At 47.9% G+C, this 72089-nt stretch overlaps 1 protein-coding gene across 4 annotated transcripts; it reads right to left on the bottom strand.

The window, feature by feature from the left end:
- Positions 1–17007: 17007 nt before the first annotated feature.
- On the bottom strand, positions 17008–65669 carry LOC144933457 (mitogen-activated protein kinase kinase kinase 10-like). 4 transcript variants are annotated; one of them, XM_078858221.1, is made up of 12 exons: positions 63935–65669; positions 36256–36436; positions 33476–33624; positions 27537–27712; positions 26492–26735; positions 23645–23749; positions 23088–23232; positions 21432–21503; positions 21202–21320; positions 19562–19856; positions 18890–19422; positions 17008–18348 (listed from the first exon to the last, which is right to left on the bottom strand). In XM_078858221.1, the coding sequence occupies exons 1-12, from the start codon at positions 64746–64748 to the stop codon at positions 17879–17881; spliced, it is 3303 nt and encodes a 1100-aa protein (XP_078714347.1). In that variant the 5' UTR covers positions 64749–65669; the 3' UTR covers positions 17008–17878. The 4 variants fall into 4 exon arrangements, with proteins under 4 accessions (XP_078714347.1, XP_078714348.1, XP_078714349.1 ...); XM_078858222.1 differs by having other exon boundaries at positions 21202–21317; XM_078858223.1 differs by having other exon boundaries at positions 21432–21500.
- Positions 65670–72089: the final 6420 nt, after the last annotated feature.

Genomic DNA, 72089 nt, shown 5'->3' with positions numbered 1-72089 from the left:
TTTTTTCTATCTACGTGACTTTGCCGACAGAACCAAAGAATAGAAAAAATATCCACGGCCTCCGACAGCCAAATGGCCAAATTGGGGCACCGTGAGAGGGCATGCGGGCCACGCCGGCCACGTCAGCGCACGCTCACTCGACCAACGGAGAGGGGAGGGCGGGAGGTGGTGGTGGGGGTGGGTGGAGCCTGTATCGGCCACTGAACGGCACGGAGAGGGAGCGTTCGTCTGTCCTTGCTTGCTAACAGCGAGCCTCTTCCCTTTTATAATTCTGACGACACTGCAGCGTATCCCGCGGAGACCCTCACGCCCGGCACGCATCGGCTGCGAAGCACTGCTATCGCGGGGACTCAAACATCGCGCCTCCTGCCACTGGCGCATCTCCATGAGTGGAAAATTAAAGACGAGCCACAGTGCGACTCTGGCCACGAAACCAAAACGGTGGACCACTTAGTAAACCACCGTAGTCTGCGATCCTTCGACGGAAGAGCAGCAAAGACGACGCAAACTCTCGTCTGAAGCCATTTTCGTGGCTAGCAGACCTCGACATTGGCATGTAGCCCCTGAACCATATTGCCATACGTAATAAGAGGTGTGAAAAGGTAACGACTGGCGTGCCTAGCATAGTACATGTACGGTGTATATTAAATTGCATGACTGTGAGAATAAGACTGATAGGTGACCGTCATTTGCGGTAAAAAAAAGCCCATTGAGATCAGGAGACTCATTTTCAAGGGACCACATGGGTTTAAGTAGGTACAATTATTTAGAGTGTCTAAACAATATTTAGACATGAGAATAAGTTTTCCCCTATTTTTCTGGCAACAAACCAGGTATTAAGATGTTAAAACGCCAAACTGAAACCTTTTACAAGGAATCATGTCTGCATGAACCACAATACTTGTGGTCAGAATGCAAACAAAAAACGTACTCTGATAATATATGCATTGTCTTTGAAACTGATTGGTCCACACCAGAGACAGCTTTCTTTTGAGCCTAATCTCACAGACTACGGCTGTTTTGTTGCCAGAAAAAAGGTGAAACCCTCTTCTCATCTTTTGGTACTGGCAAAGGAGGTCTCATGATGTAATATTTAGACATTTCACCTGCAGGATATTCATGCCAGTCAACTCTGCGGTAGAGCCAGCAGCTCCCAGCCGGAAGAGTGAGAGTTCAACTCCCGGTTGGGGGTTGACTCAGGCCCATCATTCCTGCGTGGTCAATAAAATAAGTACCTTTCTGCGGGAAAGTCAACAGTGGTTGTTCTACGGAGTGACTCACCCCTGCCACAGGAAAGCGGATTTTCAACTCAGGGCTCGTTTGTGTTGGAAACCACTTTGGCGTTTGACTTGACAGAAGTTGATAATTGGTTTTTTACCCTTCTATCTGGCAACAAAACTGACACCTTTTTTTACATGGTTTGGCGTCATCTGGTCCAACCCATGTGAGACTAGGCTCTAAGGAAAGCTGTCTCGGGTGTGGGCCAATCAACTTCAAGGACAGTGCACATTATCAGAGTTATGTTTTTTGTTTGCATTATGACTGCAGGTATTCTGGTCTATGCAAACATGACTCCTTGTAAAAAAGGTGTCAGTTTTGTTGCCAGATAGAAGGGTAAAAAAACAATTATCATATTTTTTACTGGCAAATGAGGTTCCATTGATAGAAGTTGTGTCTTTTCATCGTTAACAGCTTGAAGCCTAATAGGCGCATAGAGTGGCTCAAATGTGTATTTGTCTCTTCCCCGATGTTAACGGAGTTTGTGACGCACACAGGACTCGCGGAAGAACTGGCTGCGACGTCTCAAGGTAGTTGTCGCTTCAACGTGGTCACGACGCTCTCATTCCGCCCCATTGAATTGTGTGCTCGCTATCTCTCTCTCACTACGGAGGGTTCTGTTACACGGGAAAACCAAAAAAAAAACACACACCCATTTGTCCATATTAGCCTCGCGTATTTTGTAACCCTCCTTTTCACGAGCACCGTCGCGCGTTTTGCAAGGGTCACTTCAAACGGGAATGTAATTTCACGATTTGAGTTCAAGGTCGAGAGGTCCGAAACAAACAAACCGCCGCCCGATGCCACCACGCCACCTGTTGCCACCATCGCATCCAAACTTCTGCGCCCCGTCACCACTCCTTTCTCAAAGTCATCGCCCATCCTTGGGAAAACTAAAAAATATATGTAAATAAACAAACACGTTTCAATAACTCGTTGTAGACGTAGAGCCATCTTGTCAACCCGCTGCTGGATGAGAGCCACGCCACACGCGTGCCGGTCTCTCGGTTGTTCATTTATGTCACGTGCTAATCTCCCCCTGAGATGGAATGTCTCGTTTGCGAGGAGGGGTGTCTCTGGTGTCAAGCGACGCATGCGTGGCGAGCAAAAAACAAACCTCCCCGATCCTGGTTAGTGACAGGTGAAGGCAGCAAGCATCAATGGGGGAGCGCAGTGCGGCACAGCAATGCAGTTACACTGCTTTGCCCTTTGCTGCACGCAGCGTAGCTCAAAGAAAATGCGTCAGTACATACTGCGTCGGGAGTACATCAATTCAAAACCGGTGCTTTTGTGAATTGAGTGCTTCCTCAGATTCATAATGGCCTTGGGTGACACATGAATAACAAAATACCGAGGGTTTTTGTTGTTGTTTCGAGAAGCGGTTACAGACCATGCGGTCAATTATCAAATCGTCAGCAATTGTTGCCACTTAATGAAACCAAAACAAGCTCAGAAACCGACACCAAACGTTCCGGCCTTGGCCCATTGAGTGAGACATTTGAAAGCAATTTCCTGCTTTGCATCCTGTCGGATGACTTTGTAAAAGCCCCCCACCCCCTCCCCCCGACACACACACACTTTTCGCAGGGCTCGGAACATTTCTTTTTGACCGTGAAGGTTTTTATCTAAGCTTTCCACCGTGTGTTTTTTTTTACATTTCTTTTTTTGCACGGTGCGAAGCAGACAGCGCGCAAAGGGTCCGCACCACGACGCGCTGCTCCGTGTCGCCTGTTGCTCTTGGCACGGCGTGGCGCCGCGTCGCCCGTGGCGGGCATGGAGGCGGCTGGGGGGCAAAGACGTCGCGCCCCGCGCGGGTTCAAGGACTCGCGTCTCATTTCCTTCGCGCGTCGCCGAGTGCCTCGCGAGACCCCCCCCCCTACCTCTCTTCCACCCTAGGGGCGAAGTCTGCTCCCCATCCACCCACACCGTACACAAACCAGCGTTGGTGTACGGTGTTTTTTTCTGCAATATTTTGCTGTCTTTTCTTGGATTTTCTGTTTACACTCAGTCACATATTCACTTTAAGATGTTTTTTGTTTGTGTTTTTGTTTTTTGTTATGCGGTTGCACCCGATTGAAGAGCCGAATGTCTCACAGGGCTATACCTAATAAATGAACTTGAATCCAGCGCACTGGCGGAGCCAGTGGGGGGAGGGGGGCACGTGCCCCCCCAATGATCCGATCGAAATCCCTCATTTCGATCAGATCATTGGGGTTATTAGTAATACATCGGCATTTTGCGAGTCCCACTGCCTCTGTATAGCATAATATGATGTGCCAGGGACTCTATGAGCTGATAGGACAATAGTCTGAGTCCATAATTGCCAATAAGTAATGGCAAAGCAGTTATAAGTGACTCAGAATTGTGCGCAGTAGCGTATACAGTCCACGACTTCCCTGAAGGCATCAACACCTTCAGCGAGCGCGATGCCGATCACACCACGCGGTTCGAATTCGACCCTCGATTGATGGCTGCGCCATCGCCGCACACGCGTCGAATGAAAAGCAAGGGACAAGTCCTTACTTACTAACAACTCCTCTATCATGTTTCATTGCTGGAGGGGTTGCCCCCTCTACCTGAAAATCCTGGCTTCGCCATTGCTTCAGCGGAGGTGTACGGCCCATTGGATAAACACGGCGCTTGTGCGACTCGTGAGGGAAAGTCTCCTTAAATGTGTGTGGCCTTTGTCTCGTTACGAATGAGGTCTTCGGAGCAAATTCTTGTTTAGTGCAAAGGCACATTCCACGCGCCCAATGGATACAGTTTTCCCGACTGCTCATTCCTCTTCTCGAAGGCAACCAATTATACACTGTGTAACAAAAACAATGTGTTCCTGGGTAGCAAGTGTTATTTCCTAATTGCTTATGCCTCAAAAGTACAGAAAATGCCTATCATTCCTCACAAACTTTGCTTTTGTAACCAGGACAGCGATATTTTGAAATGCAGCCATTTTAAATGAGAAAACGTGGTGTGCATTTGTGTCTTTCGTTCGCGTAAAGTCCTGGTCACAAAAGCAAAGTTTCTGGGGAACAATAGCCATTTTCTATACTTTGTAGGCATAAGCAATTTAAAAATAAAACTACCCAGTAACAAAAATCGTGTTACAAAGTGATAATTATCAATGCAGCTTCCGTGTTACGCTCCATGGCCCGATCTATCCGATACGGGGTGAACGGTTTATTTCCTCCCATTGAGAGCTCCCAAGGGGCACATCAGAGGGCACGAGGACATGTAACCAATGGACAGTTTTCCAATCATTTCACTTTATTAACTGCGTCGACGACCGCTAAATATAGGCCCTTTAAACCAGCCGCGGTTATCCAATTCTCATTCGGCTCGTGAAATGCAACGTCCCAGAGGGCTGCGGTGGTGTGGGTGGAATTCCCACGCAGAATTTTTATTTTGTTTAAAAACCACAGCAGGGCCATGCCTGCTTGTGGGTCCCATCACGTCGCGCCAGCGGTTTTTTTTAATACTTTTCACTTAAAATTTTCGTGACTGCAGGAATTCATGTTCTTGGTTCTTTCGGTAAAGTCACGTAGATAGAAAATAAAAATAAAAATTAAATTGAAATTAAATTTAAAATAATTGGCAATTGGACGGTATGCACCGCCCCAGTGACCCAGGGATTAAGAGCCCCTTCCACGGTTGCCGCTGCGGCGTTTGGGGCGTTCCGCACTGCCGCCAAATTTGGCGGTGGGCCGCCGTGAGTTTCCGCACCAGGCAAACCATTCAGCGGCGTGAGAAAAAAAAACCCACAAACCGCGCCGTTCGTCCGAGATGTTTGCGGTGGGTGACCTCGCCCTGAACCTCTGCTAATCGCTACTTTGTAATTTCTTCACAAATACGTACTCTCGCAAGCTTCCAACAACAACAACAACACAAACCACAGATGCCAAACGAGCTGTGTACGCAACATCAACAGTGTGGACACGTGACGGTAACAAAGTACAACATTAAACATCGCACGTGACGATAACATGCTTCGGACGACGACGATGACGACGCTGATGGTTTATTCTCGTATTTGTCTCGTGGTTTCTTTTCCTCGCATTCGCTCATATTTGTCTCTAGAATTTTAACAGACGTTGTTTCTAAATGTCATTTTTTTTAAAGCGCCGAACGTTAACAGAGAGCCGGGTTCCATCCAGCTCTCGCGCTCACCGACGCTTCGTTCACGCTCACCCACCCACCCGCAGACGCGCTCCTCCGGACACTGTGATGGCTTTGCTCCAAGCACGCGGTGAGTCTTGGCCGAGCTGAAACGATAGCCACCACCAGTTACATCTCGAGGAACATGCCAAGAGTTATTTAGTAAAAAAAAACCCCAACAGCAACAAGGTCAATGATCCGTGTGACACGGCGCGCACAAACTGTGCTCCTACAGCGAGCAACATTTACCAGCGTTTAAGTTTACACTGTGTCGTGTCTTAACCAAATACCGTTTGCATATTCCAGCTTGTCCAACTAGATGAAAGCCCAAACTGGAAATTGAGCCAAATGGTTTCTGAAACGCCTCTCAAAGCTCATCAAGTTTCCTTGCCAAGCCAAACATTTTCATGCCCAAATGAAGCAGCTAAATGCTGCAACAATGAATGGATTTCATTTGCTCATTTAATTAGGCTACCTTAGGGTGCATGCTCAATTAAACATCCCGTCACACATCGCTGCAAGCTTTGCACTTGACGCGCTCCGACAATTGAACATGGCAAACATTCTAATGCAGGATCCTCTTTGCAAGAGAGCCTTGAGACTCCGTGAGGCTTTCCTGGGTACGGTGATTTGCATCACATCTTACAATTTGCATATAGCTTGGTGTTGTTGTGTCCAAGTCAGTACGTAGATGGGGCAATAAGTTTCCTAAAGCAAATCCTTAATCAGACTGCACGAGTGGCCTGAAACCCCCATCACCACCTTCGGTCAATATATATATTTTTAAAATTCATTAAATGGTCTCACGTCGTGCATAGCGCATCATCAGTAACAAATGTCTCTAGTTCCTTCTGATCAGAAGGAGCCCTTACACGACTCTCTGAGACAAAACTGTACCCCTGTCAGTGTTGTGACAGACTGAGTCAGAGACGGGCAAATTAAGCCTCTTGTGAATGTGAAATAAGAACAAAAAACATCCTCAAAGATGGAGGGATGATGACATCAGCTCGTGAGCGAAAACCGGACGTATTATTGCATTGAGTGAAGGCAACAGTGGATAGATCATGACTTATGTTGACGATAATGAAACAGGAATGGCTCTACGCCACGCGTGTTATGCTGTTAGACATCCCTGGGAAATGGCCCCTTGACCGTCGGCCTCGCTAAGGCACGGTCGATGAACCAGCAGCTCTTAATGTAGTCGGAGGCGTCAGTGCATACTCGACGCAGCCATTCATGCAACCGCCATAGTCGCACTGATACGGGTACCAGAGGGCATTATTTTCCACCTTGATAACGCCGAGTGTATGTTAATGTGTGGCCCTGCAAAAAGGAACGTGTATTTGGAAGTCGTGTTCAGCCCTCGGTAAGGAAAAGGTTCCCCGCGCCTGCCCAAGCGAATGAAGTTCTGGCCACAGGGTGAATAACTTGAGTCATACACTTTTTCCCTCTCGCCCTGCACATCTCTGTACGTCTCTCTCGCTGTCTATCCGCCTCTCTGCATCCCTCCCTCTCTCTGTACTTGCACTCCACATGGACTGCGTGCCGGGTCTGTAACCGCGTTCCCATGACCACTGCGAAGCGGGCCGGTACGGGCAAATATATTCCGTTCAGGGCCGTGTCATACTTTCCCCACTCTACAGCAGAGGCACTGCTATACTTGCGAACATTTGCCTTACGAACTTTCAGAGATACGAACAAACCTGTCCGTATGTCAGGTTGCCTGTTCGGACGGAGAGTCGTGAGTTCAACCGCCGCGCAATGGATGGCGCTGGTGCGCATCTACATCTGCAGAACGTGAAGAGTCAGTGACATCTACATCTGCAGAACGTGAAGAGTCAATGACATCTACATCTGCAGAACGTGAAGAGTCAGTGGCATCTACATCTGCAGAACGTGAAGAACCAGTGGCATCTACATCTGCAGAACGTGAAGAGTCAATGACATCTACATTTGCAGAACGTGAAGAACCAGTGGCATCTACATCTGCAGAACGTGAAGAACCAGTGGCATCTACATTTGCAGAACGTGAAGAACCAGTGGCATCTACATCTGCAGAACGTGACGAACCAGTGGCATCTACATCTGCAGAACGTGAAGAACCAGTGGCATCTACATTTGCAGAACGTGAAGAACCAGTGGCATCTACATCTGCAGAACATGACGAACCAGTGGCATCTACATCTGCAGAACGTGAAGAGTCAATGACATCTACATTTGCAGAACGTGAAGAACCAGTGGCATCTACATCTGCAGAACGTGAAGAACCAGTGGCATCTACATTTGCAGAACGTGAAGAACCAGTGGCATCTACATCTGCAGAACGTGAAGAGTCAATGACATCTACATTTGCAGAACGTGAAGAACCAGTGGCATCTACATCTGCAGAACGTGAAGAGTCAATGACATCTACATCTGCAGCACATGAAGAACCAGTGGCATCTACATATACAGGAGATGATACAACTTTTAAAGCCATTCCCCGTATTTAGTGTACATGCCGCACAACACGTTTGGAATCGACAGGAGTAAAGTTGGATTTGCGAACAAATCGACTTTACGAACAGACCTCTGGAACCTAACTCGCTCGTAAGTAGAGGGAGTTCCTGTATTACAAAAGTTTTGCTGGCTGGCCGTGAGCCGGATCGATGCGTGATGACGGCTGCCCCCAGCCCCCTCCACCCTCCACGCCGGCATTGTATCCCCGGGCGTATGTTCTGGCTTTTGTGTGTTTTTTTACCCCGTGAACATTTTTGACAATAACATTTGGTTCGGGATAAATAAAGAATTACATTCCAGCCATTTTCTCAATCCACCATGGATGAAGGCCATGGTTTTGACCATACTTCGCCCGCGATTGAGGAAGGATGGTGGAACCTAAACGCAGGGATGCGTTCAACTCCGTTCGAAAACTATAATTAAAACAATTACGACCTTTTTCCTCTGGCAGCGGAGGGCACGGAGGAACGGGAACTTAGGGGTGGCGGTGTGGGGGGGTGGTGGTGGTGGGGGGAGGGGGTGGTGGGGTGGGGGGGGTGGGGGTGTGGGGGGTGGTGGTGGGGGGTGTGGGGGGGGTGGGGGTGGGGGGGTGTGGGGGGGGTTGGTGGTGGGGGGTGTGGGGGGGTGGGTTGGGGGGGTGTGGGGGGGGTTGGTGGTGGGGGGTGTGGGGGGGGTGTGGGGGGGTTGGGGGTGGTGGGGGGGGCACTGAGCCACGTGCCTCGTGCAGCAGTGTGGGCAAGAAACGAGCTCAGGGCGGAGCGGTAAGGCTCAGAGTCAGAATATGTATTTACACTGAAGGAATCCGATGAGCCATCAAGCTCTTTTCTATACAGGTGTCCAGAGTGCTGCCTTCCAATTAGCCACAGCCCAGTCAACATGCAACGTTGGACCAGCGTTGGCCTGTGGTTTGAACTGGTGACCCGACGTTCCATGTCCACTGTGAACATGCATCGCCTGCTACTGGAGCCCGTGGGCTGCATCTCACCTTGTCCCGAAGTCCTCGGCTCGTGGTCTGTAGGGGTTGAGAGTGAAATCTGTTTCGATCCCAGGGGCTTTCTACCGTCTGATCCTGCAGCTCCAGGCAGTAATGTCAACGACGTCTCTCTCAACCAGCAAGGACATATGATGTGTACGCTGTTGTAGTCTTGGGTACGGGTAGAAGAATTCATCCCTGACCCCGGCGATTCGATTGTTCAGATTTAGGACCGTGACATCATTCAAGATTCTGTTCTTGTTTAACAACAACAACAACAACCTCATGCGGTGAATGCTATCGATTGTGGGTGCCGCGGAGGGTTTTACCAAAACGTATTGCATACGCGGTGATCTTAATAATGGATATTAATAAAACATTTGTTATACATTACGATAACATAAATTCTAGATTTGAAGATTTCGTGACTGCAAGGATTCATACTATTAGGCTTTTTCGGTAAAGTCACGTAGGTAAAAAATAAAAATAAAATTAATAGAAGTAATTTTAGCTGTGACGTTCCCACCTGATGACGGAGACTTGTGTTGCCTCCGAAACGTCGTGATTTATCATTTTATTTATATTATTACTTCTATTAATTTAATTCTTATTTTTTACCTACGTGACTTTAGCGAAAAAGCCTAAGAGTATGGTAACATAAATGTAATTCTCATCAGGCCCCATTGTGCAACGTGCAGTCTCCAGCTCGTATTTCCCTCTCTCTCTCTTTACTGTATGTGCTTTGAAGAAGGGCCATTGGCAGGACTCTCACCGAACACGGTGTTTGTTTTCATTTTAAAGGACACGGTGTTATTATTGACGAACGTGCCGAGTTGTGTTTTGTTGTCGTTTATCGTTCGTACGCACCACTGCCGACGCCGCAGCAGCAGCAGCAGCCGCATCGTCAAATAATTTGTTTAATTGATGGATGGCTAAGCACCACCGCCGCCATCGGTGAGGGTTACCATCGCGGAGCAGTAACCTTGACATTCACGATTGCCGTGCGGCGGTGGTGGTGGTGGTGGTCGGGTAACCATTCTGGAGCGGGGCTCTTAAATGGCTCACGACAACGAATCTATTAATGAATAGGCGGCGGTGGCGGCGGCGGTGGCGCGTTGTGAATGCGTGTTTCTCGCCACCTCCACGGAGCCTCTTCGATGCAAACCGAGTAAATAAATGTACGATTATTGTCACTACGCCAGCGATACGATTGCGGGATGGGGCGGCGTGGCACCCGCGGAGAGGGCATCTCGGGAAGGTTAACGGGACCGCAATTAGTGCGCGCATTCGCGTTTAAAAGCCACGGATGGATCAATCAGCGACACCCCATCCCCCCCATCCCCATCCCTCCCCAACTCACGCTGCGTGACGAGACGTGGCACGTGCAGTGCTGGGGGAGCTGCAAAATGTGCCCTCGTGTAATAATAACAACCAGTCCTCCAATTTGTGTTTCCAATCACAGGGCGCCCATTTAGTTCACGACGATGTGTGCATTCGTGATGAGCTTAAGGCTGAAACAAAGCTTCTTCATTTGACCTAGGCGCCCCCCCCCGCCCCCATCCTTTGCGTTAAGGAACGCGGGGAGTTAATGGAGATTGTATTGAATCTGCCGAGTGAACTGGAATACATTATCATAAACTCGATTTACAATTCGCTTCTTTTTGCTTGATGGAATTGTGAGTTTAACGAAAAATGGATTGGAAGGTAAATTAGATTTAAAAAAATCAAGTATTAGCGTAATTTATTTAGCAAATGACCCCAACAAAGACCAGGACACATTTAAAATACTGTAGTTTATTTTTGTTATATATATATTTGTTTATATACAACGCTCATCTCATTTTTACAATCCTGGGGCCAGTGTTGGATATTCCAAATGTTTACAGTGGGAGAACGAGTCTACCCATAGCACGACCGGTGTTGACTTCCCCACAAAGTGGTACCTGTTTTATCCACCCCGAACTCGGATTTGAACTTGCAACCCCTGAACCAACTGGCTCGAGTCTGCACGAAACATCTTAACGACCCTTCCTTGTGCCTACATGTGTATCATCGCCATTGGCCTTGGTCAATCCACTGCTGGATGGAGACGTCCCCAAGCCGCTGCAATCTCTCACTCTCCTGCAATGTAATCATCTTAAAATGTAGAAACGCACCTAAAAAAACTGCATAACCGACAGAGTACGGATTTAGGACATCGTAGATTTTAAGAGTATTGAGAAATTATTGTATGAATGGTATCTAAGTGGAGTAGATTATATAGCACCGAGGCCTTTGTGGAAACTTCCAATTAAAACCTTCGCTCGGTGGGCGGTCGCTCACTCGCCTCTGCTGCCCATAATTTAGGAACTCTCCCTCCACCCCAGAGACATCCGTGCTGTCAACTCTTCACCCTTCTTCAGCTCCAGGCTCGAGACTGTCCTTTGTCCCTCTGCCGATGACTGCATAAAAGAAATACGCCCACCCTTGCATTGCGGCGTTTTGACATGCGGTCGCACACACACACACATATATATATGCCACATGAATCAGAATTGTATCGTATGATAACGCTATTATATTAATCTTGATTTGAGGCTTTCGTGACTGCAGGAATTCATACTCTTTAGTTCTTTCGGTAAAGTCACGTAGGTAGAAAAAAAATGGAAACGTCGTGATTTATTATTTTTCTTTTATTATTATTTTTTCGTTCTACAGTACGTGACTTTACCGAAAGAATCAAAGAGTATGCTAAAACTCACAAATCACTCAATATGGAATATGCATGGCAATCAACGCCCCCTACTGCAAAACCAAATAAACTTGGCAAAGACCCTGTGAGACTTTCCTGGGTTAACAATCGCAATCATTTCTTCTAGATTTGAAGTTTTCGTAACTGCAAGGGTCCATACTCTTTGGTTTTTTCGGTAAAGTCACGTAGGTAAAAAAAGAAAATAAATTAAATCAAGACGTTTCGGAGGCAACACAAGCTTCGGTTTTCGTTACTTTCTATAAGAAATCTGAGCAGAGCTTCTTAACGGAATGGACTGTACCATCCTTGCAAATGGTTTTGAATATTACAAAATATATATATAATCATAGAGACTCCGTTACTCGGCAACAGAAAATGAGAAAACAGTCATTGCCATACTCTTCTCACAATCCTGTACTCGGAACACTAAAAGTATTTTTTTTATCTAATAAAATGCCAATATAATATCTTTCGAGGGTTTTTTTTTATATTCTCTAGGATTTAATGAATAATCCGGCGAAAGTATTTCCATACATAGGAGCACAAATTGAAAAGAGCAACCTTAAATGAACCGTGTCAATCTTCTGTACTCATGACTCCCGCCTCTACGGTCTCGCTATATCCACTAGACGTCTTCCCACCGTTTCAACAGCAACGGCCCGCAGCAGCAACTGACAACAACAAACTTGTTATTGTTGGTGCGGACAGGAGCCCAGCCAGCAGCCAGCAAGAAAACTCGAGACGGATTATTATTTTAAAGTGTATATGTATTTTTTTAAATTAATGCCTGGGTTTGTAAGAGATTGGGTAATTGCATCAGTTTGCACTGAATGAAATGCTTTCGTCATCTTTTACAAAACCTAGGCGAAAATAGTTTTTGATATTCATATTTTTCTGTATTGATCGACCTTACTTGTAAGAAAATCTCAATATGCAACATGCTCGTGCGGTTATTTGACCTCAAAGTTGCCTATCATTTTATTCCCTATGATTTTCTTTAAAAATCTACTAACGCGATACGAGGCTAATAATGCGTTTGCATTTTTAAAAACAATCTGTTTCGTCTCGGCGTTCGAACAGAAGTGGTATTGAGCCACCATTCCACAAGCGAGCGATTGCATTTATCTCTACACACTTAGCAACAGCAGAACAACAATACTGGGCCCGAGTGAATAGCGGCACTGTGCTGTCAAGACTGGCGGAACGTTAACTCGTACAAATGCGTTACTTCATCTTAACATTTGAGAAGGGAGATAAGACTTACGCGGCGGTGTGGCTAGGACAGAGCCGGCTTGTGTGCCCAGGGACGATGGGGGGGGGGGGGGATGTCATGGGTTCATGGGGGGGTTGATAGCGGGGTTAATGGGAGGTTGATGGAGAGGGAGGGCGCGGGTGCAAGAGGCTCTATCCCCCGCGGCGCTACCAGCGTCGGCCACGAAATCGCTTAGCCGTGAAATGGGCAACGCGGGGATTGCACCGCAATCAGGCGCGGGCTGGAGGTCCGGGCGCACGTGACGAGAGCAAGGGCTACTCTGTGTTTTATATTTGTACAGTCGGTGTCAAAATGATTTTCTGCTCAAACGAGCGTTGAGGCGGTGCACACATCCCGTTCGACAGCCCCGAGTCGGTGGTGGAAGTTTCCCATTCCGATAAAGGTGGGGGGGGGGGGGGAGCGAGTCTATCGATTAGACGGCCACACATGACATCCCAACAAAGTGGAATTCATTGTATTGACCCCAGAGGGATGATGGGAAAGGTCAACCCCCATCCAGAATTTGAACTCGTAAACTTAAAGAGCACAAGCCACGTGGCCGCTTTCTGCACGCGGCTGCTTCATCACTCCGCACGGCGCCTATTTGTTCATGGTCAGTGCTGGCCAGTGTCAATCCACTGCTGGATGGAGGCCACCCCAAGCTGCCACCATCTCTCACGACCCTAGGTGCAGTGTTATAATCGCTGTACAGTATGTGCATACACTTCTCAAAATCCCTGCATAATGCACGGTCGTCACCTGCAGCATAACCATGGTATCGTTCGGATGATGAATCGGCAGGGGTCCTATTTGTGATGCAAGTTCACTCCCTGGCATGGTCAACTTGGTTCATCGTGCAACTCATCATAATCGGCCAATGATCGAGTCACTGCTGGATGACGTCCTCCCTAAGCCGTTGCCATATCTTGCGGTCTGGCAATGCGGCAATTCATCTCGGACCGGCACACGAGCCGATTTGATTACATTGAACTTCTTTCGCACCGTACGAAGCCGACCGTGCTCATCGGAGGTGCGGGGGAAGAACAAATTAAACACAAAAAACAGTTTTAAAGAAATGAGTTTTCAATATTAATTTAAAAGTAGTTTCCTAATAATAATTACTCCACCTCCGTAGTAGAAACTCGTAGCTACTCTGGGGCATGTTCCCTCCCTTGGTTTCTCCTTATAGTCATCATCCCTCCGACATTCATAAACTATACATTCCCTCTGGATAAGGATGCCCCCACTTGTGGTTGGAGATCACAAAACTGTCGTCCTGTGATGTGGACCTTGTTCCCCATCGCAAGAATGTGGAATGTTCACCGCCGACTTATCAAGGGCTGGGCACGGCCAGCTGTGAGCTCACCCGGCTGTCTCTTCGCCAAGCGGCTCACAGTCTCGCAGGCCTCGCACCCCGCTTCCCAGTTGGGTTGCCGACACCATTTGGTTGCCACGCCAGTCCCTCTGCCAGCCGCATGCAAACTGGACGAGCGAGCGTTGGGTGCTCCCAGCTCGGGTTGCCACTGCCACCTGGTTTTGGTTTTCCTCGGATAATTCTTTTACTATTGATGGGGTCAAATATCTCCGAAGGTAACACCACTGTTGTTGCCCCCAAAAGAGGTCCTCTTGTTGTAGTACATAAAGTACACCGCGTGTTTCATTCACTGCTGGATGAAGGCTTCTCAGTGCCACGTTGGCTTTGGGGGTTAATTGACCATACTTCAGAACGCTGGTCAGTGCGGGGTGATAAAGGATGGGGAGGGGTGCCCAGGATCGGTTCAGGTGCCACTCGCTGCTGATGTTGGCCGTGGCTGCGGATTCACGCTCAGCACTCCGCCACGGCTCATTGACATAACCAACCACAGACATCCTTAAAGCAAACTCTTTGGTTCTGTCGGTAAAGTCACGTAGGTAGAAAATAAAATAAATCACGACGTTTCGGGCGCAACACAAGCGTCCATCAGACCGTAAGATATGGCAACGGCAACATCAGGTGATGAAGGACGCTTGTGTTGCACCCGAAACGTCGTGATTTACTTTATTTTATACCTACGTGACTTTACCGAAAGACCCAAAGAGTATGGATTCCTGCAGTCACGAAAGCTTCAAATCAAGATTGATCATTCTCTTGTTGAGGTAGCTGTCGTATGAAATCAATTAGTCACGCCCGGTACATGAGCAGTCTTGTTTTTGTCATTTGCATCATGAAACACAACTCAAGAAAACTCACTCACACGCAGTCTCGCCTCCTCTTGGGGTAAAACAGATGCAGAGGTTATCATGGCCACACATGGAATATTTCTACGGGATTTTCCAAAGCTTTTCACCAACATAAATCCCAGTGCTGCACTGTTCAGATAACACAAATATATAAAAAAAGAACACAGAACAACATTTGTTTGTCCTTAATTTATTTTAATACCCAACGCGCTGCGTGATGAGCTGGAAGAGTTACTCATACACGGAAGATTCTCGACCTCGGACCGACGCTCGATTTGTTCGTTAACGCAAGAGACCCGAACGCGGCGCCAATTTATTACCTCCCCACCCCCATCCCATATCGCTCGCACTTTGTGAATGTCCGGACAATTTGCAAGTTCTCCGATCGTATCGCATCGTCCTACCCCATCGTGTAGAACAGTTAAATAGCGAAATGACGAGAACAATTCTGCTGTGATATCAACAGGCATGAATAAATAAATGAAAATATCCATACGCCGACAGCTTTAACAATTTGTGTAAAAAGTAATCCACGGGTGGTGTTGGGGTTTCCATATTCAGAAGGAATAAACCCACATCGCGCCAAACTTAACAACAAGAGGCAACAAATCGTGGCAATCGTGACCACAGAACGACGCAGCGTTGGGGGGCAGCTCCAAGCCCGCTTGGCACTCGCTTGTCCCGGCACAGGGTCGCCGGCAAACGCGCCGAAGCCGGTATTTCATCGCATAAATAATTTTTTTTGTAAAAAAAAAGAATGCGTCTTCTCTTATGCCTTTAATTTAATACACCTTAACGGCCCTTGTGAGAACCAAGCGACATTTGGTACATTTACATATATTACAAAACAGCATTGAAGTGTTTGCTCGATTGCGAATAAAGTATGCGCACGTGTCATTCCGTCGGTACTGTTAGTTGCTGGGCGGGTATCCCTCCCGCAAGCGACCATCAACGAGGGGGACGCTTAAACGCACCGTCGCCGGTTCTCGCGCCGCGTGCGCGCGGCACGCGTGTGGCGATTGTGCCGCACGCCGAACACACAGCCCGACGAGCCCCAGTCCAGTGCACCGACTACAGGCGGCAGCGGCTGTCCCCCCACCACATTGGGGGGCTCAGCCACCGCCAATGCCCATTCACATTTTAGCACGCGGCGCGCGCCGACAACCGGGACGCCGGCGGCGGCTCGGGCCTCAGGCCTTTTGGCCATTCCCCACCACGACCACCACCGTGGCCCACCTCTTGTGTCATCCCATCAGCTGCAGCTAGGCTTGTCATGTTGTCTGTGGTACGAACAAAATGAAGGACATATTCATGGGAAGAAGAATATCTCACAACACCCCAAGAGGGAGAAAACTACATGTCAGCGAATTGTCTTGAGTTGTGTATTATTATGCAACTGACAAAAACTAAAAAAAAATCGAAAACAAGACTTCTAATGTCCCGGGATGACTAACGACAGCTACCTCGGACAAGAGAATGATCCGAGGAAAATGAAAACAGGTGGCAACCCTAGCTGGGGCATCCAGCGCTCGCTCATCCAGCGAGCGCGTGGGCTAGGAGAGAACTGGCATGGTGACCAAATGGTGGGCAACAAAACTGGAAAGCGGGGTGCGAGGCCTGAGAGACTGCGAGCCGATGGCGAAGAGACACAGCCGGTGAGATCAGAGTTGCCCCCGTGCCAGCTCTCCTCGTCACATTCAAGGCTCACTGCAGATGCCTTCGCGTCAGTGAAAGTAGCCCATTGCACGTAACATTAGACAAGTTATGCTCGAAAGTGGTCACACTCCCCATGTCGGTATAGTAGCACTACTCCGCGGAACCCACTTGCCGACTTGCGTAAAAACCGTGGTCGTCGAACTTTCATCGTAAGGTCACTCCCCACCCCACCCCCCCCACCCCCCGTGACCCTCACTGCCTCCGAGACGACGTCACAGCGCCGACTGCTCTACTCCGCGAGGCTCGCGCACCTTTTTTTGGAAGATAGCGATACTCAAGGACGACATTCGTACGTCCGCAATTTTAAAAAAAAGAACGCGTAAGTACGGCAAACTTGTGGCAAGCGGCAGCCTGCACAAGGTAACCATGTGCAATCAGTTTTAAATGCACCACGAAACGTCATTGCTTATTGCATTCACGATTGATTTTTTGTTTTGCACATTTACACATATCCAATCCCGCATCCTCAAGAAAAATAAACCCTTGTGCATGTTAAACGAGACATCATACGCCCATGTGTGTATTTGGTTGTGCAGATAAAGCCCTTTAAATAGGAGTTTCGTACTGATATTTTAATTTGCTCCCGAAGGTCATTAGCGCAGCCAAAGCTGAGATGAAGTATTTCTGCGATGTGATGCATAGCACCCTTTTTACGCAGACAGTAACAGCTGTGGTAGACATAATGAGGCCACGTGACATAATTTCCCTTGTGCAGCGTCCGTCTCGTGAATGTCTGTTGAGGGAATGAGAATGTTTCATCTCCAAGATCTCTACCCAACACAAACTGTAGTTCCTATATATGTACACACGCATACATAAAACAAATCTTGAACAAAGAGTCGGCTTTTCAAAGGTGACCTGGGAAGCATTTTGCTTTCTCCCCATTAAAGAGAATGCTGACAGACGCAATACCTGTCAAGCAGACTTGCGCATCCATTTGGCAGTTATCTTTGCAATTTACCGAGCCCTGCCTCATCCATTCGAACTGCGTTTGACTCGCGCGGATGAGTCCCAACACCCGCCCTCCTTGCAAAAACACCACGCACGTTTAAGAAGGTTACGACTGTCCAAGGAAGTGCCTTTCGAGCTCGTAAAACATGGGGTGGTCCTTCCGCAAGGCGTTGAGGCGCACCGACAGCGGTACGGTGCCGTCCTTGCTCTGGCCGTCAACGTCCATGTCCAGGAGGGTGGCGGCGATCTCCGCGGGGGGGCGGCGGGGCTGGGGCTGCGGCGGCTGTGGTGGCGGCGGTGGCGGCGGCTCTCTCCGCTCTTCCGCGTCGCTCGCGGCGGGCCACTTGGCGCCCAGCGGCTCCGGCCAGGGGTTGGTGGGCGTGTCGGAGCCGGAGCTCTGGCCGGACGCCGGGTCCAGCATTGTCGTCGTCGAGGAGACGACGCGCCAGGGGTCGTGGTGAGCGAGCGCCGGCGAGGGGCGTGGCCTGGCGGTGAGCGCCAGCGTGCGGGGCCGCTGCGGGGACGAAGGGTGTTCCGCCGGCGGCGGTGGGCTCAGTATCAGCACCGTCGGCGGTTCTGTTGAAGGTTGGGAGACATTCATGAACGTCGTTATTAGTCACGATCGATCCACTGCTGGATGAAGGCCTCTCTCTCCCAAGCGGTGGCCATCTCTCGTCGTCAGCGGAGATAAGAGATTATAGTGAAGAGAGATTGCACGCAGGTTAAAAGCAATCTCCAATCATCCAAGATGTGGTATGTGCTGTCATGATGGACAGTGGGTAACCGAATAAAATAATCAATAGACCAGGCTCCGTTTCACAACACTTTAGTCCATGGTAATGAAAGAAATGGCCAACATTCGCAGAGAAAACCTGTATGCTGATAGTCTAAAACGTTATTATGCTATCAGTGCTCTGGTAACGTAACTGTGTTGACATGAGTTAAAAACATGTGGCACTTAACAGACAATTTTAAGTCTATTTTGTCACTAAAGAAGCACCAAATTGATTATCGGACAGGCCAGAACTCACGGGCCAGCTAAGTACCTACAAGATAAAAGCCGTTCGATGTTTTGGTCGCATCTTCCTATTTTAAGGGATCGTAAAATAACTTTTACCTGGTAGAGCTTGGCAGGAGATGCACACGCCGTTTGACACCGGTTGCTCGAGCGGAACGTCAGTGATGGTGCTGTCAGACGCATTCCGTTGGTGGCCTCTGACCGCCGGCTCAAAGTGCAGGTTGGCGCACAGTGGGTCGGCCGCGGAGCCGGGGGTGACCTGCGACGACACCGGAGACCCCTCCGGCCAGTGGGGCCAGTGCGTTGTGTCCTCGCTGTCCGAGCGCAGCAAGGAGCGCGTCGAGTTGCATATGGAGAGTGACGACGAGGGCGACCCCTGCGGACCGTTGACCCCACCGCCGCCTTCCCGTGGCGACTTCCTCCACTGCACGGACATTCCCGCGCTGCGACGGAACAGCCCCGTGCGCTGGAAAAACGCCGCTCGCTTTCGCTCTTGCTGCTGCCGCCCCCCCCCTCGCTGGTGCTGCTGGGAGGTGGGCGGGATGCGCCCGGCGTGCCGCACGTCCTCGCCGAGGGCCACCACCGACAACACCGCGGCACAACCGAACAGCGCCATTCCACTGCGGTGCTCCCTGCGAGGGACGAGGCGCAGACATTCGCGTGGTCAGTGGAGGCCAAGTGACCGGCTGTGGAAACTCAAACCCACTTACAACCATCCGTCAAGCAATTCGGAAATGCGATTGTATTTATGAGAGACACGAGGGCGCTCACTTGTCTTTGGAGACCTGGTGGACCGGGGGCAGGACGTCGGGTGGGGTGTGCCGCGGCGTGTGCCGCGGGGTGTGTCGCGGGGTGTCGTGTGGGGTGGCACTGCCCGAGGAATCGCACGTGGCCCCGGGAACGCCGTCGTCGTCGTCGTCTGCAGTGGCGGCGGCGACCGCGGTTTTCTCGAGTTCGTCATCACTCGTGGACTCATCGCTCGTGCCGCCGTGGCGCGAGGAGAGGTTGAGGCAGGAGAGGTTCGGGCGCCGGATGATCTGCTTTGTCCTCCTGACGCTCCGATCACCTGCCGGAGAAATGTAAGCTCAAATGTAACAATGACAATAGCACGTGTAACGCTACGACTAGGTGGTGATTGCGATAATGTTGGTAGCAGTTGTGGTGAGCGCAGTGATCGTGCCATGTGAAAAGATGGAAATAATAACGCCCTTTCACCCAGGAAAGCCTCACAGAGTCTCAATCCACATGAAGCACGCAAGTAGACTAGGAATAACACAAATGCATCAACATAGTTCAACAACCTACTTGCAGTACTGCCTTCTAAAGACCACCGCACAGCCCTGCAGATGTGTGCCACATGCACGTGATGTTGTCCGCGAGATTCAAACAACCCCGTCGCCAAAGCGTCGGTCCAGGAACTCGTGCGCTAACGCATCCGTTTTTGTACGCACTCGTTACTTACAGCTATCCAGCTCCCACCCAGAAGCCATGTGTAAAGACGACTTCGACGCACTTGTCTTGAGATGGTTTCTTTATTAACGAACCCGCACAAAGCCAGGGAAACCTGTACTCCCAACTGTGTCAAACACAACTACACTTGCTTTCGTGGCTCAAGAGCACCCTCTGCAGGGATCGGTAAGGGACATCCATTGGTGTGAAACACTTGGAGGGGGGTGGGGGGGTGCTGCCATCCATGCGTCTCGTGCAAAGGTTGGAAACCGATTTTTTTAAATTAACATCTGTGAAGTCACGTGAGCAATGCGCTGTGACATTGCAACGTGCCGCATGGCGCAACGTAGATCGGTGTCCAATCTAAACACGTGTGCCTGGATAGTGTTGGGCTGGGCGTGCACAGACATGTTTTCATTGGGCTTGCCGGGTTACATGGTCTGAAGTATTGGGTAAGTGCAGCGAACATCCATCGTCGTACTGTACTCCTACATTTCGATTTAAAGCTTTCGTGACTGCAGGGATTCATCTTCTTGGTTCTTTCGGTAAAGTCACGTAGAAGGGAAATAATAAAATAATAAAAATTACACGTAATAAAATACAATTCTCACGACGTTTCGGCCACAACATTCAGACGCTGTCTTTCCGACAGACCTGTTCTTCACCTGAGGACGGCTGCTCGCGTTGTGGCCGAAACGTCGTGAGAATTGTATTTTATGATGTTGAATTTTTATCATTTTATTATTTCCCTTCTACGTGACTTTACCGAAAGAAGCAAGAAGATGTACTTCTACATTTACGCTCCCCGCCTTCATCAACCCGCACTGATCAGCGTGGAAAAACACGACCAAAAAAGCACGACCTCGCGCAGGCGTGAGGTGGCAAACTCATCCAGAAGTGGACTGACGAAAGGGCTCTACAGGCAAGTGTATAATGATGGGGGCTTCGTAGTGAGAACTCACCCGTTTCGCGAGAGCCGCTGGGGGTTGCGGGCGAAGATTGGACTCCTCGCAGCAGCTGCCGGGGATTTCGGAGTTCTCCTGGGCTCACCTTGATCCCATTCGCCACAGGCTTGAGTCTGCTGAAACGGCGATGGCACAGGTAGCGGACGCACACGGTTAAACATTACACAAGTGGCATCACAGGTGGAATAATCCTCTGCAGTATAATGTGCCAGGGCGTTAGGCCGAACCTGTCGTCACTTTCGCTCTCCTCCGTCTGTAGCACCCCATCAGGAGATTCTCTCCCAATCTCGTCTATCCTGCTTGGGGAACAAAACATTTAAAACGATTAAACGTTGAACAAATCGGAAAACACGATTTAACACGATTTTTGTCCCTGGGTAGTAAGTGTTATTTCTTTAATTGATTAAGCCTCAAACGTATAGAAAATGGCTATTTATTCCCCACAAACTTTGCTTTTGTGACCAGGACTTTGTGTGAAGGAATGACACAAATGCACACCACGTTTTCTCATTGAAAATAGGTCAATTGTGAACTCGTCACAAAAGCAAAGTTTGTGGGGAATAATAACCATTTTCTGTACTTTTGAGGCATAAGCAATTAGGAAATAATATTTACTACCCAGGAACAAATCATCTGTTGTGGATGGTTTAACAACGGTCACACTATCCAGATAGTATTTGTTATTATTAAATACTGTTCCCCAATTATATCCTGATTGCGCTGTTGACGTCACATCACGAGACAGAGAACACAATTAAATCTCTCAATGCAACCCATGGGGTTAGAGACCTGCCTCGAGAAGCAAAGATCAGAGAGCTAGATCCGAGATCCCTTCGAGTGACATCTCTTCCATACAAGTAGGGCACAGCCTATTTTCCAATCCTCTCTGTCACGTGATATCGAAACTGATATTTTTAATCTATTATTTGGTGCACACGCACGCATAAACAATAAAGAACGCAACACGTGCTTCAAAAAAACGCTGCCACAAAAGGTAAAACCACAAGCCTCGGGACAATGGGCCTTCCCCCACCGCACACGTATTGTGGGTAAGAGCCATTCGCCCAAGGTGTCGCCTGTTGTGTATTTTTAAATCCTTTATATTAAGTTCACTTGCTTGCTTGCTTGCGTGCTTACGACCGTGCAAATCTTTCGGTCGTTTTTTAACCCACTTCCCGTGATCCAATCGAGCTGACATTTTGCACACTGACTCGTTGTGCGTGACAATTTATTTTCGTGAAAAAAATATTCAAAAATTTTCCACTTTTTAGGAATTTTTTTTTTTCATATTTAATTTAAAATACCAATGTGATAAAAATGAAACTCTTACTCAAGAAAAACAGAAATGAAAAATAAAATAAAACCGATGCCACGCATATAAAGGATTTATAGTGAAAAACTTTGTTTTTACGGGTTAATTTTTCTTTTTGCAAGCCAGGCGATAGTGGGGCACGCCGGTAATCCAGCACTGTGGAGGCGAGAGTTGGTGATCGTATAAATGTTGTGAAACTCCCTTCCCGTGGACGTTGAATATGTGCCATGCCCTAGCTCGCCAGGAGAAGGCGGTACACAGCTGGAATTTATAAAAATGAAGTGCAAAAACAATTTGAATGAGGTTTGTTTGTGTGTGTGTGCAGTGACTGAGGACTGGACTAAGGCCGTCAAACTCACTAACGCATGAGAACTTGAACCCAGGATCTTAGTGGTACCAGCTCAACACTGACCTCTGAGCCATTTGGCTACCTCACCAGGTCATCAATCCTGTGAGTGTAAACACAACTGTGGTTTCAACATATGACCCTCCTAACACATTCAGGGCTCCCCATTGCTTGTGACGCTGCTGGAGCACCAGTAGGAAGGGAGAGAGTGGGAGGCTCACGCACCTGTCCTCCAGGCTGCTCCTCTCCCACTGAGGCCCAGAAACGCCTCCCCTCCCTCGCCCCTTCTTGTCCCCGTTCCTGCGATCGTCATCCTTTCTCGGCGAGCCCGCGCTGCGGCCCCACAGCCTCGTACCGCTCGATCCGGCCACTGCAGTCAGTCCGTCATCGCAACCGGTGGGGGCACCACAGAGGGAACAATCTCAGAATCTGAATCTGTATTCATCCTGGAGAAATCCGATGAGTTATGAAGGTCTTTTTCCACAGATGTCCGTTAGGGGCAGGTCAGAAAGTTACGACAACAATGTATAACGTAAAGATGGGAGTGCAAAGTGTGGGAAAGGTAAGAACATCACGAAAAATAAATACGTAAAATGGATAAAGTATATAAGTTCAAATTGCACAAGTACTCAAATTCCCACACTTTGGCAAGGCAACAAAACAACAACAAAAAATAGTCGCAGACCACACCAAGACCAATAAAATTGCACGTTAAAAATCTTACGCATATATGCAAGTGTGTGTGTGTGCGCGTGTGGGTGCAACGTGCGTGCGAGACCCACGGTGGATGGCGCGCAGGCGGGGGATGAGTGCGGGGCTGCCGGGCGGGGTGTCGACGCTTATCCTGCGGTCGGGGGACGCCTGCACCGTGATCTTGTGCTGGAAGTCTGGAGAACGCAGTGGCGCCAATCAAAAAAAAACCGAATCAGAACCACGAATGCAAAAACAACACAATTATATTTATTTCTAGATTTGAAGCTTTCGTGACTGCAAGGAATCATATTCTTAGGTTTTTTCGGTAAAGTCACGTAGGTAAAACATCAAAATTAATGAAAATAAAATAAAACACTGACTTACAGTATCCTGGAGTCTACAAATTGAGTTGCATTTGTGGTGATTGCTACATTGGAGAAACGAAACGTCATGTTTCTGATCGTGTCCGCGAGCACAAGTCAGATCTGAAACACGGCAGAACTGATTCCTCTGCCGTTGCCGATCATTGCTACAACTCGGTGGGCTCTCATGAAATTGTCTTTTCCGAGACAAAGGTTCTCTGCAAACCTCCCGGCTACCATCAAAGGTTTGTACACGAAGCCATACAAATATACAAACACAGACATAATTTCAACCGTGATGATGGGTACAAACTTTGTAATCATTGGAAAGATGTTATCAACCACGCAAAAAAGACTTAATTACACTTTTTTGGACCATCTTATCTGACAGGCACTATTTTACTTTACTTTACCGAGTGTTAACATCCCCAGTTGTTTTTTAACAGTACCCTCTTCATTGTTCAGCCAGCATTGGTATAAACATGGGCATTTTCGTTCTTTTGTCTATCATGTGTATCAGACCTCCCCTCCCCCTCTCTGTCCATTGTGTTGGCGTGTGCAGCAGCAACCGCGTCCAAGCCGTCGTTCAATTTTTTGGCCCCCCCCCTCCCCCTCCCGATGAGTTGTACTAACATTCTGATGAGCCCCCCCCTCTCCTCCCCCCTTCAACTTGCTTATAAGGGATTACATCTTGAATCATTGCCTCACTTGATGCAGCTAATTCAGCTGTGACGGTCCCACCTGATGACGGAGACTTGTGTTGCCTCCGAAACGTCGTGATTTTTTGTTTTATTTTATTTTCATTAATTTTGATGTTTTACCTACGTGACTTTACCGAAAAAACCTAAGAACACAATTATACATTATTGTAATTTTACCAGTTAAGACCCACTGAGCTATACAGCTTTTTCCAAAGTGACCTGGGCACAAATGATAGCTCAACTAAGTGGCTTATCGTGTGGAGATTTATAGCAGCCAAATACTCTAAACGCATGATTCCAAATGTGGAGAGAAAAAACCGGAGGACCCGGAGAAAAATCCACGCGACCACGGGGAGAACATGCAAATTCCAAATATACAGGCATCAGAGTTGGGATTGAACCCACGACCTTCTTTAGACCAGGCGAGGTAGTTAACATCTCTCCACCGTGGCGCACAAGGAAAGAAGCAGATATGGGCACTTCCGTGAATCCACGTTGATAATTCTGATAATTGACAGCCCGATGTCAATCCACTCGTGGGCGAAGGCGTCTCTAAGCCGGGTCGGTTGTGGGAGTTGTTTGATAGTACTTCACCTCGCTGGTCAGTGACATTCGATGTAGGGGGGGGGAGGGCAGGACAGGTTCAGATATCACGTGTCACCGATGTGAGCCTTGGCCAGGAATGGAACTCAGCTGGCCAGGTTCATGCTGCAGTGCACTAACTACCATGCCAACGCTGCACGCCGCCACCACAACACATTCTGCAGTGAGAATCATTGTCAAGTTTCATTTAATTTCGATCATACAGATTTGAAGTTTTCGTGACTGCAAGGAATCATACAGATTTGAAGTTTTCGTAAAGTTACCTACGGGTGACTTGACCGAAAAAAACAAAAAGTTTCGATCATACAGTCAATCTTTTGATTTTGTCAAACCCATTAACATATACTCTTCCTTGATTAGAAGCTTTCGTGACAGCAGAATTTCATACTCTTAGGTTCTTTCGGTAAAGTCACGCAGATAGGAAAATAAATAATAGATCACGACGTTTAGATCGCAAAAACAAGCGATCGTCCTCAGGTGAAAGAGAGAAACATGCCTCCGTGACGAGGCATTATACAGAGGGGCATGGGGGGAGGCCGTAAAGGGGTGAGAGGGTGGGGATAAAATTCTAAATTTATCAATCGTTGGAAGGACTTCATCAACCAGGTAAAGTGTTAACTGTTGTGTTAGCCGACTCTCTGAGTTGCATTACATTTCTAAATGTTGTTAAGTTTGATATCTCAGCTTCCTTGTCACATTTCTTTTCTCTCTCTCACCCAAACCCTCGGGATTTTATCCACACCCTCTCGCCCCTTTACGGCCTCCCCTCCCCCCCCCCCTGTCCCTCTATATAATGCCTCATCACAGAGGCATGTTTCTCTCTTTCACCTGAGGACGATCGCTTGTTGTTGCGACCAAAACGTCGTGATCTATTATTTATTTAGTTTCCTATCTACGTGACTTTATCAAAAGAACCTTGGAGTATATACTCTTCCGTACACTCACCAAGAGAGACGTGGAATATGATTTTGGCCATTTACGCCGCAATTACGCGCGATATTAGTCATCGACGCAGCGGTAACGTAATCACAAAAAAGTAATTTTATTTTTTAGAAAAAAAAACATTTACACTGTGTGCAGATGGGTAGAGAACAGAAGCCTAGGAACAGAAGAGTGGTGTGGCTCAGAGGTGGACCAGTCTGATCATTTTACTGATGTGCGACAGTCAGTTTAACATCCAATCGGTGAAGCATTGTGGATCTAGTCGTGCGGTGGGCAAGGTGCGGTGGCACTCTAGGACGGTACGGTGGGCGCGGCGGGGACCACAAACCTGAGGGGAGGCTGATGCGGTTGCCGTCCTTGCTGAGCTTGAGCCGCGCGCGCGCAAAGTGCCCCTTGCGCTTCTTGACGCACGGCTTGTCCTGGTAGATGTGGTGGATGAGGATGTGCAGCTCTCGCTCCAGCACGTCGATCTCGCGGTCGGCCAGCTCCTGCTCGCGCCTCTTGAGCAGCTCCTCCTGCGACTTCTGCTGCAGCGACGCGCGCATCAGCTCCTCCTCGCGCGTGCGCAGCTCCTGCGCGCAGCGATCAGCGACAGAGGAGGGGTGGTGGTGGGGGGGGGCGCTCCTCCGTTGAGGTGAACTTTTTCAAGTCGCAAATGTACGTTTCTCAACGAAGAAGAACAATAAGAATGCGTACGCAAAGATTCTGCAACGCTTTCCAACGTGCGTTTGTCCTCAGGTATAACAGTGTTTTGGGCCGCACGACGAGATGATGTCGCGAGATGACATCACAAGTGATTACGTCACTGGGAGGGGGGAGGGGATGCGTGCGTTTTAATTTTATCGTTAACACCGGCTGTAGTCTCCAGATTTTGGGCCAACGCTTTGATCAAAACGAACTCGACGGATTCGTCAAGAACCACCAACGTGGACAAATGCGTTGAGCGTTTTTGTTATTTGTTCTCGTGCACCACCGCAAAACGCAGCATCACCAAATAATTTTTTGGATTTTTCATCAATTGCCCGGCGTTCTCCAGGGTAAGTCCCTTCTCTTTTCGTACGGCTGATGTAGATGCAGGGCAACGATTACAATTTCACACTTAGGTGGTCAAACCAGATAACTGCGTCAGTAGCAGCGGAGTGTGTCGCCGTGACGTCTCCTTCGTATCTGTGGATCGGGAATCGCGTCGTTATACGTTGCACGGTCTTGTTCTGCAATGGCCAAGCACTGGAGAGTTTTTTTTATTTTCCATCTGTGCGTCAGGTGTGTCCGCAGCATCTGCCACAGTTTGTGCGTCAACGTGTTGCTCCCACAGAGTCCTCCCCGTGGACGGCTGTCTGGCAGCCAGTGGCGGTGGGCGCCCCACGGCGTACCTTCTCCTTTGCGCGCAGCTCGTCAAACATGTGCTGGATCTCCAGCTTCCAGTCGTCCTGCAGGGAGTGGAAGGACTCCTGCGGGATGTGGAAGATGCCCGACTCCTGCACGGCCACCAGCTCGTCGAGGATGCGTGAGAACGGGGGCCGCGAGTGCGGATCGGGGTCCCAGCACTCTGCGATCGCATCGCAGGGAGGACGGGCGGAGCGCTTATTATTATTTCGTGGGCGGGAACGATGATGCATCGACTCGCACAATACATTTATTTTGATCGATTATTAAGTTCACGATATACATACAGTTGCATGGCTGGGACCATAAATATAACAGTTATACCCGAGCTATGAATGCTTTATTGTTTGCATTGCCTTTTGATGCTTCATAATCAATGTTTTTGGGTTTAGATCGCGTTATTTATAAATGTGTCGTAACCCTCCACCACCCGACACGGCCAATCAGTAAAAAAAGTGTCACGTTGACAAAAGACAAATTCGTTCACTGCTTTAGCCCACCGGTGTGTTGAAGCGTGAAACCACAACATTTACAATTTGAGTACGACGTTTCGCTGGTAATTGCATCCAGCATCATCGGACAATTCGCCAGAATGGTGAGGGGCTCTGCTCTGTCTCCCGTTCTTATATAGAGCAGCAGCAGCAGCAGGGTGACGTCATCATTAACTCATTGATGCTTGTTTGTCTTTTGGTGGTCGCTGGTCTGGTACTGATGAGACAAGGCCAAATCAGTTTCAAAGTCCAAAGCAAACATTATCAAAGCACGTTCGTGTGAATGTTTTACGACAAGCACGCACGTGTGGTCCAAGCAGACTTGTTGATGCCTTGCGACACGTGTCTATTTGGTATCTGAACATCTCAACTCCTGTATTATTTCGAGAAAGGTTAAAGCCTTTTCTTTTTTCATACACAGTGGAGTGAAGTGTGGTTAAATAACCTCCATGACCTGCACGGCAGTGGTGGAAATGGAAATATAGAGTCCTGGTTATAAATTGTATTCATTCCTGCAGCCTGCGTTAACTCCAGTCTCCCCTCTACGGAAACATCATAATTCTGTATAGGAATCGGAAGTGGTCCGAAAACCGCCGGGAAACGTGTTTGGTCTACTGAGAATTGCCGGTAATATATACAGTTGCATATCGGCTCGTTGCGACCACTGCATGTCAATGTAGTTGTGTTGTAGACAATTGGTTCACATCACCACCCCTGCAGTTACTCGAGGTGCTACCATTTGTCGTAAATTATCGGGCCTCCGCACTCCATCCCCCTCTCTCACGCTCGGGCAACTTGTTTTGCATTTGACACGTTTCTCCAGCGGGCAGCCTACACGTGAGGCAGCGGCGCGGATCGCTCAACCCGGGTGGCAGAGGTGGGACAAAGTCATTGTTATGCAAGTCCAAGTCGAGTCGCAAGTCATCAAATTCATGACTCGAGTCTGACTCGAGTCCAAGTCACATGACTCGAGTCCACATCTCATAGGTGGGACAAAGTCATTGTTATGCAAGTCCAAGTCGAGTCGCAAGTCATCAAATTCATGACTCGAGTCTGACTCGAGTCCAAGTCACATGACTCGAGTCCACACCTCTGCCGGGTGGCAATCCGCGTTCCTCGCAACCCTTACCTCGACAGCCGCCGCTGGGACAGCACGGTGACACACACCTAAGCCAGAGGTCGCAACCGGGTACCCGATACCCGTACCCTACCCGATACCCGTACCCGGCCGGGTACGGGTACGGGTACCCGTTTGCGACCCTGGTGCGGCCGGGTACAGGTACGGGTAAGGCCGTGAGTCACTGGTGAGTCACCGTTTGTCACTCATTTCCCAACGTCTTGTCTCTTCTCACGATTCAAGTTCCTAGAATCAACCCACCTGCGCCTGCAACATGGCTTCATCCCAGAGGTCGCAATCGGGTACCCGTACCCATACCCTACCCGATACCCGGCCAGGTACGGGTAGCCGGGTATCGGGTAGGGTACGGGTACCCGTTTGCGACCCTGGTGCGTACGGGTACGGGTAAGGAATCAAAACCCATTTGCGACCTCTGACCTAAGCCCACCGAGGCTGCGTCTGCGCTGCTAGCTCGCGGCTTTCGCTAATGGAATTACCTGCAGGACGTTTGGACATCTCGTCACCGTGGCGCCCACTTGTGCCTCACCATATCCTGGACCCGAGTTCAACGAAAGCGCAGGAGCCACTCGCATTTTAATAACCTCCCCCCCCCACCACCGGGGCACCTCGCGGAGAAAATAAAATCTACAGCAGCAAGCCTTCCCTTCTCCCTGTTGTGCTCTGTACACACAGCCATTCGGCCACCATCTGCAGGGTCCGCATACGTCCAACAGGGGGCAGCATAGGCTCACGCATCCACACGCAGGGACTTCCCCCAAAGTGACGTAGGGGATTGTTTTTCATCTCTATAAAGACCTTAATCTGTATGTCTCAAAAACCTCTAGGGGACTTTCCCGACAAGGTAGAAAGCAGAAATTTGGTACATAATGTAGCTTTTAGGACACATGCAACAGGGAAAATCCGAGAATTGTCATTTTAAGGCCCCCAAATATCGATTTTAAGTGCCCTATTAAGTCATTCAGAAACCGTTCAAAATATAAGATTGAGAGTTTTTTTCCCTTTCGTAGGGCGTTAAACAGCAAATACAATTTAAGCGAGAACCATTGGTTCTATCTTTTATTGTTTTTTAGATATTTTGGATTAACGCGGTTTTAAACGAAAAAATACGCATTTTAATGATGTTCAAATCCAAATTCGAAAACGAGTATTAAGATAATTAATTTATGTTCTTTCTAATAAAAAAGAACGGAATCTTTAAATTGAGCGGTTTCTCATGGGTACGTCTTTAAATATAAGCTGAATCAAGTCGTTAACAACAAAATAACAAATTTTGGAGTAGTTTTGTTAGTGTCTGATTTAGATAAAAACAATCATAGCAGGCTAATTATTATACATTGAAAACTTTTGCCTGGTGAAGACGGGCTTCATGAACTCGTAATAAATAAGTAGACAATTCACCGACTTCCCATATTTGTCTCACCACGTAAAACATAAAAGCACCTTTTTTTGTCATAAACCCCCTCGGCCAAACGACCTTAACAGAGGGATTTTTCCAGCGTCAGTAACTGCTGCTGCCGCTACTGCTACAGAAATACGTTGTTTACAATGAGGCTGCGCTTCACATTAAATAGCGTAAAGGATAAAAATAATATTTCTGTTTCCTACTGACCTGGAAGTGCCTGGAGTTGGTTGTGGGCGAGAATAATTTCGTAACGTCAACTAAAACGTAATTACTGGAATAAGAGTTTGGAGATAGTGCCTGGGAGGCGATGCCACGTTTGTGTGGGCAAAGCAGCCTGTTTGGACAGTGGCAAAAAGCATGGTTGGCATGGACCCCCCGTGGAGGGAATGAAATGGGGTTACCGGACTCCGTTTCACCCCCTCTTCGTAGCACCGTGCCGAAGCCTTTCATCAGGCCCCGTGGGCCTCGGTGCAATTGCACGGCCTGCACACTCAATAGCTAGGGCAATGTGTTCCGACACCACGCCACACCACGGGGTTGACGAGTCAGGAAGTTTCATGGAAAAAAAACACATTTCTCAATTGATCGGGAGGTCTTGCCACACTGCCAGTCACGGGATACACATTTGGCCTTTGGAATGTTATTGAATCGACCAATGGGCTGATGGCTTAAAAAAATATCGGTGGTCTTGGTACATGCCATGCAAGCGGACTGCGCAATGTCAAATTCAGATAACACGATAGCGTTTCACACGGCGCAGCTCAAGAGCCAAACACCAACAGTGGTCGGTGTGATCGCTGTGCCGAGATGAACGTGTTTTGGACTTGTTGTTTTTCGATCGCAGCAAATATAGAAGCGGTCCCATCACAAACGCATAGCAGAGTCAACAGAGTTCGAGAATAATAGACTGAGCGGCGGATCGTTTACGATCCACAGCGATTCTCCTGGCAAACATCAAGTTTCAACTTGTGCGGATGTGACACGTGAGGTGCAGTATCCCACAGCTACTCTTAAGGGCAGACACAACCCAAACAACACAGGTCTTGTGTTTCCATCCATGCGTTTCAAGCTCTGGGTACGAGCTGTATGCTATGGTCCGTCTCAAATGAGGTTTTAATTTGGTTAATGACAAAAAGTGATGTATTCTTCAAATGCCTTTAAGGACCACAATCTCTCTCTCCCTCGCTTGTTCGTCCACTGGTAAAAGAGATCTCATAGTGTAAATGCTTACCCCGAGCTCTCAATACTCTGATATTGCACTGTGTTTGAGTTGTACGCCTTCTGGTGTCATCTGGTCCAACACCAATGGGGACTAGGCTCTAAAGAAAGCCGTCTCGGGTGTGGACCAATCAACTTCAAGGACAGTGCATATCATTATCAGAGTTGCTTCTTTTTGTTTGCTTTTTTGACTACTTGTGTTGTGGTTATTGCAAACATGATGCCTTGAATAAAGGTGTCAGTTTTGTACCAGTTTAAAAGGGTAAAAACCTATTACTATATTTTGCCACTGGTAAAAGAGATCTCATAGTGTTCGTCCATCAAGTTGATGATGACCATGGCACGTTGGTCATTTTGTTGGGTTTTGATGAGTGCGCAGATGGCTGAAGAGGCCAATCCGAGCCCGGAGTTCTCTGTGGCACACTGGACAGGTCAGGGAGGATGTAGAGCTCTGAGGTGCAGCCACAAGTCCTTCCTTGGTAGATCTGCGCTGCTGCCTCTTCAAGATAGCACAGGAGCTTCTCCTACTCTCACAGAGGACTGCTCCGTGCTGTACTTTTCTTCTCCAGGCAGGTCGGTCCTGTGCTAAAGGTTCCCAGCTTTTCAAATCGAATCCAAAGCTCTTCAAGGAAGCTTTAAGGAGCGCAATCACTGCAGTGGTGTATCAACATTCTGAAATGTCTTAATTGACAATGAAACTTACACCGCAGTGACATGACGAGTGTGTACGGCTCTAACGACGTCACAGGCTAATATGATTTTTCTCTCGTTACACGGAACAACACTGCTTCTCTTTCACTTTTAAAGCCATTCCTTCCCAATGAGTATTTATCGGGAGGCGATATTCGCCGCGTGGACACGATGAATGTACCGCGATTGCTTTCGAACCACAGCGTACACCAGCTTTTGACACGACTTCTCCCTCTCCCTTTTGCGATGATCAGGGCCCAGTGAAGTTCTTCGACTTGTGTGTGTCCTGCACAGATCGCCTTGCACTGCTCACATCTAAACATCTCTGTTTCACGTCCCTCTCCGGTGCCCATCTGGCGCACAATCACTCTTCCTCTACTTCTTGTTCCTTCTTTTCGAGATTAGTAGGCTTCCGAAACGTACGTAAGTCGTCAAGTTGGTCATCTCTGCTGATGAGACACTGCATGTCAAAACCAGTCCAGAGTTTCCCTGCATAGAATCAATGCTATTGGAATTACGCACTCCCAGAAGGCCGTGTGGCTGGCGGGTTGTGTAAGAACTACTTGCATTTTTTATGTGAAGAGATGGATAGATGAAGGAGACACATTATCCGTCGATGTATTTCGTTCCTAAATTAAAGTTCCGTCAACACTTTGTATATTGCTTCATTTGCACTTTGTTACACGTTCACGTAATTTGCTTGGTTACCGAATATATATGCGATTCTTTTCAACACTCATTGACACGTGTACTGCATCACTCCTGTGAACCAGCTCTCCCTTGAAAAAGAGACTTTAGCCTCAACCGGCTCTCGTCTGTTCAAGTAACGACCACTCGTAATTAGAGATAAAGACTCGTGAGCAGCACGAGGCAGGTGCAGTAACAACAAATGCTTTTTTGTTTTGCCGGTCGCGTCTCCCTTTAACGACGACGGGCAAACGAAGGATCATCGAGCAAGGCAGCAGTGCGGGGCAGGGAGCTGCTCACCTGTCATGAGCTTGGAGAAGGGCTCCGGGCAGGTGGAAGGGATGGGCAGGGTGAGCTTGTTGACGGCGACGCCGTACGCCACGGCCAGCCCGTCGATGCCGCGGTACGGCACCTCGCCCGTCAGCAGCTCCCACAGCAGCACGCCGTAGCTGCAGAGGGGGGGGGGGGGGGCACACGGTGGGCAAACGCGCGAGGGGGGGACGTGTGAGCATTTCGGCCGGGCCTTGTCCGGCTCGGCGACCCATAAAATATACTTCTGCACGTGGCACACCGAATCCAGTACACATCTCACTGTGGCTACCAGTCACGTGCCACTGCCCGGTCTACCAGCGACTCAATGAGAAGTTAAGTCCTGGTGATTCACCACGTCGGGTGGACGGACGGAGATGCGTGTTGGGGGGGAAGGGCCGCTCGCACATAGGGCGGTGCTGCTCGTGCAGGAATACGTTGACTTTCGTCTGGTTAGGACCAGAGCATGGACGAATGTCAAGCAGAGCTTTTATTTAGCTTGCAAATTGATTTTGGCTGGCGAAAAACGAATATGCAAATAACTAGAGTAAATATAAAAACGCCTAATTGCGACTTATATCAGCATGGGACATGTCTTGCTCATTAAGTTTGATCATGTCAAGCTCTTCTGGCAAATTTAGAACCTTATGGGTTATTTGAGCTTTTCTATCACCACACTTAGGACCCATTATGAATATATTAGAGGACAAAAATAAGTATTTTACAGTAATCACAAAAATAAGCACAGTATGAATACTGTACACGTGTTTTATAATCGCGAAAATAACTACGAACACTGTAGTATTATACTGTTATCATAAAAAGAACGATGCATTGTTTACAGTATAATCACAGCAATAAGTACAGTATTAATGATATATGAATAAACACAAATATGAGAGATTCTCACTGAACGACTTCTATTCAAAGACTGAACGAAAAAGACGGCGCGTGGCACGAACGTCACGGAAGGTTTTGGATGAAATTGGACGAAAGAGGAAAGCCGCGTGGACGAAATTTGAAATGTGGTTACAATTTAAAAAAAGCGAAGCGACGAAAGTCAAGTGGACGAAAGTCAAGGTAATGCTGTATTAGATACGATAAATTTACTGATGCAACAATTTAACCCCACACGCAACCCAGCCTGATTCAGGACCGCACATCCACTCGCGAATCAATTGCCTGTACTGTTTGTCGTTTCGTTCACACCGTCTCATTTGTTTCATAATGCCAAACGTGACACCGACATATATTCAGCATGAGTCCTAAATAATCAATTCTTAGATGCACAATTTAATGCGTGTATCAAATCATGACAATCAGTAAAGCTACATGCCCCGTTTCATTCCCTACTTTGTACAACGCTGAAAACTCGATGGCATGGAAGGCGGTGTATAGGTCAGAGCAATGAGCTAGCACATTGCCAAGATCCTGGGTTAAAATCCAAGAATCTGCCAAAAAATGTGTGCGAGTGCTTAATTTGCCAAAATTATAGCTCTGTGAATTACAAACATCAGTTTGACTATCATGCGATGAGCAATGCTCTCTGCAACAGGCCAAGTGGGAAAGTGTTGCCCACTACTATCTATCTGGTCCACTACTGTGTGAACCAGATTGGGCGACACTGCTCTGTGAGAGGAACTGACACGACACGAATAGAACACCATGGAAACTATTTTGGAAAAAAAGTAAAAAAACCCAAAAGCACGGTGAGGCAGCACATGCGTTCTCACAGCACCCTAGGCACCATTGGAACCTCATTTGCCAGTAAAAAATATAATTGTTTTTTTACCCTTCTATCTGGCAACAAAACTGACACCTTTTTTTACAAGAAGTCATGTTTGCATAGACCACAATACCTGCAGTCATAATGCAAACAAAAAACATAACTCTGATAATGGATGCACTGTCCTTGAAGTTCATTGGTCCACACCCGAGACAGCTTTCCTTAGAGCCTAGTCTCACATGGGTTGGACCAGATGACGCCAAAAGGCACACAACTCAAAGACAATGATGCACCATCAGAGTATGAGAGCTCGGGGTAAGCATTTACACCAGTAGAATCTCATTTTCCAGACAAAATATGATAACTGTTTTTTTACCCTTCTATCTGGCAACAAAACTGACACCTTTTTTACAAGGAGTCATTATCAGAGTTATGTTTTTTGTTTGCATTATGACTGCAGGTATTGTGGTCTATGCAAACATGACTCTATGTAAAAAAGGTGTCAGTTTTGTTGCCAGATAGGAGGGTAAAAAAACAGTTATCAGAATCCTAGGCAGTTAGCTTAAGGCTCAGTTAATGGCATCGGCAGTCACCAACATGGGTAGTGGATTGGTCAGTAGGTCAGTGTCCAACCCCAATCCCCAAAGTGTGCCGTCTGCTGCAAATGAGGAATTGCGTGACCATGCCATCATTCACAAGGGAAAGCCACAGAGTTGCTTGTGTCATGGTGCATATTCCAAACTGACCACAGCTAATTACGAAATTCTCAGTGTTCAAGACCAGCGGTTTGTGCCTGCCGACCACTGCTAGAAGTAGCCATGACGGAAGCACTTGATCAAGCTGCCCATAAGAATGCAAGCATTGGAGTAAAATAAAGAGACAACGCGACGCATACACATCTTGGCGACACAGCCGAAAACACACTGGGAGCCTTGGAATTTGACCCCGTCGATGTTTACGGGCGATATCGGGACGCATCTTAAAAAAATCGTACGAACACGAACGCTCGCCGAGGCACGACTCGGGACGACGCGACACGCCTCACCTCCAGACGTCGCTGCCCTTGGAGAAGGTGGACGACTTGATGACCTCGGGCGCCATCCAAGCGTAGGTGCCGGCCGCGCTCATCATCGTCGTTTTGTACCACTCGCGGGCCAGCCCAAAGTCGGTGATCTTCAGCGTCTTGGCCTCCAGGTCGTCGTTCTCCACGCGCTCCTGCAGCAGCACTTTCACGACGGACAGAGACAGCGCGTCCCCCCCCGTGAGCACGCGCACAACGGTGGACCCCGCCGCGAGCGGCAGCCGGAAATGTTTAAGATCGGGCAGACGGGCGGCGATGCGTCGATTCCGAGATGTCACTCGATTCGGACACTCGTGACACGGCGGACTCTCGATTATCCGTGGGTTGCATATAGGCCTCGGCAAGGTAAGGTAATTTTACCCTTTTTACCGGGTAAAAGGGTAAAGGTAAAGGGTAAAGGTGTCGACATGCCAAGGGGTAAGGTAAAGGGTAGGGTAAAGGTAGCTGGGAAGAATTACCCGGTAGGGTAAAGGTAGCGCGAAGTATTACCCGGTAACTACGGTACCTTGTTTACCGATAAAAGCTCCGTGGCACAGTCCGTGGGCTCCATTTAACAAGTAATATTTTAAAAAATACAAATTTAAACATGCTTTTATGAAATGCACTAGTAATGGCAGAACTCCACGATTCCAGGAAGTGGCCCCGAAGCTTGCCATACCGTAAGGGACCGTGGCCAATTACAGCCAACGTTAGTTGAGCGTGGACAATTATACCCAAGCCGAAACATAACATATAAAAAAGAATGTTTAAAAATATATATATATTATGATAGAATATATTATTTTCATCAGTATGACATAAGTATACCAAGTTTTCAGTCAATACCACATTGGGAAATGGGTTAAAATTGAGTTAGAATATTTGAGGATACAACAACGACAACAACGACGACAACAACAACAACAAGCGTGTAAAATTGGAATCATCGAGAGTATTCTATATGAGTAAAGCGCTCTACCTAGCATTTACCGTTATAAACCTTTTTCATTTGTAGTAGTACCCTAGTAATTACCCTGTAATCGGGTAATTTGTATGGGGTAAGGGTAAAAGGTCGGGTAAAGGTAGGCTCGTTGCTTTTTACCTTTTACCTTACCTGCTAAAGGGTAAAAGGTAGGGTAGAGTGATTGTATTGTGGTAAGGTAAAAGGTAGGGTAATAGTAGGCTCGTTGTTTTTACCTTTAACCTTACCTGCTAAAGGGTAAAAGGTAGGGTAGAGTGATTGTATTGTGGTAAGGTAAAAGGTAGGGTAAAGGTAGGGTAAAGATAGGCTCGTTGTTTTTACCTTTTACCTTGCCGAGGCCTAGTTGCATATCCGGGTTCGCGGTTTAACCGTCAATGCGAAGAAATAAATAACATCTATTTTGAAGGTGCATGCTGGTTTCATTGTTTAGCTGCTCTTCACTCATCGAGGGTCAGCGAGTGAACTCAGTGCCCACATTGCCACAAACAAGTCAACAAGAAGTCATAAAAACAGACGACACAATTTAGACATCCAACCACATTCTACGTGGGTAACAATTCACGTTTTTCGCCTCTAATCTACACACGTTTTGCTGTTTTGCATTTACCATGCGTTCTTGCGTTATATGAGTCACCCACCTCAACGTTGCCCAGGGTAGCCGAGAGTTTACTGTGCATCGCATGAGTTTGCATGTGTGTGAGACTCGGGCTGTATTGTCATGTTTACACGTAGGCTAACGGGGCAAATGAAACTGTAGATAGAAAAAAAATAAGACGGATACAAAAAAAACGAGGAATAACCCAACGAGATGACAAATACGAGACAGAAAAAAACTGGAAATTATTTCATTGCATCGTGCACCTGAATCAAGACAATTCGTTGTATTGCTGGGGGGATAATTGCTACACGCTTGCCACTATGTTGACCGTATAAATAAATTCCGTCCATTTCTTAAGGTTTTGTATTAAATGTTTTGGCGTTCTAAATAAGTTGTTTCCCCAGGTCTCCCTTGAAAAAAGGAATGTCTCTCTGGGCTTTTACTTGTGTAAAGAAAGACACCTATTTCATAACGCAGGTCTTGACTAAATCCATTAGCTGTACCTATTGTACGTGCAGATGGGAGTAGTGATGGTGCAGTGTGGTTAGCACACGGCCTCGTGAAACCCAGCCGATCTGACTTTGAATCTGGGCCTACGATGGACATCAGTGGTGAGTGGTTATCTGAATCAGCCCTCAGGAACCCCCCCCTCCCCCCACCTTGCAACCATCGCCAAACCGCACACACCAGCGCGGAGAAGCATGGTCAATGTGTATTGACGAGAGTACTGTGTATTGTTAGTATCATGACGACGTGTGTACCGATGTTCACGGTTACCACATTGAAAAGTAAGCTATAGTATTTTAGCGTTTGGTGATTTTGTTTTGTAGTCAAGCTGTATGGAATACACACACACACTGTGCATTGCTTTACTGTTCCATTTGCTCAAACCTCATTACCGCCTCCCTTACCCAAAAGTAAACGTACACGTGCTTTATAAAACCAGATAAGGGTTAGGTTACTAAGAATAACACGGTAAAGCCTGAGGAATTAATAGACAATGACGAAGTATTAAAATAGGCCTCTAACGATCCGCCGTGTCATAATTCGAGGAATTGTCATGATTCGGGGGTCGCAATGTAAGAATTTATCCTTTTTTTGACAATGTGGTGAATGTAGCTCCGCAAGTGGCTGCAGGGTTCACGCAATCCAATTAAAATGTACTTGTAGCGAAGTTAAAATAACTCGACGGGAGTTGGTTTGTGTATCATGAGCAAGAGAATCAATCCAATCGATGCATCGATGCATCAAGTTTTTTCAAGTTTATTTAATTGAAGCAAGTGAGAATTCAAGAGGCCACGATTAGTCACATTGTCAAGTAACCTGGGGAATTAATCTGCAAGTTGGGGGCGACAATTGCAATGTTTCATTGGCAAATTTGGACGCCGATGCAGGCAATGGCTACTCTACTTCACGTCTGCTGTTCAGAAGACGTGAAGTAGCCTCATTATGGTAATTACACCCACAGTATTAAACAGGGCAGTTGCTGGATTCGAACCGTGAAACTCTGCAACACGCGGCGAAATGTGCTGCTGCTGGGCCCAGTCACCGCCCAGTCACGTGCCCGACTTCAAATAACTGCCGCTGCACGATCAGTAGCATGTACACACATCAACGTGCTTTTACTTGAACTATTGTCGATCATTTATGGCGACATTTCATTTGTTAAAATTTGCGTAGGCTGCGAATTCTGACAAACTCGGCGTGGTCAACACCTTCAGCCACGTGCACAACAACTCACAACCTGGTCCCAACACACAAAGACAAAGATCCCCGTATAGTCTTAACAGACTACTGGGGGCAAGTCCTCTTATAGCGAGCATCTATGAAGGCCGGAACGGGACACGAGTGGGTGGGTGGCCAGCACAACGCCCAGTAATGGATACACATCGCACCAGGTACTCATTTTAGGCTGAGTCGAGCTAAGGGAGGCCCAGGACCAGTTCAGATAATCGTCAATGGTGTTGGCCGTGCCGTGAGCGGGAATTGAATTCGAGTCGCCGCTACACGACCGTTCCCGACACCCTAGTCCCAGACAAAGAACCCCCGTATAGCCTTAACAGACTTTCGGGGCAAGTGCTGTTAGCGAGCACCTATAAAGGCCGGCACAGCACACGAGGGAGTGGGTGGCCAATACCACGCCCGGCCGCCTTTGCCTCCCTAGCGGCAATGTTTACCCATCGCACCAGGTACTCATTTGAGGCTGAGTCGACCTAGGGGAGGCCCAGGACCGGTTCAGATAACCGTCACCGGTGTTGGCCGTGAGTGGGAATTGAACCCGGGTCGCCAGGTTCGTAGCGCAGCGCGCTAACCGCTACACTACCACTCCCCACAACCTAGTCCCAACACACATACACACACAAACATACCCAAAAGGCACCTGTGTTTATACACGCACACAACAAAACAGAAGCCTTGTACAAACGCACCTGCCTTTGCGCGCACACACACACTCTTAAGTGCAAACGCACACAAATTTGCTCACACTTTCTGCAGGAGCGTGCTCATATCCACGCCGAGACCGTTTACACCAACAGGTGTAACATCATGAATACTATGTTTAAACTTTTCTCTGTGTAATGTCCTCCCGGCTGTCACAGCGAGAAAAGGCCCTCAAAGTGCTGTTTTAAAAAAACAACAGGCGATGGTGAAAATGTTTGGGCTTTTTTTTGCCGTTTACATTTTTTAGCAAAAAAAAAACTTCACCGCTAAAACAGTGACGTAAAAACGTATCAACGCGAACGTGAACACCAGAGATTAGTGTGAAACACGGTGAATGAAGATTCCTGGAGGCCAACGCTCCGTTCAAAACTGCTGAAAATGGAGTTTCTGACAGTGATTGTGCGCCCTTTTCATGCAACCCTGTTGTCTTCCACTCCAATAAAAGCACATCCATCTGCAGTTTTACAGCCGGCAGACGCATACCGCGCATAGCACGCATAGCAGGCACACAAGGGCACTCCACCGCAAGCCACCAACGCCACTCGCTTCACATCCCCGTGCTCTGTCGATGCCTTGAAGCTAGGATTTAAAATCAGTTCCAATTCCTCTCCTTCGGTCTCGCTTATGAGTTAAGCACGAGTGGTAGCCACCAACACCGCCGACGAGGCTGCGTGCTCTTAACGCACAATATTTATGCCATCAAAGAGTGTACGTTAACCGCTTTTATCTCTGGGATTTGTGCGCCGGTATACAGGGGAAGTGTTATGGTTCAGACGAAGGGATTTGTGCGCCGGTATACAGGGGAAGTGTTATGGTTCAGACGAAGGGATTTGTGCGCCGGTATACAGGGGAAGTGTTATGGTTCAGACGAAGGGATTTGTGCGCCGGTATACAGGGGAAGTGTTATGGTTCAGACGAAGGGATTTGTGCGCCGGTATACAGGGGAAGTGTTATGGTTCAGACGAAGGGATTTGTGCGCCGGTATACAGGGGAAGTGTTATGGTTCAGACGAAGGGATTTGTGCGCCGGTATACAGGGGAAGTGTTATGGTTCAGACGAAGTTGACCCTCTTCGCAGTGTTTATTGACTGGTTATGACTTACAAGGATTCCATTCGAGTTTTTTTTTTGTTTAAAGAATACATTCACAGATCCTTTCTGAGAGGAGGTCCTCAAAAAACGTGCAGACTCACAGTCACGATGCGCGACGGAAAATTTCCGAACACAAATTCGTCACAACATTTTTCGATTTAAAGCTTTCGTGACTGCAGGGATTCATCTTCTTGGTTCTTTCGGTAAAGTCACGTAGAAGGGAAATAATAATAAAAATAAAACATAATCGTCACAACGTGTTTCTGTCGGATGTATTTGAACACAGGTGCTTTGTGATAAAACGTGCAGAATGAATGGGCGCGGAGTTTGCCTACGTCGCGACCACGCACGCCACCGTCATCCTGCGTCTCGTGACACCACGCCGTAGCCGCTGACGGGGACCCGGTTGCTTCGGAACAATGTCACGCTCACAAACAACAGTGACCCGCGACTCCCAGCCAATCACAGCACGGCCGGCGTCCATCCCAAGTAAGAATTATTGGGCTCCAAGCGGCAGCTACCTAATTGGCTGAATGTCTCTCATCTTGGCAAGGAAGAACTTGGCAAGAGCTTTCACTGCTAGGATTTATAGATTTGTATTTATTAATTTTATCGTCCTTACACGTTGTGGGAACACTGCTTATGTTGGTATAAATTAAATCTAATCGTTCATCTGTTGGTCTTTGGCCAGACTACAGCCTGGGCAGCCTGGGCAGTTGGACTCCAAAAAACCCATAATTTATTCTATGCACTTAATCTTCTAACAATCTGGTACCATTATTTTTAATTTCACTGTACTATTTGTCTTACATTCACAATTTCTAAAACGACGTATTACTCTGGTGCGCAATATTAATCGGTTACGTCTGCTGAGTTCGTAAAAGTAATGTGGAGCTTGTGTATCCGTGCTGCCATCTGGCCAGGACACCCTTGGAAATAAGATTTGCATTTGGAGGGATTATCCGAGCCAAGTGAATAACATTATTACGTTCACAGCGCGAGCAAAAATTCTCAGTGAGGATCAAATTAACCGAATCATCCGACCGGTTCCGAGAATATGAGTACAACGCAGCAAGGGGGGGTGTGCTTAGTGGGGAAGTTACAGCAACTGTCTTCTGAAAGTCCTTTAAAAACATGACCATTGTGTCACAATGCTACAACAACAACATACCATACATCTAGCCACAGGCCACGTGGCATGAAGCCTAAAAATATCTGCAGATGGACATATAACATTTCCTAAACTTTGCACAAAGGCAGCTAAGATACGGAAACCAGCGTCTGTGACCGAAGGCGTCAATGAGACGCCCATTGTCAGACGATGTGGCCACGTGTCAGTTAGCAAGTCAATTACAGACACAGCAAGCGGCCACCCAAATAAACACGGATCGCAGCCATGACGACCGTCTCGCTCATTCATGGGCCACAAACAGGATACTGCTCCCTTACTCTGCCGCCTCTGTTGATGCACCTGAAGAGTCAACATCGCAGGTTCGGGCTCTGCACACACTCAGCTATGGTCTTCAAATTCACGAGCATTAAAGCCGGTGACAAGGTTTGTGAAAATGGACAGGATTTCCCGTCAAGATCAACCGACAGCCTCGTGGAGCCCGGCTCCATGAAGGCATCGCGCTGATCGCCAAGTGCACATTCTGCAGTTACCAGTCGACAAATCTGTAAAGCACAGCGAGTCGCACGGGCCAGGGTGCGCCAAAAATGCCACAGATCCTGCAGAAAAAGTGACACTGCACGTGGGGCCGTGGTCACAAGAGCTGTGCGCCAACATGACCAGCCCTCGCTATCCTCCTCTGCAAGGTGGAGCTTTGTTGATGCATGAACAACTGCGTGTTTGTTGTGGCAAATAAATGAGGGTGTTGGGAGGGGGAGGGACGCCGGTTCGGCCGGTGTCTCGGCGCCCTCCAGTTCCGCTGTGCCGCGCGCCTGCCTCTGCGTCCGCCTCTGCGTCCGCCTCTGCGTCCGTGTCTGCGAGCGCGACAGGGACGGTCCGGTGTCCATGTGCGCATAGCCCGGCTCAAGCGCGATCGGTCGTTGCGCAACAACAGCGGCAAGAGAAGCAAGCGCAGCGAGTGATCAGCTGACGCAGAGACAGACATTCTGTGGTATGGCCCAACAGATATCGCATGCTCCAGGGGCACAGAGCCAGCATCGCCTGTGCTTACACAGACAAATACCTGGATGCTTAAATGTAAATACGCATATGCCTAAGAGGTGCGGATTTTGAATGACGAGCCAGCTTTTTGGACGAAAAAATGTTTTGTTATCGTACTTTATAAGCAATGATGCTCATATAATACCATGGTTATTTAAAATAACAATTTCTGTGCTTTAAACATACTGCGCAGCTGCTTACTCTGCACACCGTAATGGAATGCTAGAATTTGTTATGCTTTTTAAAAATAACATGAGCAAATTCGCCCCAGCACACCAGAACACAGTAGCATATGGTGGTGAATGGTGGCAGTGTTGTTAGTGTGTGATTGAGAACAGATATGCACGGCCTTGACAGCTCTACCGAACACCAGAGGTAGGAGGCAATATTCCAGCTGCTCCACCCTTGCACCATACAATAGAAACTCATTGCATGCTTCTTGGTTCCTTCGGTAAAGTCACGTAGAAGGGAAATAATAACATAATAAAATAATAAAAATAAAACATAATGTGAGAATAATTTTATGTTTTCTTTTTATTATTTTATTATTTCCCTTCTACGTGACTTTACCGAAAGAACCAAGAAGATGAATCCCTGCAGTCACGAAAGCTTTAAATAAAAATCATTGCATGCTGCTGCAGTGGATTCATCATCATCATCAATCCACAGCTTGACGAAGGTCTCCCAAAGCTGTCGCTCATGCTCGTGACCCTGCGATGTCACAATCCATCATCTCCACACGAGTCGATGTCATTCCCGTCTCCAAAGTGGACGTATCGTCAGGTGTGTTCACATCTTTGGCTGCCACTCTGCTGTTCGTCTCAACCACCGGCTATTACTCCTTCACGGAACATGTCCTGGCCAAGTACACTTACCTTTCCCAAGTCAACATCATGTCTCTAAATTGTAAATGTTCATTCATCCATTCGTTCTACTTTTTTTGTCTCCCGAAGTAATTCCAAGCATACACACTTCATTGTGCACTTTACATTTTTCCGTCACATTTTTACACGCATCCTGCGTTTGAGGATTATCGTTCCTAAAGTAGGTTACTTGGCTGCCGTGGATGTATTTTTCAGCCACACTCAAGTCCGCGTAGAAACCGGACGGGGCACATACTAAAAAAACCTCTTTATAAGCCTTGTTTCCATCAATAAGAATCCGCATTTTGACGAACAATCCAGCGCCCACCGCATAGTGGATGGTTTTATCCTAAAGTCACCGAAAATGTGCTGACATCACTACGTCACAAAAGTGCCTTTGTCCGTCGGCCTTCAGAGTAGGCGAACGCTTTCTCCATCGCCGCACAAAGCAGACAGCGGGGCGAGCAGACACGCGGGTCCACGGGCGAACACGCCGCCCTGGCAGACACGCACGACCCTGACCTTAGCCTAACCCATCCTTGGGGTAAGGGGACCTTAGTTCTAACCTGGCTGGCTGGCTGGAGATGTGGTTTGCGCTCAGCTCGAAATCAGAAATGTGGCAGGTTAAAATCCTTATTGGGGGTCGACTACGCTTTTCAACCCCACCTCCCCCCTCCCCTCGGAGCTGATAAAATGAGTGCTGTTTTATTGAGACTGGCACCCATCATGGGAATGTGGAATGTACACCCCTGGCCTAAGGCACTCAGTGGAGATGAACACCACTTTACTCACAATATAGCAGAGACACTTTTCTCTTCAAGCCAACCAAATATGAATACAAACCATCCCTTTGCCCAACTCTAACCTAACCTTAACCCCGAAGCCATAAACCAGCCCTAATCCAAAACTAAACTTAACCCCTGAGATCTAAACACATGTGTTTTTATGGTTGACAGTGACGGGTTTTCCAAAGTTATGATTTCCCAAAACAGACCTATTACTGACACTCGATTTGCCATCAGTTGCTGTGGAAATAATAAAAACACACACAAGGTGCCATGAAAACTGAGAGTAGACATGTGCCAGCCAGGGATTGATGGCATGCACCTTATACTGCCATGACAGGCGTCGGGGGCTCTGACCTACCAAGGAGCCTCCAGCACACGCTGCTCTGCAGTGCTGTATCTACAAGGAGGCCCCCTAAGACAGTCGATGATACCAAGACAACTCTGAGCAGTCACCGTGACCTGATAAAACCCATGGAGCAGAGAAGCAGGGTTGTACTGCAGCAATGTGCAAACAGGCATTTCTCAAGAACCCACCACCGATCCTTGACTTGAGCCGCTTTACAATCTGGTCAACTCATATCAACTCATATCAACTCATGTCAACTCATGTCAACTCATGTCAACTCATGTCAACTGCTGGCTGACGAGGGAGCAAATCCTCAGTTGTTCCGTGGCCCATTCCGGCTCGAACGTGGAGCTTCGCCAGCTTCCCCAGCCCAACGCGACTTGACCCCGTCAATCACGGGAACCCGTCGGTCACGGGACCCTGGCTGGCGAAGGGTAAGGGACCCTCGGAGGGGACGCTGCTACCACACATGCCCCCGTGCGTTGCAACATGGGCCGCTCACCAGTGCGGGCGGGCGGGGGGGATTGCACAACGGGACATTTCATGCTCTCCGCAGGCCCCACTACAATTTGAGTCCTCCCACACAGGCATGGATTGATTGCTCCCTTTATTCGTTTTGCCAACTGCCTGCAGGGAGAGAAGCCGTTTACACACGAGGCAGGGGGAATGGTGCATCTTATAGCACAACTCTCCCATACTCGGACAAGAAGCGATTACGAAATGCTCAATGTTATATTGGTATGGAGAGGCCTATCACTGCCAGTGCATTGATGAGGCTGTCAATTAGTATTTTGATGGTTTCATAAATATGCCATACTGTGTACGCTCCACAATGTGCACGATCATAAAGTTTAGTGGATGCTACAACCGCAAGGGTCATGCCGACCTGACGGTTGATTTGTAAATCTTAAATCTAGATTTGAAGCTTTCGTGACTGCAAGGAATCATCTTCTTAGGTTTTTTCGGTAAAGTCACGTAGAAAGTAAAAAAAAATAAAAAAAAAAATCACGACGTTTCGGAGACGAGCTACATTATATTAACGCAAATTGTCAGACCCGACTACAGTGCCAAATAACGTAGAGGACCCTGGCATAATCGTTTGCCTGCATGCGCCATATTCCATTTCATTTTTTTACATTAAATTCGGCATCATCCGTCGTGCACATTACACTGCAGAGTGTAATAAAATGCTAAGAAACTTGCCCACGGATCTTTGGAGGACTTGTTTGTATGCATTCCTGAAAATGCATATCTCCGACACCGAGTCGGCCTAAAAAAAAAGTCAAATACACACAAAGTATGCGTGCATCGTTCGCTGGAGATGAAAAACCTGTGGAGTGGAATCACTATCGGTGTCTAAAGCAGAACAACTGGTGCTGTGGAAGGCGAGCTACTTTGGGGCTGGAGATGAGACACGAGATAAGTTTGTGTTGTTGACGAGGTTAGCTGGTTTCCAATTGAGACTCACTGTCCCAGTCAGGAAAGATCACAGACACTGATAATAATCATGCAGGACAACCCCTGCACCCCCCCCCCCATTTCCAAATCCTGTGTCGTCTCAGACTCTTTGTTCGCTGGAACATCCGAGCCAAGTCAGAACGGGTGTGCACGATTTTCCACTGGTTATTAACCAACGCCGAGCCATTTGGCTGGTTTCACGAGACATCGGAATCTGGCAAGGCCAAGCAGGGCCAGGGCTAATGACGCGTTCATTGTTTGTGACGTCGGTCAGCACGCTGTGGGGGCGATAGGGATGTGCTCTCGAATTTCGAAATAATCCGAATTTTTTTTAAAATAAACGAAAATAGGCCACGATATGAAATTTCAGATATTGCGAAGGAAAAAAGTGTTACAGATTATTCCGAAAGGTCACGCCAATTTAGTTTTCTCAACAAAAATGCAGTCAACGTGGCACCGAGTGATTTAACTTTTGTGACGAAGACAAATAAAATGAGCCTGTTAATACTCTTAGGTTTTTTCGGTAAAGTCACGTAACGTGACGTACAGGACTTTACCGGAAAAAAAACCTAAGAGTATGAATCCATGCAGTCACGAAAGCTTCAAATCTAGATGCTGTTAATGATTAAAAATACAAAAATTATTCGAAATATTCCTTAAAAACCAGAAATCCTTATTTTTGTTGTCCGAAACTCATCTCTGGAGTACGAACCATCGCCGCATCATTAACATGCGTCTCGACTCATTAAATGCATGCGAAGACGAAAGCGCAGAGACTTCTGCTGCACGCAAAAACAACAACCTGTTGCCTCCTGAGCCACGCCGGTCTGGCTCAGCACGGTCACGGCGCGGGTCACTTGTGAGAAAAGTGTCATCAGTGAACCCAAGCTGCCTCAATTCTGTTCAGCATTTGTACCTCAAACTGCTTTGAGCCACCATCGCCCTTGTAAAAGTGCTGCGTTGCCGGCAAAAGCAATGCAGCAGGGAAAATATTGACTGGGGCGGAGCAAGAATGGAGCTTTCCAAAAGCACCAAAATCCCCCAGCGAAACTGGTATGTTCCACAGATACTTTGAAGGTCATGACAGAACAGGGTCCAATGGTGAAGGCTGTTTTCGGGCCACCGCGCGGGCGAAGGCAATGAAGAAGGAATGTTCCAATTTGCGCAGGGATAGTATATAGCCTTGGATATGTTCCAAAGTCTTCTAACATGTCGAGGAAGGAAAAACGAATCCACTAATATCAATCACACACTTTCTAGGTACTCAATGAAATGAACTTCTAGCAAAGAAAGATCGCGCTCGACGCCTATATATATTTTACGCACCACATTTTTGACATTTCTCATCGGTATCAGTTTCTAAGAAACAGGCCGCAAGTAAGCCGTACAGTACAATTAGGCAGACGTTCTGCAAAGTTGGTAATGGGTTTTGTCAAACAAACTAAGGAAGCCAAACCTCAAAGGAAAACATCCACCCTGCTCCCAAAGCTCCTTTTTTTACATGGGTGACATTAAGTACGTCCCTGGCGTGACATCCAGCAAAATCCCTCCCCCAACACACACGGGATCCAGCAAGTCCCACCCCAACACACACGCCACCCAGCAAGTCCCACCCCAACACACACGCCATCCAGCAAGTCCCACCCCAACACACACGCCACCCACCAAGTCCCACCCCAACACACACGCCATCCAGCAAGTCCCACCCCAACACACACGCCACCCAGCAAGTCCCACCCCAACACACACATCGTCCAGCAAGCCCCACCCCAACACACACACCACCCAGCAAGTCCCACCCCAACACACTCGCCACCCAGCAAGTCCCACCCCAACACACACGCCACCCAGCAAGTCTCACCCCAACACACACGCCACCCAGCAAGTCCCACCCCAACACACACGCCATCCAGCAAGTCCCACCCCAACACACACGCCACCCACCAAGTCCCACCCCAACACACACGCCATCCAGCAAGTCCCACCCCAACACACACGCCATCCAGCAAGTCCCACCCCAACACACACGCCACCCAGCAAGTCCCACCCCAACACACACGCCATCCAGCAAGTCCCACCCCAACACACGCGCCACCCAGCAAGTCCCACCCCAACACACACGCCATCCAGCAAGTCCCACCCCAACACACACGCCACCCAGCAAGTCCCACCCCAACACACGCGCCACCCAGCAAGTCCCACCCCAACACACACGCCACCCAGCAAGTCCCACCCCAACACACGCGCCACCCAGCAAGTCCCACCCCAACACACGCGCCATCCAGCAAGTCCCACCCCAACACACACGCCACCCAGCAAGTCCCACCCCAACACACTCGCCACCCAGCAAGTCCCACCCCAACACACGCGCCACCCAGCAAGTCCCACCCCAACACACGCGCCACCCAGCAAGTCCCACCCCAACACACGCGCCACCCAGCAAGTCCCACCCCAACACACACGCCACCCAGCAAGTCCCACCCCAACACACACGCCATCCAGCAAGTCCCACCCCAACACACGCGCCATCCAGCAAGTCCCACCTCAACACACACGCCACCCAGCAAGTCCCACCCCAACACACACGCCACCCAGCAAGTCCCACCCCAACACACACGCCATCCAGCAAGTCCCACCCCAACACACACGGGATCCAGCAAGTCCCACCCCAACACACACAACCTCCAGCAAGTCCCACCCCAACACACACGCCATCCAGCAAGTCCCACCCCAACACACACGCCACCCAGCAAGTCCCACCCCAACACACACACCATCCAGCAAGTCCCACCCCAACACACACACCATCCAGCAAGTCCCACCCCAACACACGCGCCACCCAGCAAGTCCCACCCCAACACACACGGGATCCAGCAAGTCCCACCCCAACACACTCGCCACCCAGCAAGTCCCACCCCAACACACGCGCCACCCAGCAAGTCCCACCCCAACACACACGGGATCCAGCAAGTCCCACCCCAACACACACAACATCCAGCAAGTCCCACCCCAACACACGCGCCATCCAGCAAGTCCCACCCCAACACACACGCCACCCAGCAAGTCCCACCCCAACACACGCGCCATCCAGCAAGTCCCACCCCAACACACGCGCCATCCAGCAAGTCCCACCCCAACACACGCGCCATCCAGCAAGTCCCACCCCAACACACGCGCCATCCAGCAAGTCACACCCCAACACACACGCCACCCAGCAAGTCCCACCCCAACACACGCGCCATCCAGCAAGTCCCACCCCAACACACGCGCCATCCAGCAAGTCCCACCCCAACACACACGCCACCCAGCAAGTCCCACCCCAACACACTTGCCACCCAGCAAGTCCCACCCCAACACACGCGCCACCCAGCAAGTCCCACCCCAACACACACGGGATCCAGCAAGTCCCACCCCAACACACACGCCACCCAGCAAGTCCCACCCCAACACACTCGCCACCCAGCAAGTCCCACCCCAACACACGCGCCACCCAGCAAGTCCCACCCCAACACACACGCCACCCAGCAAGTCCCACCCCAACACACACGGGATCCAGCAAGTCACACCCCAACACACACGCCACCCAGCAAGTCCCACCCCAACACACGCGCCATCCAGCAAGTCCCACCCCAACACACACACCATCCAGCAAGTCCCACCCCAACACACACGCCACCCAGCAAGTCCCACCCCAACACACACACCATCCAGCAAGTCCCACCCCAACACACACGCCATCCAGCAAGTCCCACCCCAACACACACGCCATCCAGCAAGTCCCACCCCAACACACACGCCATCCAGCAAGTCCCACCCCAACACACTCGCCACCCAGCAAGTCCCACCCCAACACACGCGCCACCCAGCAAGTCCCACCCCAACACACACGCCACCCAGCAAGTGCCACCCCAACACACACGGGATCCAGCAAGTCCCACCCCAACACACACGCCACCCAGCAAGTCCCACCCCAACACACACGTCATCCAGAAAGTCCCACCCCAACACACACACCATCCAGCAAGTCCCACCCCAACACACACGCCACCCAGCAAGTCCCACCCCAACACACACACCATCCAGCAAGTCCCACCCCAACACACACGCCATCCAGCAAGTCCCACCCCAACACACACGCCATCCAGCAAGTCCCACCCCAACACACACGCCATCCAGCAAGTCCCACCCCAACACACACGCCACCCAGCAAGTCCCACCCCAACACACACGCCATCCAGCAAGTCCCACCCCAACACACACACCATCCAGCAAGTCCCACCCCAACACACACGCCACCCAGCAAGTCCCACCCCAACACACACACCATCCAGCAAGTCCCACCCCAACACACACACCATCCAGCAAGTCCCACCCCAACACACACGCCACCCAGCAAGTCCCACCCCAACACACACGCCATCCAGCAATTCCCACCCCAACACACACGCCACCCAGCAAGTCCCACCCCAACACACACGCCACCCAGCAAGTCCCACCCCAACATACACACCATCCAGCAAGTCCCACCCCAACACACACGCCATCCAGCAAGTCCCACCCCAACACACACGCCATCCAGCAAGTCCCACCCCAACACACACACCATCCAGCAAGTCCCACCCCAACACACACACCACCCAGCAAGTCCCACCCCAACACACACGCCATCCAGCAAGTCCCACCCCAACACACACGCCATCCAGCAAGTCCCACCCCAACACACACGCCACCCAGCAAGTCCCACCCCAACACACACGCCACCCAGCAAGTCCCACCCCAACACACACGCCACCCAGCAAGTCCCACCCCAACACACACACCACCCAGCAAGTGCCACCCCAACACACACGCCACCCAGCAAGTCCCACCCCAACACACACACCATCCAGCAAGTCCCACCCCAACACACACACCATCCAGCAAGTCCCACCCCAACACACACACCACCCAGCAAGTCCCACCCCAACACACACGCCACCCAGCAAGTCCCACCCCAACACACACACCACCCAGCAAGTGCCACCCCAACACACACGCCACCCAGCAAGTCCCACCCCAACACACACACCATCCAGCGTGATCCCACCCCAACACCCAAGGCAGCGAGACACGCGTTAAGTGTGACACTGGTATACAGCAACGCTTGGCGGTGCGCTCTAGTTTGAATCGTTTAAGATTTGTTGTTGCTAATGATTTTTTTCTCGCAAGTGCTGCACATTATTCCATCATAAAAGGGGACGTGGGCGTATCATGACGCACGGGTCTGGTGAGAAGCTCGCAATGAGGTCGCGTGTTAATAATTTAGAGAAGGCTAACGGTGCGTTTTATTTCCAGCCCCAATGACCTACAGCCACAACACGTTGGGTAACAAGCGTTGAGAGGACGGCTGGACAGACATTCATGTGTGGCGGTGATGGGTTCGTGGCACTGTATATCCAGCGTTGGCTCTCTTGATCTCACCTGCACGCTGATTCTCGCAATGACAAAGATGACAGACGTTGGTTAAAAAGTGCCAGGAATGGGAAACCTTCCACCAGACACAACGACCTTTGAGCTCACATTTAAATTCAAGCTGCGAGAGTGCATACCCACGATCACACACGTACGCACGTTAAGACTTTCTTTCCCACCGTAAGTAGCCAACTGGAGGCGCCGAGGAAGGACAGCGATCGTATTACCAACACCAACAACGCGAAGTTCGGGGCCGTGCTACGTTACATTCACGAGTCGCCTAACTCGTGCGTGCTCTTGAAGTTGTCGGCCCCAAACACAGGAGGGTTGCTGATACAGTGCGTACTTGACCGCCACCTGTTCTTATCAGCCTCACCTAAGGCCAGTAAACCATAAACCAGAACGACTTGCCAAGCCGATCATGAGCCACACATACAGAGCCTTGTTATAAAAGGGACAGATATATGTAACACGATTTTTCTTCTTGGTTCTTTCGGTAAAGTCACGTAGAAGGGAAATAATAAAATAATAAAATATTTCTCACGACGTTTCGGCCACAACGCAAGCAGCCGTGAAGACGCTGTCTTCCCGACAGACCTGTTCTTCACCGGAGGACGGCTGCTTGCGTTGTGGCCGAAACGTCGTGAGAATTATTTTATTATGTTTTACTTTTATTATTTTATTATTTCCCTTCTACGTGACTTTACCGAAATAACCAAGAAGATGAATCCCTGCAGTGACGAAAGCTTTAAATCGAAACACGATTTTTGTTCCTGGGTAGTAAGTGTAATTTCCTAATTGCTTAGCTTCATAAGTACAGAAAATGGCTATTATTCCCCATCAACTTTGCTTTTGTGACCAGGACTTTATGTGAATGAATGACACAAATGCACACCACGTTTTCTCATTGAAAAAAGGTACATTTCAAAATATCACTGTCCTGGTCACAAAAGCAAAGTTGATGGGGAATAATAGCCATTTTCTGTACTTGTGAAGCTAAGCAATTAGGAAATTACACTTACTACCCAGGAACAAAAATATATTTGGTAGTGTTATTATTAATGGAGTGGATTATTAACTTAATTTTTGTGTCCTGGTCACAAAAACAAAGTTTGTTGGGAATAATAACCATGTTCTGTACTTTGAGGCATAAGCAATTAGGAAATTACACTTACTACCCTGGAACAAATTTTTGTTTGTTACACAATGATATATATAATTGGCCTAGACCTACACACCATGTACCCATTCCCGACCAGTCCTGCTGCCAAAAACCGCACCTCGACTAAGTACAACCGTACACTCTGATGTTGAATACACCTTGCACTCGACCGATGCGCGCTAAACGGCGTAGTGGTGATGCCACCACCACAGCGTTTGCGTCTGGCAGGGTGTCCTTTGAGGCCACGTGAAGCGGCGATGGCTCGCTGGCAAAAAAAAAGAGGTCACGGAACAGACCCAGGTGGTGCCATGGGGGGTTTGACTGGCCGAACCGACTAGCAAGATGCACCACCTGTGTTCCCCCACTGTACCAACTTGCTGCGTTTTAGCTACCCCCGAGCTCTGCTCGTTGTTGTGAGCGTCGCTCCTCTCCGCCCACCGTTGTGGCTAGAGTGTGGTCAACAACCCCAAGCCCGACATGGCCTAGGGGGGGAAGGGGGGGAGGAGACCTTCATCCGGCAGCGAATTGACATCGGGGGCCCACAAACAACCTGCATGGCCTATGTGAGAGCATCTGCATCAGACAATTGGACACGACACAAAAGCAGCAGCAGCAGCGGCGGCGAGAGGCGCGGTGTTTTCCGCTCCCAGCAACGCCAATTCGTTGCCATTCATTGGGCGCGCAGACGCACATCATGCGGCCGCACATGCAGCCCTGCCCGGCACTTCTCACGTGCGAGAATCCGTGGACTCTGTGCCGGTACGCACCTCCCCCATCCCCCCCTCCTCCACGACGCTTTCCAAGTGGCTCAAAGCCGAGAGCGCCCGCTTACAGTAGAGCCCCCGTTTGGTGACAATCTTTTTTTTCGTTGGGGTAGAAGGGGGGGTGTGTGTGTGTGGAGAGAACCAGAAATTCCAGTTTCGCTGGAACGTGCAGTAGTTGCTACAGCGACGGTAAACACTCGGCACGGCCCGGCGCCACTGGCCGGCTTGGGATTCGCCCTCCCTGCATTGTCCCCCACAACATCAGCTTCGGACCAGATAATTTTTTGTTCACTTTGTCGGTAGGCCTACCGAACCAGACCTGCACCCATCTCCCTCCTTTGCCCTCCGTTTCATCAACGTAGCTCAGTATGGCCACACAACCCGACATCCAGCAGCGGCTTTAGAACGGTTCCACGTGAGCTCGGGTCCAGATAATTTTTTGTTCACTTTGTCGGTAGGCCTACTCCATGTGACGTGGCGAGCTTGGTTCGGATTTTAACATTGTGCCGGTTGGGACGGGTAAATTGCAGTTGTTTTTTTGTAAATGATTGATGTGGCCAATAACGAGTTGAAATGAGTGTGGTTATCAAAAAAGTAACTTTTACTAACCACGAATGGGTACTACTTATGGGTTTGCTACCCATTGAGGTCCATGAACAGACACGTAGACGAACGCCACTGGGCGCTGTCAGATTTAGTAAGTGGCCTCCCCGCTGCTAATTGAAGAGCGTCATTAAGTAACCGTGTTGGGTTTTCCCCACAATTTCCAATAATACATTTTTATGCGACTGTTGTAAAGCCACTCCTGGGTGTGGGTTGTGTGGCAGGTCTGGTGCGGTTATCACTCCTCACTGATGTTAGCCGTGGCCAGGAATTGAACTTAGGCCGCCGGGTTCACAATGCAGCGTAGTCACCATTGCGCCAACGGCCCACTCAGATTGTCAAGGGCTTTGTCCACTAACACCCATGAAACACGTGCAGAAACCTTTCTTGCGTTCCTCTCCTTCCTTTACTCTTTCTACTTGACACACTTTTATCTGCACAAAGCGAAATTAGCAATACAAAATACACACAACTCATTCGTGATCTCAGAGTTAAGTAGAGCGAGCTGGTTTCGATTTTCCATTGTGCCAGTTGGGACGGGTTAGTTGAAGTCTTTTTTTTTAAGGATTGATGGCACTGTATGTCGTACAATGCAGTGGTACACGCCCCCTCACTTTCCTCTGTTGCTCGGGAGTTCGGGGGAAAGGGCACGGCTCACTGGAAGGCATAGAAACAACAACCCAGATCCCCTCTCATACTCTACAAAGCGCCACCTTCCACAACCTCCGACTGAGAAAAGGAATAAGAGGCATGTGGAACTATTTGATACACGATAAGTTAACAAAAATCGGCAATGTCTCGATTAATATATCGATAACCGTCTGTCCACATAAAAACTAAAATGTTTCTTGCAAAACCCACCAGCCGCACGGCATTCCGGGAGTGCATAATTTCAGCAGCATTAATTCAAGACAGGCAAACTCTGGACCCGGACCAGTTTCAACAAACAGTGTATTATTGGCTGTCAGATTTCATTGAAACAATGCTAGTGAACTTGCCGATCTTACAGGCCACCCTCTTACGAAATGGGTCCCACTTAGACGCAAAATCATAACATACGCAACTCAAAATAACCATCAGGGTCTCGGTGGAGAATATAAACATTATTTAGAATGTATATTTTAATTATTATTTGAGTTAAGCATAAACACAAATTTAGGTTGTCACTAAATATCTTCCAAAACAAAATAAATCTATTATAAAGTTTTTTTTGGGTTAGATCACGTAAATGTGTCGTTAAATCCACCATCACCCAACAGCCAATTAATTAAGGTTTGTCTTATAAACAAAACTTGCCAATTAGTGACGACTTCAGCGCACAGATGTGTCAGAGAGCAAACCCACAACATTTACAATTCGAGTATGACGTGTTACTGGTGATCACAACAAACTCCATCAGGCAACAGCCAGAATTGTGAAGAAGTCCTCCTGTTTCAGTCTTAACCAGAGAAGTAAAGGCGATGGCATCGCTGTGAGCGAATCAATTAATAATGTCTTTAAGAATAATTAGAACGCTTGGATTGTCATTTTAAGAATGTTGACATGCCTTTAAGTCTCTTAAAAACTTACACTACACCTCATTATGGGTACAGTACGTCTTCACATACATAAAGTAATGGGGTGGAGCGAAGGCTCAGCAGTTTACACCATTGGAACCTCATTTGCCAGTAAAAAAAATATGATAATTAGTTTTTTACCCTTTTATCTGGCAACAAAACTGACACCTTTTTTTACAAGGAGTCATGTTTACAAAAGACACCTTTTGGCATCATCTTGTCCAACACCATGTGAGACTAGGCTCTAAGGAAAGCTGTCTCGGGTGTGGACCAATCAACTTCAAGGACAGTGCATACCTTATCAGAGTTGTGTTTTTGTTTGCATTCCGACTGCAGGTATTGTGGTCAATGCAAACATGACTCCTTGTAAAAAAAGGGTGTCAGTTTTGTTGCCAGATAAAAGGGTAAAAAAACTATTATTAGCTCAGCAGTTTGTTGACTGCACCATGAACCTGGCGACCTCAGTTTGATTCCCGGCCACGTCGAACATGAGTGGTGAATTATATCCGAATTGACCAGCATGGTGCAGCATTGTCAAACCACCGACACGGCTTACGTGAGGCCTGCCAGCAGGAGATTGACAAAAGGGCTGAACATTATTCGTGCATTTTCTTGGTTCTTTCGGTAAAGTCACGTAGAATGGAAATAATAAAATCATAAAAATAAAACATAATAAAATAATTCTCACGACGTTTCGGCCACAACGCAAGCAGCCGTCCTCAGGTGAAGAACAGGTCTGTCAGAAAGACAGCGTCCTCAGGTGAAGAACAGGTCTGTCAGAAAGACAGCGTCTGTTCTTCACCTGAGGACGGCTGCTTGCGTTGTGGCCGAAACGTCGTGAAAATTATTTTATTATGTTTTATTTTTATTATTTTATTATTTCCATTCTACGTGACTTTACCGAAAGAACCAAGAAGATGAATCCCTGCAGTCACGAAAGCTTTAAATCGAAATTATTCGTGCAATGGCAAATTGTAATATATGCAATTTAACGATAAAATACAGCCATTTCTATGGTTATGTTAATACAGCACCAAAATAAGTCAAATATATTTGGCACCGTTTATTATTGCACTGAACAAGCGAGAAAAGGTCTGAGCAAAATCGCTGACTTGGCCTTCCTGCTAAGAACAAACAGGAAGCCAGAGCAGCCCAGATTGTATTGTTGGAAACTGAAAACACCATTGGCTGCACCCCTCTCCACAGACAACTCCCTCGTCAGGAAGGGCCTTACTCTGCTCCTCGGAAACACTGGGCAGGTGCCGTACGCTCCTTGGCGATTGGCTAACGAGGCCAAGTTGGCAACAGCTTGCCCGCTCATTTTTAAGACGAGTTTTTGGCAAGTGCAACACCGCCCCCTCCACACCCCCGTTCTCAATTTCTTTGGGAACTCCCTTTCTTCCTCCAAAAGAAATATAAATAAACTCAAGAGGCCAGTAAATTTTAAACATCAAACGAAAGTTTTACATGGACTGTAAAAGAGGTGTCCCCCCCCAAAACAGAAGCTTGGAGAGAAGTGAGAACAACTTCGCACGTCAAGAGGGATGAGAGACTGCACTGTGGTAATCGTGCCCTGTGGCTACAGATTTTTTTTGCGTTGGTTGGCAATAAACAAACTACACAACTGAACTTTTGTTCCATCCAGCGAGTATGGAATTTCCCTCATTTTCAAGGTCATGCAGGACAGGCAGATTACACACACACACCAGACATGCATAGTTTTGAAGGGCTCATGAATAAGTTTGCACATCACTATGAGTCTGCACGACATTGATCATGCATGAACTTGGGGAATTTGGTTAAGGTAATTCCCAAAATTGTTGACTTCACCAATTCGAAGGTGTCACAATTTGCAAGCACATTCTTGATGGCCCCCCAATCTCCTGTGACAGCCAATCCCAACTGTAACAATGTTCACATTGTGGATGCTGCATAATATTTAACATTTAATTACACGTGACAACTCTGCTTTGTGGCTACATTCGTAAGGCAACACCAAGGAAAAAGGAACATCACAATAGATTCACTAAGACCTCCTTTACCAGTGGCAAAATATAGTAGTAGATTTTTACCCTTCTGGTGTCATCTGGTCCAACACCAATGGAGACTAGGCTCTAAGGAAAGCTGTCTCGGGTGTGGACCAATCAACTTCAAGGACAGTGCATATCATTATCATTATCAGAGTTGTTTCTTTTTGTTTGCATTTTGACTACTTGTGTTGTGGTTATTGCAAACATGATGCCTTGTATAAAGGTGTCAGTTTTGTACCAGTTTAAAGGGTAAAAACTTACTACTATCACAATAGATCACAAAAGCTGACTATTGTGATGACGACGAAGCTGCGGCTAATGAATGAGACTGAACAATGAAGGACTGTGATGGTCAATACTAATTCTAGATTTGAAGGTTTCGTGACTGCAAGTATTCATATTCTTAGGTTTTTTCGGTAAAATTAAAAATAATAAAAGTAAAATAAAAATAAAGTAATATAATATATTTACTTTTTATTTTGCTTTTATTAATTTAATTTTTTTACCTACGTGACTTTACCGAAAAAACCTAAGAATATGGACAAAACTAGTTTTCACGATTTTATGTTGCTGACACCCATAACAGATGACGTACACTCCGATAATAAAAGAGCATGTAAACTAATGGGACTGATGAAGAATGCATGCTACAGTGCAGGACTGTGAAAGACTACCGTGGGCTTTGGAAGACCTTTATCCAGCAGATCATGACTGATGACGAAAAAAGCTAGCGAATGGGCCCCGCTGCGAGATTCTGCAACACCGGGCTGCCTGTCAGGAGCAGTGGCCTTCAGTCTGGGAGCAGACCCAGAGTGGGCTGACATTCTCACTGAAAAACAAGCACAACTATTGACGATGGCAGCAATACTGCGAGCGGGTCGAAACATCTAGAAAGACACGCGGGCAGCAACACCACTGCTAGCCTGTGGCCTGGGGAGCAGGCAACTAGCTCACTGTACACCCCTCATGAAAACCTTCTAGCCGTAAAGAATATGTACAACAAATAAAACTAATGTCGATGGTTTGGCAGCTACACAACGCAAACACCTGACTGCACCTTGGCAGCAGGCGGGTGGCCACGCTCAGTGGTGTTGCGAAACCTTGCGGGGCCATTTCCGTGAACATTGTTTTCACGTTGAGGGCTGGGGATTTCCAGCACCAAAGCAGACGGTGAAGAACCCTGTAATTTTGACAACGCGCCGCTGTCAACCGCACCAGACACACCGGCGGGCTTTCATTCCAGGGGGATTTTACCTGCAAAGCCCGTTTCCACCATCGTGAACATTTGTATTACCTTATTTTGAAACTTCGGTAGAAAAAAAAAAGTTCACAAAGGGCACATTGTTTGAAAAAGGGGGCGTGCATACATTCACAAGACTGTCATGTGGAGAATATTACATTCTCTTCCACGATGTCATTGACAAGGCACAGCTTTACACGCCAAAAATTGTAGCAAGTTTGAATGAATGCTTGACTGAAGCGCATTACAAAGTGCAATGAAAGGGTTAAAAGAAAGCATTCCCGTTTTTAGTGGAAAATTCCGTCGAGTGAATGGCCCTCGTGATTGCTGGACCGAGAGCTCGTGGCTTCCGGTCACATCGCCAGCGGTGACACCCAGTCGCGACATTTGATCGCAGCGCGCCATCCACACAGCGCCGGTGGGAATCCCGCAGGAACGGACACGCACCTTGCAAGGTGGCACCAAAAACCTGACGGCTGCTTCTGAAACATCTTCGCGTTTACGCAGGATCAAACGGGACAGGGGCGATGTTCTTCGCCCATAGATTGTAATCGTGTCACCGAGTTTAGGAAAACTATATTCTTAGGTTTTTTTCGGTAAAGTCACGTAGGTAAAAAATTTAAATTAATAAAAGTAAAATAAAAATCACGACGTTTCGGAGGCAACACAAGCTTCCGTCTTCAGGTTGAACCGTCACAGCACGATAGCTGTTGAAACTTCCTTAATACAGCTATCGTGCTGTGACGGTTCCACCTGAAGACGGAAGCTTGTGTTGCCTCCGAAACGTCGTGATTTTTATTTTATTTTTTATTTTACTTTTATTAATTTTATTTTTTTACCTACGTGACTTTACCGGAAAAAAACCTAAGAATATGAATCCTTGCAGTCACGAAAGCTTCAAATTTAGGAAAACTATTTGGTTGTCGTCGCATAACAGTAAAAACAAAAGTCTATGTGAACAAACAAACATTGGGTCGTGCTTATATCTATGTCGGCAGTCTTGAGAAATCGCTGGAAACTTCACATTTCTATGGTGGAGACTGATTGTCCTATGAGGTCGTCAACAAATATGCTCCAATGAGGACTATATGACAATCGCTGTTGCCTTTCCACAAAGCTTTACTCATTGTGATTGACCATAGAAAGAAGTTGAGTTGAGTCGACCCCAAAATGGGAGTTGAGCTCGTGATGTCCTTGATTGAGGTGCGGGGTTGGCCCTAATAGAACTGTGGTCGTCTACAAATATGCTGCATTTATTAAGCTCTGTTACGGCACGACAATGTTGTTAAACCGAACAATAATAATAATTAGAATTGACAAAGAACTAGATGTAATGCCAATTGCAATACAATACACTTTACCATAAATTCATGGACGGTACAGTAGTATATTACTGTAGACAGTGAATGTATAAAGACATGGCTAACATATGTATGGTGATTTAATTTTATAACTTATCTGCAATTATTTCTTACCAACCCTCATTTCCCACAGCAACATTTCAACGGCCATCGTTTAAATGTTATTGAGCACCAAATCTGTTGCCACTTATTTCAAGACTACTGTGTAGTCATACGTTAACCAGGCACAGAGGAACTATCAAATATATTGCCCGAACTAATTCAACATTTTCAGTGACATGTCATTTTCGAAATCCCTGTGACAACTTGCCTTACATAACCAAGGCCAAGGAATTAGGCCGCAATCTGATGATTGTGACTTTCTGAACCACAGGACACCCAGTACGATGCGTCTCAGTCACGCGCTTCGCTTGGTTACCCTTACAAACAGGAAGTGACGCAGTGGGGCATTTGTAACCGAAAAAAAAAACAGCTCCTGGCCATCCACGTACATGTTTTACCTGTGGCTGACAGCGAGGCATCCAGAACCCAAACACACCCACACACTCCTACGCTCAATTCTGACACATTTGTGAGTCAGTTCCTGTGTAAACAAGGGTGCCAGGGCCTCCATAGCAGAGGCAATTTGGTTTTGTTCATCTTTGTCACCCCGAGCACACAATGTCAAATAATTTTATCTTACCAGCCACGTATGAGCCAAACAATTCCTTTTAAGGGTGCACACATATCCGTTCCCGGCCACAGACAAAAAAATCCCAGAGCCCCAAGGGACAGTGCAGAGCGAAGGCATTACCTGGGTACTTCACACCCTGGGAGTTTCGACATGAACGTATAATTGCAGCAACACTCACAAGCACTAAATTGGGCTAATTCAAATAAGTGTCACTTGTTCATTAAGCCAGCGACCTCACATTAGGTAGGATGTGTTTTTTAAAACAGATAACCTTCACCCTTTAGTACTCTTGCAACTCTTAAAATGGGCTTTACTCCAACAGCCCCAAAATTCCTGAGACGAATTCTATCAAAAAGCAGTCAACAGGTTAGGCCTCTCCATCCTGTCCCATAACACATCCCTAGACAGGCCACTGACGTAAGAGTAACATCCTTCCCGGAACCATTATTTGCCAAAGAAAACCACGTGCAGTCTCCAGCACCCCCATCACTACCACACACAAAGATCCCCCATACAGCCACACATATCGTTGGGGTGAGCATCATCTATTAAGGCCAGGATGAAACACAAAGGCTTTCAGCACCGTGCCTGGTCACTTTTGCCTCCCCAGTTTTGATATCAAACCGTAACAAGGCCGAGTTTTGTTGGGGAGGCTCAGAACATATTTATGCATTACGTTTGTATCACTTGCCAATGGTGTTGGTCTCTATATTGGGTTCAGAGCGCAGCGCGCAAACCACTGCACCACCAACCCCCACGAGAACACACGCAAATGTGACGTTCAAGCGCGCCGCACGTAATCAAATCGTCGCAACTTGTTGATCAAAGCACAGTCCTGCTGCCAATTAATACCCAAAAAAGACACCAGCACCAAATAAAAAGTGGTGCAGTCATTTCAATGTTTTAAAAGTACTGTAATTTGTTTAAGTTTGCAAGGCGATTGCAAACATTCAACACGTGTTATTTGCATCTGGCTTATCAGCCACCGAGATGCCTTTCTTCTTGTCTCTGCTGTGGCGCGTGGGTTCCACGTCCGCCAGGCATGTGGGATATGGTCACATGACAGCAGCCTTCATTGGCGCCAGACACCGAGAGATGCGCGACTCTGGTCCCACACACGTGGCACTATGGGACAGTGTCCGAGACTACTGGAGAGACTGTGCACATGTGACTTAAACAGTGCAGCTTTTCATTTCGTTGGGGGCAAGAAAACAATGAAAAGCAGAAACTTTTTCGTGAGATTGCTGGTAAAAGTAGGATTTAAAAAAATATATACAACATGGACAGTGCCTTGCTATTAAGCTACAATTTGTACGACATATTTTGGAGGTATAATGAACGTCCAGACATAGCATCTCGCAGAATCACGTGAAAAACTTTTTACTCAAAATTTGGTGTTCTCCAGATACTGTATTAATTACAACTCGAGCAGGGAAATGGACACTGGACAGACCACGTAGCAATGTGTAAAAACTGCATTGCTACGACCCTAATATGTTAAAAGCATAACCATACTATACATATAATGTATGCTCTTGAATGTGATCTTTAAGCTAACATTTTGGGTTTTTTCATGGAATTAATGAAGATGACGAGGATGATGGTGCAATACAATGACACTGGTTGATGACTGTTTAATGATGACATTGATTGAATATGATTAAGATTATAAAAAGATTAGACTAATGGTGATGCATATATGTACAGTATGTTGAACTTCTTTCGCACCCTACGTAACCAACCGTGCTAATCGGAGGTGCGGGGAAAGGTCAACAAACCAAACTATATGGACATCCCCGGATGAAGATGCTATTAATATTGACAGTGGCGATGCCCACTGAGAACATTTTCACGACAACTACAATGGTAAGCATTTGTATAACGATGAAACATCACATTAACAATGAACAATGTTGGTTAACGTGATGAGCAAAATGAGTTTGAAGATTAACAAAGATGACAGCGGTGATAGTCTCCATGAGTTTGTCGTGGCCAAGATCAATTGCGAGACCAGTTAACACGTGAAATTCAAACATGTTCCATCGAATCCCACCTAATTCCATCATCACCGCCACCACCCGGCTCACCATTGCAGGACTTGAGGTCACGGTGGATGATATTGACGATGGCCTCATCGTGAAGATACTTCATCCCGCGGGCGATCTGCACGGCCCAGTCGAGCAGAATGTGCGGGTGGATGCGGCGTCCGGCCAGGGCCCTGTTGAGAGCGCCTCCGCGCGCATACTCCATGATGAGGCACAGGTTGGGCGCCTGCAGGCACACGGCTTTCAGCGCAATGATGTTCGGATGCTTCAGCATGGAGAAGAGCTTCCCCTCCTGCCTCACGTTCTCCATCGTCACGCTGATGTCCTCGTCGGGGTCCTGACGAGCGGCCTTCACGGCCACCTCCTCGCCACGCCACGTGCCCCTGTAGACTTTGCCAAATCCTCCGGCGCCAATGATCTCCTCCAGGGAGAGCTCCGCGAAGCCCACCTCGACCGGAGGATCCGCGAACAAACCCGGCGGCCTCTCGTTGTGCAGCTTGGCGTAGCTGCTGCCCCGAGACTTGCTGCACGTCACGTAGTTGCTGGGGAAGATGCCCACCCTGTTGTTGAGCTTGCCCGTCCACCAGCCCACGTCGCCGGACACCTCCGAGTCCTTGGAGAGCACCTCCACCATGTCGCCGGGACGCAGCGTCAACTCGTCCTCGGCACTCGCCTCGTAGTCAAACACGGCCGTCCAAAGTGGGTTGGTGCAGCTGTATGGCTGCTCCTGCTGTTGTTGCTGCTGCTGTGGATGCTGCTGTTGATGTTGTTGCTGCTGCTGCTGCTGAGAATCGTTGTTGCGCAGTGAATCGCGGAAACTTTTGGTCCGAGAGAAAATCCCCTTGAGAGGTTCCATGGCTCCGATGTGGCCTCAAACGGGGCCCCGATCTCACGCTACGTGGCCATGAACAATGTAAATCACCTTCGGCGCGACTCAAGTCTCTACAGACATCTGCTGAACCATCTCGCCGGTCTCTGCGGAACCCCACGTCACTGACAAACACAGCGGGAACGCGCGCAGCTCCACGTGAAGAGGGTCCCCATCAGCACCTGGAGACGGCACCAGGAGTGGTGGTGGTGGGTGGTGGGGGGTGGTGGTGGTGGTGATGGTGGCCTCGGGAGACTTCCACTCAACTCAGCGCCCCCCTTGCGCGAAGCGCGTCTCTCAGTCTCGGGCCACGAAACTCTCGCCCGCGCCCTCTCCGAACGGAGCCGCGTCCTCGTCCATTCAAGTCGTCCTCCGCGTCGTCGGACCCGATCTCAGCGAAGCCAGGGACAGCGATCTCAGGACCCGATCTCAGCGAAGCCGGGGACCCGATCTCAGCGAAGCCAGGGACAGCGATCTCAGGACCCGATCTCAGCGAAGCCGGGGACCCGATCTCAGCGAAGCCAGGGACAGCGATCTCAGGACCCGATCTCAGCGAAGCCGTGGACAGCGATCTCAGGACCCGATCTCAGCGAAGCCGGGGACAGCGAGCGAGCGAGCGAGTGGCTACGGTGGAGCGAGGTGGGGAGCGAGGAGCGGAGCGAGCACCACCGACGGGGCCGGCTCTGTGGGTGTGGCGCGCCGGCTCGGAGCGTCACGCGCCCCGGCTGCCAAAAGCCACCAAATGTGCTGCTCTTACACGCCCACACCAACCCCTCTCTCTCTCTCCTCTCTCTGTCTCTTCTAAAAGTCTCTCCTCTCTTCTCTCTTTCTCTTCTAAAACTATATCTTATCTCTCCTCTCTCTCTTCTCTCTCTTCTAAACGTATCTCCTCTATCTGACTCTATCTTCTCTCTGTCTCTCTCGTCTGAACGTATCTCCCTCTCACTCTCCTCTTATAAAGCATCTCCTCTCCCTCTTGTAAAACTATTTCCTCTGTCTCTCTTCTCTCTCTCTGCGCGGTGCTTTTAGCGCCACAGCGCGTCGATTTGTAGCGTTTATTTTCATTTCTTTGCTGGTGACTTTGTGTATTTCATATTGAAATCGCCTCCAGTGCTTTTGCTGCTGGCGGCAATGAATGTTGCTTAAAAGTCAAAAGTCTCTCTTCTAAAAATATCTCTCTTCCTTCTACCCTCTCCCCCGGCGGAAAGACTCAGCTCCCCCCTCCGTGTAGCCTTCACAGACTGTAGGAGCAAGTGCTGCCACTGCTTACCTGTCATAAACCCATACGGGTTGTCCCGTATTCTTGTACAGGGAAATTGAAAATCTAAAATTAAGGGACATTGAGTTTTCAGGTCCAGCCGTTTAAATAGGGCAACATTTGTTTAATGTGTTGTCAATTTGTTTATGTTTCTCCCTTGCGATGGGACGTTGTAGGATGCACGTTGAGATGCTTTAGGGCACGGGGGTGACCAAATAAAGTCTGAATTGGTCTGTAATAAGGCAGAGGGCACTGATTAAGGGGTTGACAGGTATGCACCTACGAATGTCGTCGCGGTACGACGAGGGGGATGGGTTGGCCAACAACCAAGCCCGACCGCCTTTGTCTCCCCGGTGGCGATGCTTTTTCTGTTCACACACCGCACCAGGTACTCATTTGAGGCTGAGTCGACCTAGGGGGTGGGATTCGAACTCGGGTCGCCGGGTGTGTAGCGCAGGACGGGGTGGTGATGAGAGACACCGCGGAAGACCCCACAAAGACAAAGACCCCCCGTATAGCCTGTAACAGACTGTTGGGGCAAGTGCTGTTAGCGAGCACCTATGAACGCCGGCACGGCACATGAGGGGGTGGGCGGCCAGCGCCACGCCTGACCGCCTTTGTCTCTCTCGTGGCGATGTTTACAACACCGCGCCGGGTACTCGTTTGAGGCTGAGTCGACCTAGGGCGAGCCCCAGAACCGGTTCAGATAATCGTCACTGATGGGAATGGAACTCGGGTCGCCGAGTTTGTAGCGCTGGACCGGCGGTGGTGAGACACCCACAGACACGCGCACCACAATCCACGCTCTCACGCCGCCATCTGGCGGGGGCTTTGAGAGAATGGATCTCTTGTTTTGGTTTAACACGTCGTCAGGCTTTCGAGACCAATAATTGATCCATAATCTTTTTTTTTGGAGTTAGATCGCGTAAATATATCTGTGTCGTTAAAGCCGCCACCACCCGATACGGCCAATTAGTAAGGGTTGTGTTGTATATATTGGGTCTTGAAAAATGTATAAAACATTAATAAATAATCAATGAAAATTGAACAATGTGTAATTTTAGAAATTATGCTAAAGTATACAATTATGCAACTTATGCAAAACATACATTATGCTAATTATGAATGTGTTATTGCATCAATTTATGCAAGTGAATGTAATTATGCTAATATATGCAATTATGATAATTCATATGTTTCGGTGTTTTTTGTGTATCATCAATCGGGATAATATAATGAAGGTTTAATTGTATTAAGTTATGCAAGTGTATGTAATTGTGCTAATTAGGCTCTGCTTCGTTGTCGAGGGTTGTATTATCAATCAGGATAATACAATGATTCTCGCTTTAGCTTTTACTGATTATGTTTTAGTGTGTTTATGTCAGGTCTCAAAATTCAGATCTCTCCGTCGGATACAGTTCCTATAATTAAGATTATTATGCATGAACTTAGGAAGGCACCACTCAGACTCTTCTGTGTTAAGCAACTTTAATATAAATAAAACATAACACTCGAATATGCGAACTCTTATGCGAGGAACGTCAACACAGTATTCCTGGAGATGTCCTCTTCATTGATCCGTACATTTAACCCTCAATGATTACGTTTGTTAAACTGGGTAACAGAACAATTGGCTCATTCCTCAGAGTAAGGTGAGCATATTCGGCGATGGGAAAAAGTCCTTAAAAATTTATGAGACAATATTCATACGAACAGTAATAAAGAAACGTCCCGAAAGCAAAAGTAGACCTCAATGAATTATTTGGTAAGATTATGCAATTCACGAAATGTGCCTGTTTGTCGAGCAAATGCTTATCAATTGGCTAAGGCTTCAATAAATTCATGGGCAAGATTCTGTGATCAAAAGAAAGATTTTAACACAATAGTCTCCCTGTGAGTGTGTAGATTCGTAACATAGCTGTTTATAAATGTTAATTTCATCAATGCATTCATTGGTACAGATTATGAAATTAACAACAAGAATGACTGAAATACTTCTAAACGACCATATCCACGTAACTCAATGGGCAGCAATGCTTTCCACGATCAGCTAATAGTTGACGCACCACCTTAGGATGGACACCCTTTTAGAAACACAAAGATAACTTTGGAGTAATCTTATTAGTCCCAATATGTGCGTTATGTGTGTCTTGGTGTATTGTCTCCTTGCTCAACTCTTTGCGTTAAACAGACGCCGAGGTGGGGGCGTTTCTTGTCCCAAAAATGCGTTGGTTCCCTGCTGAGCGATGAGTCGTGTGTGTGTGTGGGCGTGCCATCCACACGGCGCTCGCTCTCTCTTGGCGGCAGCTGCCGCCAAGAGAGAGCACGACGCTTGTCTTTGAAGGTGCCCGATTGCGCTCGCAGCTCGTTCGCTGGTTGCCAGTGCTGACACTCTTTCTAGGTTGCGCCGGTCACGCTCTCTCCCTTGCACCAGGCACGGTTGGTCCTTGTAGACCTGACCTCTGCAGGAGTGTGCTCGGCTTCCAAAACCGCACGTTCGTGGGTAGTCGTTAGCCACTGCTGCTGGTCCTGTGCGATGCTCGCTTGGTCGATGCTTGGCGCTTTTCCGCCCTTTCTCCAGGTTGATTGCTTGTCGTTGCTCGTCACTCTTTCTCTCTCTTTCTCTCTTGCTGCAGCTACTGGTGGGAGCTGGCACTCAATGTAGAATACAACTTTTAGCGATGCTTCGTCTGTCAGCGCCGAACTCATACTCGGTGACACATCGCTACTCTGCAAGCCTCGCCATCCTTGGTCGATTGCGAGGCCCACCCACCGGAGCTTGCCGCAGCAAGACTGAATTGTGTGGGCTGTATTCTTGCTTATATTTGAAATTCTCCTACCTCGGCTCACCTCCTCACAAGGGAACGGAATTCGTTTGTTTTCGCCCGGTGTACGTGCGTGTGTGTCTGTTCTAATGTATTGAAGTAACTGTTAAGTCTCATCAAGGTCTGGTTCATGTCCCCCTTCTCAAGCCATCTCGGCAACTGTGGAATCATGCTTTCAATTGCCCCTAAGTGTGTTTTTCTGCAATAATTAATCTGTAAGGAGGAGGGGTTCCTTTTGTCAGGCTGCGTTCTCCCCCCCCTCTTCCCTCCCGGTTGGAGGTGTTACATTTTCTTGTCTCTCACAAAGAGGGGCGCCGTCTCTTGAAGTGTGACCTCCCGTTACCATGTTTTCCGTTCACTCTTATGGGTTGTGAGTTGAGAGAAAAATAAACATTTTTTTACACCCCTAATCTTAGTATGTATCCCTTGTTGCGGTGTTGACTCTTTAAGTGACTCAAGGTATGTTTTGAGCAGTGTTTACAGTACGTCCGTCGTGGTTTGGAATGAAAGGCGGTTGGGAGGCTCTGATTCTATGGAATACATATTATCTTGGTTGTGTGTGATTGATGTGTTTCGCATTGTATTTCTTCTGCATGGCCCTTGGTCTAATACTTCATAATTATTATTTGGTTTATGTTAAACCAAGATTTGTGATCTACCATAGTTGTTACCACAGGTATTCCGAGGGTTTTATTAACTCGTTCTCCGTCTGTGTCGCCAGGGATCCGTGCTTCTTATTCTCGAGTTATATTTGATATCCTGAGGTTGGAGATATAACTAAGTTTTTACTTAAGTTTTCGTGGCTACTGGAATTCATATCCTTTGGTTCTTTCGGTAAAGTCACGTAGATAGAAAGATACAATAACCAATATATGAGGTGAATAAGGGTTAAATAAAAAAAGTAGTAATAAAAGCCACTAATGTAGACTGCAGTCTGGTTTTTAATTTGAGTGTGTACTGGCAGTCTATAATGTCTATTTATTCTTGTCGTTAAGTTTCAAACTTTTACCGTAAAAAAACGGTTGTAATGTTCGTTTGCCCTGTTTTGTGTCTGTGTTTTAAGCCCCCCACACTGCACCGGGGTTTTATTACATTTTATGGCTTATCTCTAGCTGCCTTCTTGTATGGCTTGTGAGAGGCAACGGGGTGAGGGTGTTTTGTTACAGCTTTTTTGTGCCCCATGTTACACCCCGATTGATTATTATTTTTAAAAAATATTGGCAGAATTATTCTTAATATCAATTTTTGGAAAAAGGCTTATATATACAACAGTTGCTACGTAAACAAGCTGACTATTCAGAATGTAAATGTTGTGGATGAGCTCTCCAACACACCAGTGTGCTGTACTAGTAACGAATTGCCATCAAACCTTACTAATTGGCTTTTTTTGTTGTTCGTGGACTGAACATATTGGGCGTGTTGCGCGTTGTGCATTGCAACAGCCCTTTTGTCAATCCACTGCTGGATGACCAAATCCTCACACCGTGCGGGTGGTCGTGGGGGTTATATGACCATGACCTCGCCACGATGGTCAAGGCAGAGAAGGCAGATAGATCTCGAAGTGGCGAACATATCAATGCAGAACCGTGGATTCGTTTTTATTTTTGCCACACTGCCGTCTGCTGGCCATGACATAGCCCCAGCACTCATAGCGCAGTCCATACATGAACGGAATAAATAAATAAATATAAGATTATTCGCGACATTCTTACAGCGCACATGCTTTCGCGAAGACGCTCTGTGGTTAAGCTTCGCAGGCTTTGCTGGACATTTCCGTCTTGACTCTACAGCTCCTGGAACTGGTGAAAGAGTTCGAAACGAATGACGAACAGTGACCGGCACAGTTCGAAAGTAGCTGGGCCGGCCACCGCAAAATTGCGGGTTCTTAGAGCGTGGGACCATCACCCGGTGACTATCATTGTGGGTTGGGCACCGCGGGACGACAACTGTAGGATGATCATCATGGGCTGGTCAGCGTGGGATGATAACTGTGGGATGATCATTGTGGAATGCTCATCGTTGGATGATCATCGTGCGCTGGTCAAAGTGGAATAATTATTGTGCGTTGGTCACCGTGGGATGATCATCGTGCGCTGGTCAACGTCACCATGGAACGATCACCGTGATACTTTCATCGTGCCCTGGTCACTGTGTGCTGTCGGTCGGAGTTGACGGCGACTGGAAAAGGCGAAACCCGGTACGTACATATCAGCCGGGTAAGACGAGCAGGTTGATGTTAAACATTACGGCGCATTTGTACTTACGCGATCTAACCCAAAAAAAACGTTATGATGAATAATATTGGTCTCGAAAGCCTACGTGTTAAATCGAGATAACCAATCTACATAATCAGTATTATACTCTTAGGTTTTTTCGGTAAAGTCACGTAGGTAAAAAGAAATAATAACAATAAAAATAATAAAAATAATAATAGAAATAAAATAATAAATCACGACGTTTCGGAGGCAACACATTATTTTTTTACCTACGTGACTTTATCGAATAAACCTAAGAGTATGAATCCTTGCAGTCACGAAAGCTTCAAATCTAGAAATAATCAGTATTATATTCACGTCTGTACACACGTGTCCTCGAACTCGTAAACCGCTACACCAATTGCAATGAACGAGGTTTCCATCGGAAGCTTAAGTTCATGAGAACAATGTGGAAATTACAACAACAAAATCCCCAATAAAGTGAATTCGGATCAATTGCCCCGGGGCTGCTTATCTGTTCTGTCATTTACAATCTCCATATGCGTGACACCAGCCCCGTTTTAAAATCGCACGCCGGATAGGCGCGGGTCGTTTTGGAGGGGTTCGTGTACTCGGAGGTGTGGTTATCGCATTGGAAAACATATAAAATCCAGGTTATTTTATTATCATTGACATGTCATTGTTAATTAATATAAGAAACGAAGGGAGTTGCCGTGGTGTGAGAGTTATCACTTACGGACTTGTAGTTCAGAGGTCGCTGAAAAATTAGTGGAAACAATGGGGCACTTTTTTTAAATGAACCCCCCCTCCAAACTTCTGTCCGTCCAGCAGTATATATTAAATAGGTACAAAGTTTGTTAATAGGAAGGTCGAGTGTGGTTGAGTAATGTGTGGGCTAACTCCCGCTTCTTCTCTTCCATGCTGACCTGACGTTCTTAGTCAATTGTAGATCAAATCACTTATAGCGCTCCCTCTCGTCCAGACCATTCGGCAAGCAGTTGTACGAGTAAAACATTGCAGGGCTGCAGCT

The sequence above is a fragment of the Lampetra fluviatilis genome, chromosome 7 (assembly GCF_964198595.1).
Source record: "Lampetra fluviatilis chromosome 7, kcLamFluv1.1, whole genome shotgun sequence".
In the NCBI taxonomy this organism is placed as follows: Eukaryota; Metazoa; Chordata; class Hyperoartia; order Petromyzontiformes; family Petromyzontidae; genus Lampetra; species Lampetra fluviatilis.
This window is presented reverse-complemented; position numbering and strand designations above follow the sequence as displayed.

What these genes read in the sequence shown, in the direction of transcription:
- LOC144933457 (XM_078858221.1), bottom strand. Translation starts at nt 64,748, where the DNA reads ATGGAACCTCTCAAGGGGATTTTCTCTCGGACCAAAAGTTTCCGCGAT. An exon ending in AGCTGCGCGCAAAGGAGAAG is followed by an intron (nt 26,736 to 27,536) that starts GTACGCCGTGGG and finishes CGCTGCGCGCAG; the next exon opens with GAGCTGCGCACGCGCGAGGA. An exon ending in CCGCATCAGCCTCCCCTCAG is followed by an intron (nt 23,750 to 26,491) that starts GTTTGTGGTCCC and finishes TGCGTTCTCCAG; the next exon opens with ACTTCCAGCACAAGATCACG.